The 72,089-nt window shown below is 36.9% G+C and overlaps 2 protein-coding genes and 1 long non-coding RNA gene across 5 annotated transcripts in view; 2 read left to right on the top strand and 1 right to left on the bottom strand.

Moving 5' to 3' along the window:
* The first annotated feature begins 2,538 nt into the window (after nucleotides 1-2,538).
* Nucleotides 2,539-26,863, top strand: LOC131164128 (novel plant SNARE 11). Its single transcript, XM_058121104.1, has 10 exons — nucleotides 2,539-3,234; nucleotides 3,494-3,586; nucleotides 5,508-5,601; nucleotides 5,711-5,748; nucleotides 7,181-7,269; nucleotides 7,981-8,060; nucleotides 8,318-8,374; nucleotides 8,562-8,654; nucleotides 8,742-8,816; nucleotides 26,358-26,863. Exons 1-10 carry the CDS (start codon nucleotides 3,158-3,160, stop codon nucleotides 26,445-26,447), a joined length of 786 nt encoding a protein of 261 aa, XP_057977087.1. The 5' UTR covers nucleotides 2,539-3,157; the 3' UTR covers nucleotides 26,448-26,863.
* A 1,670-nt stretch (nucleotides 26,864-28,533) lies between these two features.
* On the bottom strand, nucleotides 28,534-29,415 carry LOC131164120 (organ-specific protein S2). Its single transcript, XM_058121092.1, has 2 exons — nucleotides 29,241-29,415; nucleotides 28,534-29,068 (listed from the first exon to the last, which is right to left on the bottom strand). The coding sequence occupies exons 1-2, from the start codon at nucleotides 29,283-29,285 to the stop codon at nucleotides 28,775-28,777; spliced, it is 339 nt and encodes a 112-aa protein (XP_057977075.1). The 5' UTR covers nucleotides 29,286-29,415; the 3' UTR covers nucleotides 28,534-28,774.
* Nucleotides 29,416-57,501: 28,086 nt separating this feature from the next.
* The window catches only part of LOC131164436 (uncharacterized), an 18,092-nt gene continuing 3,504 nt past the window's right edge, over nucleotides 57,502-72,089 (top strand). For 2 of the 3 annotated variants that reach the window (XR_009139266.1, XR_009139265.1), the window contains exons 1-2: nucleotides 57,502-57,564; nucleotides 57,740-57,836. This is a non-coding gene — a long non-coding RNA (uncharacterized LOC131164436). Of the gene's footprint in view, nucleotides 57,565-57,739; nucleotides 57,837-57,931; nucleotides 58,012-72,089 lie in introns of all 3 variants that reach the window. The other variant, XR_009139264.1, reaches the window with a different exon arrangement.

Here is a 72,089-nt window from a genome sequence, read left to right on the forward strand (position 1 = left end):
CATTCATAATCTAGGGAGTAAATTGAATTGAATTGAACAATATTAGGGTAAGATGAGAGACCTCGAGCGACCGAACCCCAGGTGAACAAATGACCTCGGGCGCCCGAACTGTTGAAAGTCAACAATTTGACCATGCTTTGGACAACCGAACACATTTTGACCTTATCTCCCTTGGGTGCCCGAACCCTCTAACAAGGTTGCCTCACCAACTTAGGCTGCTGAAGAGTTCAGTTCAAAAACTAGCCCGAGCGACCGAACCTCTGAGTTCGAGCTACTAACCCACTGACCAGACACCTGAATTTACGAACAAATGCTACTAACTTTTGTTTGGGCTATCGTATCATGACTTGGGTTGCTGAACTATTTTAAAGTATTATTGAAAATAAGTCTGTTCGGGCGCCCGAGCCTTGGATCAGCCACCCAAACCTTCTCGGGTTAAATTTATTTTACCCGAGGTAAACATGGGTTAATTTGGGTTAATATTTCCTAAAACATTTTAGAATTTTTCTAATAATACCTTGAAGGTCCCAAACGATTATATTTTTGACATTGTCTATAAATATGAGTTTATTTGTATGGATTAGCAATAATTAGTAAAAATCATTAGTACAAAATTCTCTCTTTTTCAAAAACTCATATTGCCTAAATACTCTCAAATATTTATTCCCTTGATACATCATGATATTGTGAGAGTTTATTAAATGTGCTTGTAATTACTAGATATTACTAATTTTCCCACTATTCTTGTTTGATTATGTGATTCATTTTTGGGAGTTTAGTTAAGTTTATCCCACAGATTTCAATATTATAAATCTTGTGTTGAAATAAACTAACAAGTTTAGGGATATTTGCATTGTTATTACAAGATTCCCGTTTTTGCACAACAAAATCAAAGTTAAGGGATCTTTGCTTTGTTATTACAAGATTCCCTTAACTTTGATTTTGTTGTGCAAAAACATTTTGTACAAGTTATAATATTTTTTCAAACTACTATTGTGCTCATTACATTGAAGAAAAATATTTTGAGTTAGTTTGAATATTTGATTAAGTATCTTTGAAACTCTAATTGAATATTGAGATTTAATATAACTTGTTTCAAAGACATAACTTGTTTAGAACACTCTTGAACATTCTGGTGATAATATTTTGTTGAGTGTTGTTTGCACAAATATACACATCATTGAATTTACATTTCCTATATTGTTGATGTGCATTTTATTGATTGCCATTGGTACAAATATGCTTGTATTAGAAGCACTTTTCATTGTGCGAAAAAGCTTTATTTGATTGTATTCTAGGCGTGGGCCTAAAGAGGGAAACTAGCAATGTTGAATAGTCCCGGATTGACTTAAATCCGGTTAGGAAAATTAGGTGCGCCATTCTAGTAAGGCGTGTTGGTTGAGGTCAGTCTCGTTAATTGACCTGGTTGTAATCGGTGTCGCTTACCTGTTAAGTGAGTTTTAGTGGAATTTTTGGGCTTGCGTGCTAGAGGTGGGGACGTAGGCACAGTTGGCCGAGCTCCGATAACATATCATGTGTGTTCTTTATATTTTCGCAAATTTATTTTCCGTACTTTTATTTTCAGCACATGTACGTTGTATGCTTGATTCATTATATGTAGTACATGTGTTGATTGAATTTTTAATTAAATTGTAATGCCCCAACTTGAGTCTGTCAGGGAGTACTGCGTCTCTTTTCCTCCACTTGGACCAGACAAGAGGGGGGCGGGCCTTATCGGACTAATGACTGGCTCCACAGATCAACACATGTCATTTTCAATGTATTTTGTCCTCACTCACACACTTCTTGAGAAAACTTCCAAGGAGGTCACCCATTCCAATATTGCTCCAAGCCAAGCACGCTTAACCGTAAAGTTCTTATGGGAAAGTTAAAAAAAAAAAAGGTACACCTTGTTGATATGGGTAGTAACATTTAATCTTTTTAAGTCTTTCATTTATGGGGTATCACATAAATAAAAAGACCCTAAGTTTGTGTAATGTTGCTGTTAAATTGGTCGACTTAGGGATAAATTTTTTAAATATCCAATTCATCCCCATATTGAGAATACACCAAAGCTAACGAAAAGTATGACAAAACTTGTATAAAAATTATACACATTATATTGAATTTGAATAAATGTAACATAAAATTGAATTGAAATTAATCATAATCTACTTAAATCAAAATCTAAAGTCTGAAATTCATGTTTTGAAACATGACATAGATTTTGTTTAAAAAAAAATAAAATTAAAAGTCTCCATAAATATAAAAAATTAAAACATAAAATAAATGCTTTGCTATAATCAGCCTCTCCTCCAATTTAAAAAAACAAAAATAAATAATTAAAATGATTGGAAGCAGCCTACCATATTGTATTTTTAAAATCTATTGACGGATTACCCTATAAGAATCAATTTAAATCAGAACTCAGAAAGATAAGCTAGTCGCTGGTACACGTGTCACTTTCTTATTGGGCGATTTAAACGCCGGAAACATCGCTGTTTATTTTTTAAACCTCTCTCTTCCCGAGCCAAAACCCCTCGAACCAAACGAAACGCCCCGGAGGGCCGAACCCCACAAACCCAAAACCAAAACAAAAACACAAAAACACAAAAACAAAAAAACCAAAAACAACAAAAGCAGAAACGAAAAACAAAAACGGAATATTGTTTTGAAAAATTACGCTAAGCTCTTGGCCTCTAGTTCGCGTTTGTATATATAGCAACACAAATTTTAAGTCCATAGATCGAGACGACCACCTTATAAACCCTATATTTTGCATCCTGTTTCGATCGGATTATCGCGGGAAGCCTGCATTGCGCTGATCCGATCGGAATTCGAAAGCTTTGATCTTGTTGGTTTCGTTTGAATTCAGCGCGGACTCGGGCTTCAGATTTTCGAGCTCGACGAATCCGTGTTTTTGTCTGTTGCATTGTGCGGATCTGATCGGGCATTTTAACGGCTGTGTCTCTTCGTTTCCGTTCTGAATCTGCCAATGGTGGATGTTTCGCTGGCTGGGGATCCTTAAGGCGTTCACATTTGGTGATTTTGAGGATCTGCATTCTGCGCCGTTCTTGGTGTAATTTAGTGCATTAATGTGTTTGATATACTGAGAATTGGAGACGGGGAGTAGTCATATTCGAGTTGAGGTTGTGAGATGGATTCTTTATCAGCGATCAGCGAGGAGCTGGCGGAGATAGATGGACAAATCAGCGATATATTTCGAGCTTTATCGTAATATTTTATGCGCTCTTTGTTTAAGATTTTTCATTGCTCTTTTTTGTTAGGAAAGATTTGAAAATCATAACTGCATCGCCTGTTTTTGGTGATTGTTGAGATTTGGGCTGAATGTGTTATATTGCTTCAAATCACCAGATGTGAAAGCTACCGTTCAGTTTGTGTAGCGGAAGCATTTTCAGCTTAATTGGACTAAACACATTTGATCGTCTACAGTTTGCACATAGTAGAATAATACAATTTGCTTTGCTTACAGAAATGGGTTTCAGAAGTTGGAGAAGATTAAGGACTCGAATAGGCAGAGCAGGCAGTTGGAAGAGCTTACTGAGAAGATGCGAGAGTGCAAGAGGTGTCTGACCTTTGACTCTTCTATGCCTTTCTACTAATATTCATAGAACATTATTGCAGCTTGCTTATTAAAACAGTGAATTTCTGCGCCGAAAAGTATGATCAATGTTGAATTGACTGATTCTGCTGGAAAGCAGCATATTTTATTAATTGCAGACAATGTCTGCGGGCAGCTGATTTGTTTGCTAGAATTTGGCTCAATGACAAAGATGAGCAAACTGTCTGTCCGAAGAGTTCTTGGGCAACTATTTGTAAAATTTTTACTTGTTTCAGCAGCCATTGTTGCAGGTTTCTTGTTTTAGTGAACTGATACAAGGGATCAGAGTGTAAAGTGGCTTGGTTTGTTATAGATAATGCATGTTAATTGTTATGGTAGATTTTTTTTAGTTGTTTAAATCTTATGAGATTGCCACAACTTATTACATGTGATAATTATACAAGTGGTTTAGTAGACTCAACTTAGGCTAAAATAAAAATTAGGATTCCAAGCCATTTTCTTAACCAAATGACGTTGCCTTCATTTTGTTTTAAATCATTATGCATTGAATTGTGCTGATTGTATGAAGCAATTTTGTAGTGGAGGTGGTTATCTTTAGTGTTTTATGCAGGGCAAAGCTCCAGTTGTAGTTTGGATTGAAAATTGACCAGGTTTGCACTCAATTGGCTGAAATGTGCATGGTTTGACCCACTAAGTTCAAGGGAGCAAGCACAGTAACTATGACATTCTTTTTGGGTTTGATATGACATTCTTTTTGGGTTTGCATCTGACGATGGCAACTATGGTGGTCTGGATGTCTAAATAGGTGTATTGAGGAGGATAATCAATTTTGTTGCTTAAAGATTCTAACAATTTTAGCCTGATTCATTAAACACGTTGATTATAGTTCATATCAATTTATTTTATATGACAGACTGATATTGTGTATTCTCCACAAACCTTGTAGACTACCTTATGTTTGTTCACATCTAGGAATCATGTTGGGAACCAAGCCTCAGCCTCCCTTCTGGAGGTCCAGCGTTCTACCCCATGGGGATCTGAGGGGAGGTGAATAAGGGGATTATTTGGTTGCCCCTGTGGAGGCATTGCACACAGCCACCTATACCAAAAAAAGAATCATGTTAGGAATATGGATTTCCTGAATTGTTAAAAAATTGGGTGTGTGATAAAATTTCTTTGAATTCAAGTTCGGTATTGGAATGTATTTTTCGTTTTGAGTACTTTATGTCCCCATCTTCATTCAGGGAATATTCCCATTATCTGTGACTAATATGAGAAGTTCTAATGAAGCTAGAGGCTGATAAGTTATTACTTATTATGCTTGGGTCGCCTATCCCTTTTTCTTATCATCATATAGTTAGCAAAGCTTTGTGTTTTATACTGTTTTTTGTTGATTATAACACCCAAACCTGGTTTTCTCCACACCAATCGCGTGCTATTTGAAGTCAAAAAGTAGCTAATAAATATTAATAATCTATTCTATGCATCTTATCAAAACTATTATCTTTATTTCTGTTTGTTGCATATATATCTTTTCATAGAAAAAGAGACATTAATAGAGAAGGTAGGAAAGGCCTATGGTTTGCAGTGGATTTTCATTGAAAAGAAAAAATTATGTTTGACAGCTTATCGATCCTGTACTATAAATTACTCACTCATAGTTAAGCAATAGAATGATAGTAAAAACATATCTTTAAGATATTCTGCTTTGTTATGTTATTTTGGTAAGCAACTATAGTTTGGTGTTATTTCTTCTTTTAGGCAAAATAGTACTTATTTTAGTTGATGCTAAATAGATGCAACTGTATGAAGCTTGCTTTTGACATAAATGTCTTGTATGTTGATGTTTTTTTTTCCTCTTTAAACTATTTTTTTCTTCTTTTCATCATTAAAAAGAATTCCTTTATTGTTTTTTTTTCCCCAGGCTTATTAAAGAGTTTGACAGAGAAGTGAAGGACTTGGAGAGGAGAAATGATCCAGATACAAACAGAATGCTTGGTGAGAAAAAACAGTCAATGGTGGGTCTTGACTCTTCAATTTGTGTTCTGTAATCTTAATAGTTTTCTGTTCATCATCTATACATCACACTCGAATTATTCTGAATGATGTTGCCATATTTTTGTGCAGATCAAAGAGTTAAATTCGTATGTTGCTCTAAAAAAGCAGTAAGTCAATGACTGTTTGAAGTAAACATTCTTCCATCCATGATGCTTGTTTTCATACACCTGAGTCATTTCATACTCTCCAATACTGCATAATCTTAACATTATGTGTTTCAGTGTAATTTTGTGGCTTTGGATTCTAATATTTCCACCTAGAATCTCTTTACCAGTCCATTGATAACGTGAAATCAAAAGGGCATTTTGATCAACAGAAATTATTTGTGTATGGATGAGGAAGAACCTGTCATCAGTTTTCTTATGTAGCTTCTTAAGCACATCTGTGGGAGTTGGTTTATGTTGTGTTTTGCATGAAATGGATGCAGTCAAGATCATTGTTTGATGAGTTGAATGCTTCAGGAGGACATAATAGGGGCAGGAGTGGAAACTTTGGAACATAATTCATTCCTCATGCATGTCTATGGAATTTTGGATTCTTGGGTGAACTCTTTAGTTGACAAACTTAAGAGGAATGATCGAGACACTATTTGTAGATTGGAAAAAAAATTTTCAGTGCCTCAAAGCATTTACAATTTGTAGATAGTATGATTCTTTGAGCCTATTGTATTTTTACAGCCTTCTTGTTACCTTCTGTATGCCACACAAGTATATGTGCCACACCTCCTTGGCACTTTTAATTGCACACTTACAAAAAAAATTCTGAAATTGACTTCATGTATTTCTGTTTCAAGCATAATTTTTCCCGAAAAAAAGATTGACAAATTTAGAGTAAAAACAAATGGCTGGTGAAAATCTCTATTTTTTTTTGTTTTTTTCTAAATTATAGTAAATATATGTTTCCATTTATTCCATAACAATTCTTAACAAGTTAAAATAGTAATGAGTGATTGGTAGAAATATGTGGATGCCTTCCATCAAAAGAAAATCCTTTTAAAATAAAGTGTGATATTTGATTGGTTTGCATTATTATATAAATATATGTATATATATATATATATATATTTAAAAGTTCAAACCAAAAATTGGTATTGAGATTTTTGGATCCTAGAAGAACTACTCTGCGTGTGTGTGTATATGTGTGTATATATTGGAATTATGGAAGTCTTTGTAATTTCTGTATCCTTAATTGCTCTGTTTCAAAATTTTAATTGTAGAATTCAAGTGATTTTTTTTCTCCGAATTTTTGAAATGCTGTTTGTTCATTTTTATATTTTCTCAAATTGCATGAAATACCTCAATGTTAAATTACAACTAAATTATATATGGCTTTGCCTAGTTGATAAAATAATTTATGTATGTTGCCTTTGTCCAAAAAACTCTCTTTCCTTTGCCCCGTCATTTGCTTTTTTCTTTCCCAACTTGCTTCTAAGTTGAGAACTGATATTTTTATTTTAAATGTTATTGTACTAAGTTTATGCTGAGGTTCATTATATCTACTATTCGACTTGTCTTTATCTTGTTCTTGATGATGATACAGATATGCAACCAATCTTGAAAACAAGCGAGTTGATCTCTTTGATGGGCCTGCAGAAGGGTTTGGGGAAGAAAATGTCTTGCTTGCTTCATGTAAGAAGATGGGTTTAGTTGACTGCACTTTTTATTGGAGGTTAAATATGTTATTAATGGGACTTATAGATACAGTGATGCGACATGGACATTTCATTCTTATTTTGTGTGTGCATGCATGTTATCTGTTATACTGTTTTTATTAAATAAGTTTCAAATTTTCTGCACATGCTTCGTTCATGTGAAATTTTGAGATTTTTGTGCCACATCATTGCTAATTAGGGTCGTGAGAAGGGAGTTTTTATTTGTCGGTGAAAAGTTAGAACAGACAAGAAGGTATGAAGGATTGGAAGAGTCGAGAGCATTTCCATAAATGAGCAGAAAAATTAGAGGAGGTTTGTTCACATGAAATGTGTGTGTTTCCATGTCCCCTGGGGGTGGTGCGAGGGATTTGTAGTTGTGTAGTAATGCTTTGTTTTCCACACTGCATGTGCATTGAGAATATGAGATGGAGATGAATAAGGAGGTGAATCATGTATCTTGGAAAACTTTCCAGCAGAGAGATACGCCCCATATTCCATGCAATAGCTTGTATCTTCAAAACAATGAAGTTTGGAAAGTTTGAACTAAGTAGCATAAATGTGACTAATTTCTGAGACACTGCCATGATAAACCATTGTATTTTCCGTTATTCATTTGGTGTATCTTTGGTGTGTTAGCTGTAAACTCACTTAAGAGAAGTTTCTGAGCCAGGGGCTACTTATTTTGCAGCTATGACAAATCAACAGCTGATGGATAGAGGAAACCAGATGATGGGTGAAACCGATCAAGCCATTGAGAGGTCAAAAAAGGTTGGTTTGCTCTATAGAAAATGGAGGAAGATTTGACAAAATTTCTTTAGATTTTGCTTTGGGTACCCCCTTCTTCCCCCAGAATCAAAGTGAGAAAGGTGAACTTTGAAGAAGATTGGTTTAGTTCAAAACCCTCTTTCTACTCCTTCACCTGAAACCATCAAAATGAAGGTTTACCTGTTTAAAGTCTGAGCACTAACTTTTACTGCTTGCAAAAAAGGAGAAGATAATTTATGTACCACCCTGTTTTTGAATAGGTTGTTCAAGACACCATTGATGTTGGAACTGATACGGCAGCAGCTCTCAAGGCGCAGGTTTGTGCTTTGAAATCTTTTTGATAAAAATAAAAGTGTGTATGTGTAATTTTAAGACTTAAGGGAAACAAAAATCTATCATCTGACTTAGCTACATGGGAACTCGTCTCTCTTTTCTTCTTTTTTATTTGTCTATTCTTTTTCAATTGTAATGAAAACACTAATTTTTTGTTCTTACAATGTTCAGTCAGAACAAATGAGTAGGATTGTGAATGAGCTGGATTCTATCCATTTCTCAATCAAGAAAGCTTCTCAAATGGTCAAGGAAATTGGTAGGCAGGTCAATCTCTGGAATATCCATTCTCCCTTGTTGCTTTGTACTGAATCTCTCTTTATTTTGTGTTACTTACTTGAGTTCTTTTACTAGGTTGCAACTGATAAGTGCATTATGGCGTTGCTTTTCATTATTGTCATCGGTGTCATAGTCATTATTATTGTGAAGGTTAGTACCTTATTAAAATTTAATTGCAATGATTTTCTAATATCAGAAATACTGTTTTTTTTGCTATATGTATTTACCAATTGGATTTTATTCCTTGTTCTATCTTTTTGCTTGCTATTATATATGGTTCTGGTTGGGTCCTTCATAAATGGGTTGTGTTTGGTTAATGTTCTAGTTTTTGTGCAAAATTACTAGGTTTTGTTAATTGCAATGACATTTCTAAGATCATAAATCTCGTTTTTTGCTATGTGTGTTTACCAATTTGATTTTATTCCTTATTGTATCTTTTTTGCTTGCTATTTATATATGGTTCTGGTTGGGTCTTTTATAAATGGGTAGTGTTTGGTTAGCCTTCTAGTTTTAATGAAAAATTTACTAGGTTTGCCTATAAATACTAATTTTATTCAACTGGTATTTTAAATGTCAGATTTTGTCTAACATTTTTGCATCAAGTCATAATGTGTATTTGTAGTAATAATTTAATAAATAGCAAGTGTTGGACATGTTTAACTGCTATGCATATGATGTTTCTCGTGTCAAGGGGATGAACCCAATTTATTCTGTTTGGCTTTTGGGAAAAATTGAAACTGAAATCTTATAAAATAATTTTTAATATGTTAACCAATACCAACTGAAAAAAAACTGATATGAAATTGAAATTTTTAAAAAATTATCTTATATTTGGCTATTCACCTTGTGGTTAGATCAATTACTTGAGTTGGTTTTTAAGATTCTTAACCTAAACATTGCCAAGCCACTGTAGCGCACAATTTTGTTCCATGTGCTAAAAGTGGCTAGGTTAAGCACTTTCCTAGCCACTTTTAGGTTTGGACCTCCTGTGGTTTATGAAAATGAACTTTTGAAAAGAAACTGATGAAAAGTAGCTCATTTAGATTGGTAAAAATTGTTTTTTCTCCCAGTATTAGGAACAGAGAGCTGATCTTGACCCTTGCATGTTTGGTAATGCAAGATTTTAGGTGGCCAAAAATGTTGACACAACTGAAAATGAAACTTTTGAGGAAATGTAATTATAGTGTGGATAATTTTGTAATATTTGGAAAAAAAAGCCTAAGGATAATCATGGAATAGAATAACCTCTTGGAAAAAGCTAGCTTTTAGCTTTTACGAACTTCAAATCCCAATCATGTCTTATCTTAACACTGGATATAATAATAATCATAGCCTATTCAATTCAATTCTATTTTATCTCCAGTCCTGTAAAACCCTTAGCTTATCCTAAAAGCCTGAAATAAAACCTGAGAATTTCGTTTTTGGGCTTTCAGTTGCAAATTTTGGTTCTCTGTGAGGTGTGAGCCCAAAATGCAAGCTTAGAATCCATGTGGGTATCCCATTTGAGCTTGTACGGAGTGCGGAAGGTTGGGGCTTATTTGTGGATACTCCTTTTGGCCCTCTCAACTCTCTAGGTTGATCCCTCTACCTCTTTTGCAACCTTGATGCTCACATTGGAATAATGACACATCCTTTCACCAACTCAATTTGATATTCAACTGTTCCAAGCTGTCTCTTGTCCAAGCTAACATGGAAAGAAAGACTTCTCTAAATTTATTAGAAGTTTTTTAAGATATAAAAAAAATGTATTAAGAAGAATGTACAAATAGGATGAGATTCCTCAATTAAAAAAAAAAGAAAAAGAAAAATTAAAATACAAGAAGAAACCCAAGATCAAGTCAAAATAGCTGGCCAAACCTGTTGAATGTCAGGAAAAGTTTGTGGCCAAAACCCCCAGGGAAATTCTCACAAGGACGCTAAAAATACAATCCTATCCCGAAGCACTTAAAAATAAAAAAAATTGACGATCTCATGTGGGTCATTTCTGTTTAGGTAAATAGCAACAAATATAGAACAACACCACAGAAATCCTAAGGCTTTTATGTCTTCCAAAAAATAAATTTATTAGAAGTGAAAAATAAAAAAATAGAAAATTATTGAGAGTGTGTACACATGTACATGTGCTATATATAAGTAGAAATAGTGTGAATCATTTTGGGGCAAAAAATGCTCATATCTATTAGAAGTGAGACAAAAACATTCTTAAGAATAGTTAAATTTAACTAAACTTTGATAAAATTCTAATTTCATTCATATAAAGTGTAAACTTGACTTTTAAAAGATAAATATTAATGATAAAAGCTTAGAAATACTTTATAGATAACAAAAGTTAAATTTATTTGGAATTAGAAGAAACTCACCTATTGATCTTACCTATAAAAGAATAGTAGATATAGAGATATAATATAATGAATCACAATTTTTTACATAAAATTTAACTACTGATACATAAGAAGTTGTGCATCAAAATTATTAAATTCTACTCCCATGGGACCTTTCCTGCCATGTTAGTATATAAATTAATAATGCTTCAGTATTCTATAAATCTTAAGACACCTTCTGCAAATGTAATACAACGAGTTACTATTGTTCTTATATAGATTTTAAAATTTATATACAAAAATTATATTTCATCTCTCCTATACAACAAATGTTCAAATCTACTCTTTCACAAGAAACACACATGCATCTTATTAAAATTGAATGACTACAAATTCTCTCTCTCTCTCTCTCTCTCTATGTGTGTGAGTGTGTGTGTGTATGTTTTGTTTCCTTTATAAAATAATAATAGTTTTAACATTTCCAAAATACCGTATATGTCTATCACCTGTGTCTATGCATACAATTCAAAACACTAAATGTACCTATTCCAATACCTTAATATATTTATACATTTTATCTAACCTTTACAATGTCGATAAGAATTCACTTGTATGATATATTTGTCCCTATGCAATTTATATCTTTTTTTCCTTTTAAAATATATTATTTTTAAGAATAGTATGATCTTTAATCAAATATATTATAAATATCAAACAAAAATATAATTAGAGAAATTTATTTAAATTAAAATAATTCAAATTAACTCTAGATAACTTATTGTGTTTATAAAGAAAAGCTAAATTTTTTCTATAAGGACATTGTGGCTATGTCATTGTTGTATGATTAAATATTGACACTGTTTGGATACTTTTCCAACATGTATTTGACTTCATTAACGTGTCCAAAATTTTGAAACATGTTTCTAATGTTTGATTCTTCGATCACTTTTCGGAGCCAATCATTGCAACACTCGGTTTTTAACATTGTAGACATGTGTACTATAGACTATATTGTTTTTTTTTTTTTTAATAAAATATGATAATTTCAAAAGAAAAAAACACGACAACTTTGAGTTTTTTTTTTTAATGACAAAATATGATTATAGGTCCAATGGCATATGTTTGTAGATGATATTATTCTAATTGATGAAAGTAGGAGTGGAGTCGAATATGAGTTAGAACTATGGAGCAAAACTTTAGATTCTAGAGGCTTTAGAATAAATAGAAATAAGACATAATATATGAAATGTAGCTTCAGACACATAGGGGGGAATAGTGGAGATAATAGTAAAATTGTTAATCAAGAAATTAATAGCATTGGTAGACTTTGATACCTGGATCTATCATACAGGCAGTGGAAGAGATAGAAGAGGATGTAATGCATAGAGTTAAAGCAGGTTAGGTAAAATAAAGGAGTGCTTCAATTGTGCCGTGTGATCGTAGAATACTGATAAAATTAAAAGGATAGTTTTATAGGATGACTATAAGACCAGCCATGCTATATGGATCAAAATGCTATGAAACAATATACCCAAAAAGTAAAAGTTGCAGACATGTGAATGCTAGGGTGGATGAGTGATATAACTTCAAAGGACAAAGTAAGGAACAAACATATTCATAATAAGGTAGGTGCAGAAATAGTAGAAGATAAGATAAGAGAGGGGCGATAGTTGGTTTGAGCATTTGAAACGTAGGCCAAGCAGTGCTCTAGTGAGGAGGAGTTAGTTATTAATAGGTAGTAGAAGGGATGGAGGTAAACCTAAAATAACTTGGAATGAGGTAGTGAGAAAGGATCTAATAGCTCTTGAGCTAGCTGAGGAAAATGCCTTTGATTATGTGAATTGGCGGAAAAGGATTCATGTAGCCAATCGCATATAGTAGGACTTGAGGCTTCTTTTGTTGTAGAACAAAATATGATTACTTATTAACATTATCGAATAATTCATACATTGAGAATTTTTACAAAATTAATGCTCAAAGAAGATGGGTTTTTGGTTTTTGCATATATTAGATTTTTTATGTGGTGTCTTATAAATATTAAATTTAATAGTTATGAATGTCATGTCGTATATTTTAAGATTTATTTTTTTCTTGTAAACATGTATTGTTTTGTTTTGTAACAGTATTTTCTATGTCTATGTCCATGCTTATATTTTTTAGTTACAAAAAACTTAATTTCTTATAAGTAACTTTAAATTCATAATTCAATTTAAAAACATAATTATGATAACGTAATATAAAATTATTTTAAAAAACAATATTACAAAATTAGACATACTACTCTAGATTAATCACTTGCAATCATGTGCAATGCATGTGACACGTTTACTAGTGTGTGTTTGTGTATTTGGTTTTTCAGTTCAGTCACTGAAATTAAATCAAAGAATAAAAATGTTTGAAAAAATTTTGACCTAACTAAAAAGATAAGGATTTGTTTGATATCATTTCTATTTTCTGTAACTCCCTTTTTCGTTTCTGCGTAGTGAAGAAACATACTATGAAAATGCGTTTTTTTTCCTAATAGAAAAAGAAGAATATCATTAATAGATTAAGAATGTACAGCCAGGAGAACAAGACATCTCCTTAGCAAATTCTGGAAAAATCCAGATAAAAAAACATAGGAAAAAAATGGGAAAACTAAAAAGTGCAAATAAAACCAGTGCAAACTAACAATCCAACACATAACACCCCCTTAACTCCCTTGCCCAACACACCAAACAGAAGTCAAATGATGTATCTTTTCCCAAACCAGCAGATGCGATGACTTCTTTCCTGAAAAAATACTTGCATTAAGCTCCATCCTTAACCTCCAAAATACTGCAAAGAAAGCACATTTCCAGTGCTGCCCTTTCCTTTTTCCTGCCAAAATCAACAAAAGAAACTGCCAATAAGTCCTTCCCTGCCTCTAAAAGACCAAATAACTTATTTCATACCCTCCAAGCATAATTACAATGTATAAAAAGATGGGATGCTGATTCTGAAATATTAAAACAAAGAACATATATGTTTGGACATAGAGCCTTCAAAAGTCTGCTGACCTGCAACAAGTTTATTATAAAAATGTGTTAGTTTATATTACTAGTTTTCTGCTTTTGTTGGCTTTAGTTGTTTGCCAAAAAAAAAATAAAAAATGAAGAAAACCTAATTTGTGGCTTTCAATTGTTTTGAGTCTTTTGACAACTTGTCAGAAAATTTTAATATCCTAATTTAACTTTTTTTTGGATTAAATCATTCATTTTATACATAATTTTTAAAAATGCCCATAAATTTATTAAAAAAATAAAAAAATAAAAAAATAATGACATTTACACAATATTTTTACTAAAAAGAAATGGAGTATGCACTAGATACACTGAGGTTAGTAAGGATATGTCTGATAGAGTAATGAAAGGGGGGAATCTAGATATTTTCCAATCACAATAGGCGTACATCAAGGTTCTGCTTTGAGTCAATATCTTTTTACTTTAGTGATTGATGAACTCACTAGGAATATCCAAAACGAGATCCATTGTTGGAGTATGTGACTCATATTGAGTGGAATACATGCACGGGGAAAGCATGGTGAAGCAATAACAAGGAAGCGGGGCTGTAGGAAGAAACCGTCGACAGTTTGGTCGACGATTTGGTCAACGGTTTAATTGTCGATGGTTTGCCTGAAACTATTGACAGTTTCAATCTGCATCTTTCATTCTCAGCATTAAACCGTTGACGGTTTGCTGAAACCGTCGACGGTCTTGTTCGGTGCTAATTACGGATTTTGAATCGTGAAGATCAGTAGATTGGGGATTTCGGAGGATTTTCCTCCGATGATTGCTATAGGGGTACTTTAGGAACTTTCTAAGTCTTTTGTATGCGTAGGGTTAGCATATAAACAATATTGGAACCCATGTTTGATAAGATAGTGAAAAATCAACCGTTTGCTCCCGTGGACGTAGGCACATTGCTGAACTACGTAATCTCTTGTGTCATTGATTATTTGCTTTCCTTTATTATCTGTGTGATTGATTGTTTTCGTATTATTCATCATTGATTGCTGCATTGCACGATTCGATTCAATTTGTGTTTTCGTTGCGCATTGGTAATATTTGCCCAACAAATTGGTATCAGAGCTATTGGTTGCAATGGCTAGGGTTTCTTTTGCGAAGTTTGACATTGTCAAGTTCGATGGATCGAGAAATTTCAAACTTTGGCAGAGGAGGGTTAAGGACTTGTTGGTGCAGTAAGGTATGGTGAATGCATTATACGGGAGGCAACTGGAAGACATGGACAACATGATTTGGAAGGAATTGGAAGCGAAGACTGCGGTGACTATCAGTGTTTGTCTGGCCGATGATATGATGTATCATGTCATGGATAAGGAATCACCGGCTGCAGTTTCGCTGAAACTGGGGAGCCGATATATGTCCAAGTCATTGATGAACCAGTTGTATCTTAAGCAAAACCTGTATGGGCTTAAGATGGTAGAGGGTTCGGATCTAAATTAACACATCAATGTATTCAATTAGATCATAAGTGATCTCAAGCGGGTTAATGTGAAGTTCGAGGACAAAGACAAGGTGTTGATGTTGCTGAATTCCCTACGTACGTCTCCTACGTATGAGAATCTGGTTATGACTCTGACATGGGGAAAAGAAACTCTAGAGCTGGAGGATATCACGAGTGCCTTGTTGGATTTTCATCAGAGGAAGAAAGCCAACGATGATAATTCTCAAGGTGAAGGGCTTATGGTGAAAGGTAATCAGGATCGTGGGAGAAGCAAGTTCTGGGGTGGACTGACTAACAATAAGGCTCCGTCCAATTTCAGGAAGAGGAAGGATGTACGGTGTTTTAAGTGCGTAAAAAAGGGGCACATAAAATCAGATCGTCGAGAGAGGAAGAAGGGGAATGCAGAAAATAAAGAAAACTCGGCGAATGTAGTGGAAGAAGGAGACTCAGGGAGCGGTGATGGTGATATGCTTTCGGTCTCATTTGATTCAGATAGTGTCTCTTATTCTTGGATCTTAGATTTGGCATGCTCTTATCACATGATGCCCAACAAAGATTGGTTCACCACTTACAAATTAGTAAATTTTGGTTCTGTTTTGATGGGGAATGATGCTTCATGCAAAATTGTCGGAATGGGGAACATTAGAATCAAAATGTATGATGATGTGGTGAGGACGTTATGCGATGTTAGGCATATACCAGAGTTAAGAATTTGATTTCATTGGGCACTTTAGATTGTAACGAGTTTTGTTACAAGTCTGAAAGTGGGGTAATGAAGAGGTGAGTAAGGGAGTTCTAACCATGATGAAGGGGCAAAAAGTACCAAGGAATATTTATACACTCCTAGGCACCACTGTTGTAGGTGGAGTTGTAGTTGCAGAGACTGAGTCGGATAGTACTATCTTGTGGCATATGCGGTTAGGGCATATGGGTGAGCGTGGAATGATGGAGATTTCGTAAGAGAAATCTTTTGAATGTGGTCAACTCATGCAAGCTGGATTTTTGCAGGTATTGTGTGCTTGGGAAACTGAGTAAGGTACAATTCATGGCAGTCATGCACAAGACGGAGGGAATCCTTGATTACATTTATTCAAACGTTTGGGGACTGGTGAGAGTAGCATCACGATGGGGGCATATATATTTCGTGAGTTTCATTGATGATTTCTCATGAAAGGTCTGGGTGTACTTCATGCAGAACAAGTTAGAGACATTTGCCAAGTTTAAATTGTGGAAACCTGAGGTGGAAAACCAGACTGGGAGAAAGATTAAATGCCTTAGGATAGAGAATGGAACCGAGTACCACTAATTCGAGGTTCATGGAGTTGTGTGAGCAGCATGACATTAGAAGACATTTCATAGTACGCAAGACACCGCAACAAAATGGTGTGGTGGAAAGGATGAACAGAACCATATTTGAAAGGGCTTGGTGTCTCAGGTTGAATGCAAGGCTCGGGAAGAACTTCTGGGTAGAGACAGTAAATATGGTGTGTTTCCTGATTAACAGATCACCAGGGGCAGCACTAGATGGGAAAGTTGCAGAGGAGGTGTGGACAGGCATCAAGGTAGACTACTTCGGTTTGAGAGTATTTGGGTGTCCAGCCTATGTGCACGTTCCTAGTGAGGAGAGATCAAAGTTTGAGACAAAATCTAGATGGTGCATCTTTCTGGGTTATTAGAAAGGGGTGAAAGGGTTCAAGCTGCGGGATCCAAAGGCAAACAAAGTGGCGATCAGTAGAGATGTGATTTTCGATGAGAAAGTCATGTTGTAGTGTACATAGGAAGAAGAGGAGAAATAGGTGCCAAAAAACTACAGCAGCAATGAGCATGCAGTGCAAGTGGAGTTAGAGACTCAAGGTACAAATGGCGTTGTTCAGAACCCAGGTAGTTCTAGCTCAGGAAACTAGCAACAACGCAGTATACCTGTAGACGGACCCAAACGCACTATCAGACCACCTCTTAGGTACATATTTGATGATTTGGTGTCTTATGCACTCATCACTAGTTGCGGGGATCCTACTACCTTTTAAGAGGCGGTGCACAGCCAGGAGAAAAGTAGATGGATGGGCGCTATGATGGAGGGGATGGAGTCATTGCATAAGAATCAGGCGTGGGAGTTGGTGGAGCTTCACAAGGGGAAGAGGGCGATAGGATGCGAGTGGGTGTATAGGAAGAAAGAAGCGATTTCATAGAAAGAAAGAGAGAAGTTTAAGGCCCGGTTAGTAGCAAAGGGTTACTCATAGAGGAAAGGGGTTGCTTATGATGACATCTTCTCCATTGTGGTCAGACACACTTCCATTGGGATAGTGTTGGGATTGGTGGAGCATTACGACATGCATTTGGAGCAGATGGACGTAAAGACAACTTTTCTTCATGGTGATTTGGAGGAGCTGATTTACATGGTACAGCCAAAAGAGTTTAGTCAACGTGGATAGGAGCACTTGGTTTGTAAACTGAACAAATCACTTTACGGGCTGAAGCAGTCTCCGAGGCAGTGGTACAAATGGTTTGACTCCTACATGATCCGTATTGGCTACAGGAGGTGTGAGTATGATTGCTGTGTCTATGTGAGGAGTCTTGAGGACGGTTTACTCATATTTCTGTTGCTTTATGTTGATGACATGCTGATTGCTGTAGGGAATATGATTGAGGTAAATCAGTTGAAGACTCTATTGAGTAAAGAGTTTGACATGAAAGACTTGGGTGCGGCCAAGAAGATCCTTGGGATGGAGATTTGTAGGGACAGAGCTGTAGGTAGATTGTGGTTATTTTAATGCAGCTATGTGGAGAAGGTTTTGGAGAGGTTTAGCATGGTTAATGCTAAACCGGTGAGTACACCGTTAGCGAATCATTTTAGGCTGTCTACCACCTAGTGCCCAAAGACGGATGATGACATTCGTGACATGTCGAAGGTCCCCTATACCAGTGCAGTGGGGGTGTCTAATGTATGCTATGATATGTACTAGACCGGACTTGGTACAAGCTGTCAGTACGGTGAGCAATTTTTTTTTTTAATCCGGGTCGACAGCATTGGGATGCTGTCAAGTGGATTCTAAGATACTTGAGGGGTACAACGGGCTATGACATTATGTTCAGTAGATAATAGGGTGATCCTTCAGTGGTAAGTTATGTGGATGTAGACTATGAAGGAGACTTGGATGACAGGAGGTCTACCACAGGGTACGTATTCACCCTTGTGGGAGGGCCTATTGTTGGAGGTCCATGGTGCAGTCACTTATTGCTTTATCTACTACTGAATCGGAATACATGACATTGGCTAAGGTTGCCAAGGAAGCATTGCTGCTTACAGGATTGGTCAAGGAGCTAGGTATCCAGTAAGGTGGAGTTCTGCTGTAGTGTGACAGTTAAAGTGCCATCTATATGACGAAGAACCAGGTGTATGATGCGAGGACAAAACACATAGATGTACGGTTTCACAGGATTAGGGAGCTGGTTGCTTCTGGTGAACTAATACTTGAGAAAGTTCACATGTTTGAGCATGCAGCAGATATGTTGATAAAGCCTGTTATAACGGACAAGTTCCAGCATTGCTTGGACTTGATTAACGTCTCCAGGTGTTAGATGGGATGCATCCCAATCTACTATCCTAGGTGGAGCTATGGGCTATGCTTTCGTATTTCTCCTAAGGGGTTAATATTCGCCAAGGTGGAGTTTGTTGGAGTATATGACTCATATTGAGTGGAATACATGCACGGGAAAAGCATGTTAAAGCAAGAACAAGTGATGTAGGATGGGTAAGGGTGACCTAGCCCTACTGATTCAACCCTTACAAGCAAGCATACACTCTCAAACACTTTAAATTAAGAACTCAGTTATCCAAACATAAACACAATAAATCATGCTATATTTCACATGTTTAAGGATTTTGAAAAGGTGTATGATGCTGTTCAGAGATAAGTCCCAAGAGTTATTTCACAAAGGAATCAAGTTAAATGCGGAAAAGATGCCATTTCAATGTCTCAAGAATAAAGTTCTATTGTTAGCAAGCAATATTCTCACAATTGATTTTAAACTAGCAAGTAATAATATTGCAATCAATGGATTCAAATGCTATTTAAGTTTTAGAATTCAGAATTTCAGGCAAAAGGTTTATCAAATATGAAAGTGCAGAATTTGAAACTAAGGTTTAGTAATAGCAGGGGCTGTAAGAAATAACAGGCGTTCAAACAGAAATTGAAGTTACCACAAGAATCTATGGATGCTTGGCGTTGTTCAACACAAGTCTTGGATCACGCCAGAAAATTCCTTGGAACAAGCTTTGAAACACCGAGCCGAACGCAGCAATGTAATGGAGGGGAAGTGGCTGTGTGGGGGGGTATTTTGGTGTGGCCGTGTGGATGCGTTGGAGGATAGTTAGAACTTGTTTGAAGTTCTTCGTGCACACTTTGAAATATGGATATGTATGCAGCAAATGAAATGATGGATTGGTGGCCTTGGGGTGTAACTTGGTGATGGCCGTGTGGGTGATGGAGGGAAGTCGTGGAGGTGGGATAGGGATGGAGTCGCTGGATAGAATAATGGTCTCTCACCACCTGAGCTCCGAGGAGAATGACGTAGCCTCTCACTACACAATCACAAGGATTGGACAAAGCTTAACAAACTTCGACAAAGGAATTTCCTTTCAATATCAATACTTTTCTCTCTACCTAGTTCTTACAATGATGGTGTATATATATAGCTAGCATGGGGGGGCAAAGATTTAATAAGCTTAGCTAGCATGGGGGGACAAAAACATTAAACAGCTAACAATTCCCACACAAGCATGGGGGACACAAATAATAAAGACACCAACTTTCTAGACACATTAATTACTCTTACAAGTTACTAACAAAATAAATGCTCCAAATTTCTAGACACAATAAAATACTAAGCACAAGTTACTAACACTCCAACTCACTAGACATACTCACACAATTTCCTAACACGCATGCAAGCAAGTTGTCTTGCACGTTTACAAAGTAAATACAAACAAAAGTCAAGGGAGGCCCAATTCGTGTGGGGACCAATGGAACTGTGTGGGGCCCACAAGATCGAGTGGGGCCCACATGGGTCTTGAACTCGGACTTGCTTTGACATCTCTACTTGGGCCTTTCTCACACTGAAAGTCTTCAAAACAAGTCTTCAAATAATCCATTCAAAATCTATAAACAATTATGAACCGATGTGGACATCAGGAGCTCGTCCATGTGTCATTATGTCGACAAAGGAAATGTTGACATCAGGGGGTCGTCCACATGTTAGCATATCAGCAAAGGAAATGTGGATATCGGGAGGCCGTCCATGTGTCACAACATCTAAAAATGACATAGGTAGGGCATGCTGATCTTCATTAACAAGGAAGTTGGGCTGCAGGAAGAAATCATCGATAGTTTGGTTGACGGTTTGGTCTCGGGAGATAAGGGAAACCATCGACGGTTTTAATCTGCATATTTTATTCTCAGCATTAAACCATCGATGGTTTGCTGAAACCGTCGACGGTCTTGTTCGGCGCTGATTATGGATTTTGATTCGTAAAGATCAGCAGATTGGAGATTTCGGAGGATTTTCCTCCGGGGATTGCTACAGGGATGCTTTAGGAACTTTCTAAGCCTTCTGTATGCATAGGGTTAGCATGTAAACAATATCGTAACCTTTGTTTGATAAGATAGTGAAAAATCAACCATTTGCTCTTGTGGACGTAGGCATATTGCCGAACAACGAAATCTCTTGTGTCATTGATTATTTGCTTTCCTTTATTATCTGTGTGATTGATTGTTTCCATATTATTCATCATTGATTGCTGCATTGCACGATCCGATTCGATTTGTGTTTCTGCTGCGCATTGGTAATCTTTGCATAAGACATGGTGTATATTGTTTACATATGATATTGTCTTAATTGATGAACATAGGAATGGAGTGGAATCTAAGTTAGAATTTCGGAGAACTGTTTTAGATTGTAAAGGTTTTAGGATAAGTAGGAATAAGACAAGATATATGAAATGTAATTTTAGTAATGTAAGGATGAGTATTGGAGGTCATGGGTTCTAGGCGTGGAAACAGGCTCTTGCAAAAATGTAAGGTAAGGCTGCATACTATAGACCTATTGTAGTCCGCCCTTCGCTGGACCCTGCATATGCGTGTGCATTTGCCTGCCCTTTTTTTATTTTTTATTTTTTATTTTTTATTTTTATAGTACGAGTATTGGAGAGAAGACTAGACTTGATAATCAAGAAATTGATAAATCTAATAGATTTCAATACCTTGGATCTTTCATGCAAGTAGAATGGGGAAATTAAAGATGATGTAATATATAGAGTTAAAGCAAGTTAGGTAAAATGAAGGAGTGCGAGTTTAGCCTCTGCAAAAATTTAAGGTTTGGTTGCGTACTATAGACCCATTGTGATCTGCCCCTTCCTCGGACCCTGCATACGCAGGAGCTTGTGCGCCGAGTTGCCCTTTGTTTTTTTAAGGATGAGTATTGGAGAGAAGACTAGACTTGATAATCAAGAAATTAATAAATCTAATAGATTTCAATATCTTGGATCTATCATGTAAGCAGAAAAGGGGAAATTGAAGATGATGTAATATATAGAGTTAAAACAAGTTGGCTAAAATGAAGGAGTGCATCAGGCGTGTTGTGTGATCATAGAATACCCTTAAAATTAAAGGAAAGTTCTATAAGACAGTTATAAGGCCAGCTATGCTTGATGGTTTAGAATATTGGGCAACTAAGAAAAACGACGTAAATAAAGTAAAAGTTGCCGCATGCAGATGTTAAGGTGGATGAGTAGTATAACATTAAATTAAAAGATAAATTAAGGAATGAACATATACATAATAAACTACACATAGCACCGGTTGAAGACAAGTTAATGGAAGGTGGCTTTTATAACAAAATTCACTTAACAAACCAAATCAACCTAACAAACCAAATGTTGATTTTCCAAATCCTGGTTACTTTTTTAGTTTAGGATTGGTTTCCAAATGTGTAAACCGAATTAATTTAGTTGTTGGATCAGTTTTTCTGAAGACTGAAATGAATGTACCGAATTACAGCTCCTTGTGGTGTTAGTGCAATGACGTGGGGGCAATGCTTTCTTTGCTGCAGCTCATCTCTGGGCTTTATGTGGTCCTAGATGAGGCCTGTATAATACAAACATGTACGATCTTTTGAGATGGCTGGAAGTTTGGCCAGTGATCTAAAATTTCGGGAATGTGAACTTAAATATTTAAAATTTTGAATTAAAATAACAAAATTTGCTTAATAAACCAAACTAAACCGACAATCCTAATGCTAAGTTTTCCAACTTCTGGCAGTTTTTAGTTTAGGATTTTTTTTTTTTAGCGAAATGTGCAAACCAAATTAGTTTTGCTCAGCATCCATTTGTCTAAGCTGACTCTTTTGTATCGAATTAAACCCTACTTGTATGTGATGTAATGGGTACTTGGGGACAATGCCTTCTTGTTCTAGTGAATAGTAGGAAGATTGAACTAGAACACATGCAGTTAAGTTATTATTAATTTTTTTTTGGGATAGAACAGTCACTTTTATTTCTGGCGAAAAATCTAAAAATAATGTTATTTTATATTAGGAATTCTGCTACTTTTTATTTTTTTTAAAAATAATTTCAACAGGTGTTCAGTGATTGTTTTGTCCTTCCTGTCTTCTAAATCTTTGGTATAGGTTCAAATCCTATTGGATGCAATTTATTTCCATATTTTATAGATGTCTATGTCAACTGTCAAGAAAGATATTTTGAATGATTTGAATCAGAGATGTTTATATTTATTCTATTTGCTTCTATTTGTTTATTTATTATTTATAAAGGATTGATTAAAGAATTCTAATTTTCTATTTTAATTTTTTTATTACAAATCAAATATAATTTGATAATATAGTTTTATAACATTTGGATGCCCGGGGAGGTGGAGGAGGAGGGTGAGATGTAGAAGAAGAGAAGGGAATAGGATCTCTGCTCTCTTGTTCAAAAAATGATTACTACAAATGACAGTTGCACACCTTACACAACCTCTTAATACATAGTTACCACTTCAACTAGCTCCAATTATAACAAAATACAATATAGTCAACTATACAACTTATTAGACTTAGGAAGTAACTATACTGCTCTGTAGTGATTGAATTTGGGTCAAATTGCAAAACTGTTTTTTAATCAAGGGCTTGCTTTAGGTAAATCAGGTGCTGTTTGCAATGTCTATAAGTCTCTCTTTCAGTGAATCAAACAGTTTATACCTTTGTAGAGAAAGTTATACCCATTTCTGCAAATCTGGTTTTAGTTGTCTGCATAAAATGAAAATGTGCAGTTATTCATCCTGGAAGATATAGCTTGTGGAAAATTTTGAGTCACTAGCAAGCATATTTTCCTCCTCATGTGACAAAGACCTTTTCCATGAGTTGTCTTACAGCTCTCCATGAAATTTGGACAAATTTCAAACAATGAAAGTTCCATGTGTTTGTTGTAAGAAACAGTTGGAAATTCCTTTTTTTTCAATATACTAGCACAGCATGACCTTAATTGAATGTCTTCACTTGGCTATAAAAATCAGCAGCTGCTTTATATAGGCTTCCTTTAAATTTCTCTCATTTCACGAATTCATGTTTTTCTCTTGTTTTTTTGGTTTTCCTGCTTTGAGGGCTTCTTGTCCTCCTAGGTTGTAGCTCTCTCTTGTTCCTTTGTTAATATATTTCTTTTGTTAAAAAATAAATAAATTTGAGCCTTCAACAACTACATTGTCTTTCCTCCTGCTTTGCTGAATCAGCAAAAATAAATTAAAATAAAAAAGTGCAAAAAGGTGGTGTATTGGCTCAGACTTCTAGTGTTTTATATACATCCCACAACAAACTGATAGGTATGAAGTCATTGATCTCATCATCCCCTCCCGTCTTAGGAATGAAGGCAATGAATGTTGCGTTGGATTCTCAAAGGCAGCACGGTCTCAAAAGTTCTGTGATTACCTTCTAGGGTCCCTGCAATCCAAAAGGAAGCAACCAGGCCTGTAGCTTTTTCACTATTAAGATATCAATGGCATTCACTGTTTCATATTCTGCTGATGGTTCTTCCAGGCCTTCCCTCTCTTCCTACAACTTGCCAACTACAATCTCACCTGGCCCCAGTCATGTGTACTGATCTGCTTATAAAAATTTGCAGTGCCACTCCTAATGTCTGCTTCCTCCCAAAAATCCTCTCCCTCAATAGAAATTTTAATGATGTTAATTCTTGTACGAGAGTTGGCCACCTTTCTGTGAAGAAGGGTGTTCTGTTCCAATCACCCTCTTTCAGCTAAAGAGGTTGAGAATTTTGCCTCTAGCAGATCTCTTCAGATATTGTAAGTCTACCTCTCATTTTAGTTCCTATCTCTTCTATTTTCTCTTCTTCAGAAATGATCCTACATAGGTATGATTCCCTTCAATTACAAGATCCCTGCCATTCCTTTCCTTGATTGACAAATCCCGTCACTGTGCAGAAGGTTACGTCAATTTTCTTATTGTTGGACCAGGTGCAATGGCCTTCCAATGGTAATAAACTATTCTACTCAGGCCCTTCAATAAATTTCAGAGAATTCTTCCAGAGCTTGAGAAATTCTGGTAAATGCTTTAATTGCCTCCATGATATCACATTGAAGCCCCATCCCCACCCCCTTCTGCTCCTCAAGCTTCTTAATTCATCCCATAATATTCTCCTTTATCATCGAGAGATCCACAAATGCATGATAATCCTCACAAAATTGTTGTCCAGATTTTTGAATCTACAAGAGATTGAGTGGTTCCCAGCCTCTGAATCCTCCATTAGCAGAACCTTGAAGACAAACACTGTAGTTTTCTATCTCCAACATTGCCTTCACAATTCTTCTTTATCTTAAACATTCCATCTCTAGACGATCCAAGAAATAATCAATAGGTCAATAATCAATCTTGTGAAATTGTCAACATTCCTTTCCCTTCTCCATCTTCTTTCTTCTCCTTCTTCACATAATTGATGAGGAGCAGAGCCTTTTTGACTCTCTATCCTCCTTATTCCCAAGTTTGTTCTTTTCTCCTCCTGGAAAGCTGCTGATCTCCATCTTTCTTTCAATTTCTGATGACAATCTCATAGCTCTCTTCTCAAAACCATCAACTGACACTCCCAGGAAATGACCAAGTCCCTTGGCCCTTCTCAATACCTACCTGGAAGCCTTTCGCTGTTCTGAACCTTGCCCTTGGTTGATTGCTTATAAAAATTGCCTCCGCCCTCAAGTGTTTTTTCCTAATCTCCCCAAGTTAGCACTATGGCTAGGGGAACGAGTGATGACATTTTTCTCAAAAAAAAAAATGGTGGCAGAGTGATGCATCTCGAGTGGTGCATTTGGGAGAGAAAGGGGATTGAAACCTCTCAATTTTTTAAAATAGCGGTTACTTCTCAATTTCTTATTATTTTTTGTACTTTTCTTCTCTTTCTCTAATAAATTTCCTTGATTATCCAAAAAAAAAAGAAAAGAAGCACTCAGTGTCCATTCGAATATTGTTAAATTACAAAATCTGAATCATTGAATAGATGGACCACATGCTGAATGGTTTTGGTTTTTAACTGAAAACGCGTTCACAAGAAACGCATTTGCAAACCACCTTTGATGAAGAATGCGCCAATAGGAAAAATATAATGTTCAAGAATTTGGTTTGGTGGATATATATTTTGCAATCTTTGACTCAGATCATTTTAACATCTTTGGAAATGCACATGGTTCCTTTTCCTTTACTGCATTAGATTTCACCATCAAGACTCTTTACTCTTTTTAAAAATATAATCCTTGGAACAGCTTGCTATGTTATGTTGTTTGTCTATTTGTCTCTGTGTTATTAATTTACTTATCATTTTTTGGACATGTAGCTTGTGAACCCAAATAACAAGGACATTCGAGATATTCCGGGATTAGCACCACCAGCACAAAATCGAAAGTTGCTTTGGAATCCTAATTGAAATGTTCTCGAAGTGGACCTTGTGTTGTTGAAAATTGATGTGCAATTTGACTAGGTGGAATATTTGCCTTGGGCTCGTGATGCTGTTGGTGGTGCTCACTGCAATGCAACCCAATGTGGTTGAAATGAGTACATTTGCCGAAGTCATCCATATCGTTGGCCAATTTTTCTGTGGGCTTGGTGAGATGCTTCACTGTATGATACCTATCTCGATTTAAATACATGTACTTCTGTATTTATTCATACTCCCACCTTGTATAATCACTGTATGATACTTGTCTCGATTGCTTGGTTGGCTTATTTTTTTAGTCAAATTATTTGGGTTTATGTTTAATTTAATTGTAAGACTTGATGGGCTAATAGACCATTGTACTTTGCTTTTATATTTCAGTTTATTATCCTTTCTGTTTTCTAAAATGGAATTGAGATTCCGAGTCTACCAGAGCAGTCGATACTCTGCTCTGCTGAAGAGTGGAGGGAGGCCAAATGATGATTCTCTTTTTATTGCATTACTATTGATTTCCTTTCTCACATTTTCCCCCATTCTTCACTGCCTATTTATGGAAAAATGAAACCACCATGATATGGATAGGCCTGTTAAGGCATGCATTTCAAATAAAAAGGAAAAATTACAAATACCCAAATGTGGTTGGACCAAAAAATTCTGAGGTACCTTATGGTTTCATAATAGTTCATAATTAATAAACTCTCACGCGCTTTCTAAAAATTTGTAAAATGGTATTGAAAAGATCAAACTATCTACGAGAAAATTAGTTAAATTAAAATATTTGTTATTTGGAGGGTATTATTATTCACAACATGAGCTCGTATCGTGAATAGGTAGATTGAACATTGATTTGATGTTGGCGAGGAGGGAGTACGCCTTGAACCTTCCATGAATATTAGTCAAATTAATTAATATCCTAATATGATTGATTGTTTGGGTAATTTGGCTTTTTAGCACGCTTTGTCAATAAAAATGAATGAGATTATGATTTAATATAATTTTGAAAGCACAAGGGAGTTCAATGGTTGTAATGAAAGCAAAAGGTGTCTTCTTACTTTTGAGTCAAACCACATAGGAAGTTTGCGTACGTCAACTCGCTAGGTGGGATCGACTATAATAACAACAAATCAACATAGAGAGTTTGCCTAATTTTCTCGAATAAAAAAAGAATTTGAAAGAAGTTTGGTGTATTCAGAGGGGATCAGTAGGGTTTGGTTAAATTTAAAAATATAAAGTAAGAAAGAAAATAAAAAGCATATTAAATCAATAAATAAAATTTTAATTTTTGGCATCATTAACGCTTAATTTTTCTTTATTTTTTAATTATATTAGAACAAGTTCTTATTTTTAGTATTATTTGATATGAAGAGACGATATAGTGGAAAATAAATTTCCTCCCTATTACCCTTTCCATTTCTTTCCCACATGAAAATCTTTCATCCAAACGAACTCTTAATCTCTTACCACAAAATGGAATGCTCATTATTGCCTGTCATGAAAAATAACATTTTGGAAAACTTTAGAACAATTTTGTTGATAAAAAATGGACCTCTTGTGCTTGTTGACTACCCACGTCTCCTTATCATCTTATGCACTTTATTTTCTTTGTAGGTGCCCAAAACTGGCAAACCCTGTGGATGGATTGCAGTTCTTTGTTGTTATTGAACTGAAAATCTACCTTAATAGAGGCTGTGAGAGTGGTAATGGCAGCATTGAAATATTGGGGGGCATTAGGTTCATCGATGAATAGAAATGAATTCACATGGAATTTTTGTTTTTTGTTTTTTCAAAGCTTTGTTGCATCACGTGTAAACATAACATTAACTACTAGGTGTTTGGCTTGGAAAATTACATGCCAGAAATTCTCATGCTCAAAAATAGGATATCGGTTTGTACGAATCCTGAATACCAAAAACCAAAAAAAAAAGAGGTTAGAATGTTTTGCAGGCAAGGTCGGTTAATCAAGAATCCTCTGTGCCTATCATGTACTATTTTCGGAACCAATCAAACATGGATACCAAAGATTCTCAACTCAATCTTGGGAATCTTTAAAGCTTCTTTGAACCAAATGAGTAATAAATGGTTAAAAAATATAGCCTTGATTTAAGAAATGTAGTTTTGCTTTTGCCATTCACACACACAGAGACAGAAAGCTCAAGATCTGATCATGAGCAGACACTTAAGAGAACAAGCAGCTAGCCTAAAGCTTATTGTAGTCATTCTTTGGTAAGCTAAACATTTTCTACTGGTAGTTTCCCCTATAAACCATGCACAAAACACAAAACATTCAAATTGCTTTGCACAAAAAAGGTCTAAATGCTCTATATCTTCTGTTGATCATCATGCCTTGGCTTCGGGTTCAATGACTCGACAGAGAACTGCTCGTCTTCGGGCTGCTTGACATGGCTGTGGTACAAGATAGCATTAGGCCTGGGATCAAAATGCTTGGAGAATTGACTACTCTTTGCTTTCTTGGTCAGAAAGTTATGTTCATCATTGGAAGCTGCAGGATCATGAAGAAAAAATCCTTTGATTGCTTCTGGCATGGGTTGATCTTTCATTATGCTCTTCCAGTAGTCTCCTGGGCCTTTCCTTGCATCCATGGCATTGAAAAGCTAACACAAGATGAGGTTAATGCATAAGAGTTTGGTTAAAAGACATACATATATAACAGCACTAAATGAAACAAATGCAAGCACCACATGCATACATAGTTATAATTGCTCAATATGGGCAATTGGGATGATGAGTAATTGTGGATTTAGGGTTTCGATGAGATAAGCTTACCAGGGTTAGGGAGAAGAGGATGAAGAAAGCAGTGATGGACTTCATGATGACTGTGCCAACAGATTGAAAAATGATGATGAAAATGAAGTGATAAGGCTTTGTAGTTTTTGAGCGGTTGGGAATCCAACCCCTAAACTCCTGCAATATATAGAACAAGTAAAAGGCCAGAACATGAACTATTAATTTTTAAAAATGATGTCACTTTAAATTCCATTTGGGGTGGGGGTGGGGGGTTCTGGTCAACTCCATTATGATGTGCCACGAACCTAAATTTTGACAAGCACAAACCCTAATTATATATGCATCACACGTGGAAATGAACTCAATTTTTATACATTCTTCATTCAATTTTTTATTTCATCTCATCTCCACCCATTCTATTAAGAAATAAATGTGGCACATATTATTCTTGAATTTTCATATAAAAATTGTATTCTGCTTGTCTATTTTCATACAAATGCAGATGTATTGGTGGAAAAGAATTCATATAGTTAATTCTACTAGTGGGACTTAAGGTTTGGTTTGTTGGTTCTTCTTGTTGTAGGTGCACAACCGTTCTTGGTTTCCAAGCTTTTTTTTTTTTTTTCTTTTAAATTAATTGAGTTTAAATTTGGACTAAGAATTTTTATATTAATTTTTGTCTAATTCCATACCATTCTAATGAGTCTGTGGCCTCAAACATTTATTAATTCCCAAACATGGCCTAGTTGCTTTTGTAAAATAAGTTTGACATTTGCAATTACTATCAGCTGGATAACTCTTCCAAATCATCACAAATACACCCACATAAAAAAAAAAAAAAAAAAAATCTTTATTTCCAAATTAGAAGTTGACATTTCAATAGTAATACCAATGAGATGTTTCATCTGGTCTCAGTTCACACAGATTTTTTTTTTTTTTTGGAAAAAAATGTGAACCCTCAATTCATTGCGCCCCAGATGTTTTTGAAACTCGTTGTTTTTGGCTGGCATTTTCAACTTATTTACACGTACATGGTCAAATGCAGAAGCATATGCAAAATATAATATAATGACAAAAGCAGGAATGTGCATTATTGATCATCTGTTGACTAACAAAAACATATCCAATGAGGGGATAAAAGCTGAGAAAATACCAGCTTTGTCTGCCGCCGGGGGTGGTGGAGGGCGGTGGTGTGGGCCGGGGAGGGGTGGTGGGCTAGATGTGGTTCTTTTAACAAAAAGTCAATTTAATACGGCTGCCAAGTGTGTATGGTTTCATGCCTACATTTGGACGGGCGTGTTTCTTTTTGATAGAATGCAATCAAATTTATCACTTAATTTCATCATGCTTTTCGTCTTTCTTTTCGTATTCTCATTCCGTTCTTGATTTCAAATTTATTTGATGCACTTTTTTTTTTGAATTGATCATGAAAGTCCATAATAGAAAATTCTGATCTAGCATTCTCACACTATGCAATACAAGGTTTTTAAGAAAAAAATTGTTTGGATAAAAATTTTGTAACATATGGTCATGACGTAGAATGTCAAATGTTATAAAGAACTTCTCTAATGCAAATATGGAACCATAAATACACCTAACTGTACAAATAATCGCATGTGAGTAAGCCTATTTTAATGTATATATGGACCTTAATTGTCATTCACCTCAAAGCCATCAGTCTACTCCATGTATACATCCACTACCGATCCATCATTAAGAAACACAGTCTTAACACCCATCTAATGAATATCTTGGCTACCGTATCAAATTAAGCTGCCAGTGCCAATAATAATTCAAAAGTAGCAAGCCCTTAGATGCTAGAGAGAAATGATTCCTTGTAATTAATATCCTTTCTTCGGTTGTAGCATTTTATGACTAGTCTTACTTTTTTTATATCTTTTGATTATCTTTAAAATCATGTTTGGTTTTAGAAGTCCTTTTTGTAACCAATAGTTTGGAACAAAAAGACAATTTCCACCGATTCCTAACTTTAAGTTAGTATCATATAGATGTCAATTCATTAGTATCCTTCCATTGAGAAGTTTGAAGACTATCTAGAGTCGAATAAAATGTATACCAAGATCTTATATATTCATATTCCTATAGATACAACATAAAGTCATTTAAAAGAATGAGTCTGTGAACACTTTATAACTAGTTGATTTTGATTACTGGGAGGTTATCACTCTTTAACAATTCTATGTCGAATGAAAATTATGTTCACTAGAGACAATTGATCAATTATTGAAATGGGATGATGATTATATAAATAAGAACAATTTCTTTCTAAACATGATGTTGCTAGGTTGTGAACTCATTCTCACAAAAAATAACATGATCCAATTGATAACTTTAGCAACATGAGGAGGACTATAAAATTTAGATCCTCTAGAAGTAGCACGATAGCCAATAAAGTAACCACTAACCACTAACTATTTTGGGATTGATTTTTTCAACTATGAATTGTAGGGTCTCAATTCTACTTTATAACCATAAATGTGAAGTATTTTAAGCTAGGTATTTTGCTTGATCACAATTCACATCGAATTTTAGGAGGAAACTTAATTTTTAGGCACTTATTAAGAATATAACAGTAATCTTCAATTTTTAGGCACTTATTTAGAATATAATAGTAATCTTCAACATGTCACCCCACAAAATTCTAGTAAAGTTGAATAATTGATCATACAACTTAATTAACAAGTCCATAAGAGTGAGGACTGCTACTTTTTGTTAACCCTATTCTTCTAAGGAGCTCTAGGAAATATGTGCTAAGATTCTATACCACATTCCTAAATAAATCTGGAAATAAATGGGAATTCAATCGATTTAAATAACAAGCATAGCCACTAATATGTTGCTTTGGGATATTTAGACCCAAAACCCAATTGGGTCAATGACAGCTTAGCCCAATCGTGTTAAATTAGACCTAGAACTCAATTGGGTCTTAGACAGTTCAACCCATTTAATCCAAGTCCATTAGCCCAAATATGCATGGTCTCTCAAACCTAAACCAATTAACCCAATCCTTTTATTTTTTAACTAAAAGAGGGTGACATCTCCATTATTTATTAATAAACCCTCACTTTTGGTAGAGGAATACCGTGGTTACAAGATAAGCAAAAGGGAAGATTACAGAAAAATAAAATAAAACCCTCCCAGAAACAACACCAGCAACCAACCAAACCAGGACAACAAAACTAAATAAAGCTAACAAAGAAGATAGAGACACAAAAATAACCATAAACAAATCAAAATTCACCAAACAAAACTCGAGGGTTGAACTAACAACGAACAGAAGTGAGACCCCACCTATCCATCTGAAGAATATCTTTCAGATAACGTGGTAGAAGGTGTTGTTCTTCATAGATTACATTGTTTCCCATTTCTCCTTCTTTAGCAAGAAAATCTGCAGCACTATTGCCTTCCCTATATTGATGTATCACCATGACGTTCACTCCTTCTAGCTCCACCACGAGCTCCTCCCAAAAACCCCAAAGATATCACAAAGTACATCTACCTTTCTGAAACCAATCAACTACAATTCGCGAGTTATTTTCAATAATCACATTATAATAATGCAATCGTTTGCACAACCGAATTCCTTCCTTGATTGCTTTTAATTTCACTATTATTCGTACCATTGCCAAAATATCTTGAAAAAGCCGCTTTTTCCATGCCATGACAATCCCGAATAATTACTTTACCTCATGAAGTACCCGGATTGCCCCTACAGCTCCCATCACAATTATGTTTTATCCACCTTGATGGAGATTTAACCCACGAAATAATTTTTCCAGGCCTTTCAAAAACTCCCAAATGCTTAATTTGAAACTCGTTCAAAATCATAATGTCCTACTTCTTTAATTTTTGAAAAGAATTGGTGCTCTTAACTATAAAACTAACCCAGAATCGAACACTTCTCCACATCTGATCTGCACTTTGATAAACTCCTTCCATTCTCGCTTTACATCTTCGATTCCAGAGGCACCATGTAATCAAACACGGAATCAGCCCAATTAAAATACCTTTAATAGATGATTTTCGAGCATAGTGGAACCAATTTGCCATTCTGTTTTTTCAGGGAAGGGATCATTGGAAAGGAATCCCCAACACCACACTAGCCCAATGCCAAACCTCTGAAGCCACATCGCCTAAAGAAAGAATATGATCAATGTTTTCATGGCTTCTCTGTATGCAACAATCACAAGCTGAAGCCATCGATATTCCTTTGGCTTGAATTATATCATCTACATCAAAGCATCTAAACCAGACTCTCTATAAACACATTGAGATTCTTCTGGGCAATAAAAAATGCCAAACCAGTCATTCCACACAAAATTATCACTTCTACTCCTAACAGCCTCTCAAGCCTTTTTTGTAGAAAAATTACTGTTAGGGGCAGGCTTCTAGGTGAAAATATCTTGCCCACTTTTACTAGTTGGCACCTGATGCAAAATTTTCATTGTTTTATCGGCACCAACCAATTCCAGTAATAAATCAGAGTTGTTGACCTTATTGGTCACACATAGTTTTGATTATGACAAATACTCTTGGTACTGATGGTTGTACTGAAAATTGCATGCAGGTTCACCTTGTGCGCGCTTTAGGACTGAAAGACACATCATGATGGCGTGTAGTGTTCGTGCCGAAGAATGAAGATCTATATGTTGTATTTTGTATTCATTTGATTATTTCTTCATTCTGGGATGTAATTTATTATGAACTGTGCGCGTGTATGACTTGTAATAATTTGCATTATGCATGGTAGGAAGGTATGCTCAAAACGACCATAGCTGGACTTTTGGTACCTACATGACCTTAGGGATCACCCTTTGGTCGACCTTCAGTTGACCGACACCAGATTTTTCTGGTAGGATAGAAAGTCCTTAGGTCTTTAAACAAATGCACAAAACAGTCCCCATTATCATCTTCATATCAGGGGAATAATAGTTGGCTAAAATTGGACTAAAAACTTAAAAAGGTTGAGAGGGTTCAGGCGACCGAACCTATGTCGTGTAAAGCGACTCAGGCGACCAAACAAGTCAACATGCTGACTTAGTTTTGGGCGATCGAACCTCTTTTAAACGTATCTTCCTCGGGCACCCGAATGCTTGTTAGAGCTCTTTTCAACTACTCGGGCGACCGAATGTTTACGTTCAAATAAAGGCTCGGGCGACTGAACTGCTTGGTTTGGTTAACCGAACTCAGTTTCGGGCACTCGAACCTAAAAAATTTGGCTACTGACTTTGGTTCAGCCAGCCGGTCCTCAACTCGGGCACCCGAACCTCTTAAAGTTGAATTTTTGACTGTCTGTTCGGGCACCCGAACCTCTGGCCGGGCACTCGAACCTTGCGGGTTAAAATAATTTTTATTGATTTTTAAATTGGGTAAACTAGGTTAATTTTATTAATGGTCTTTTAAATAATTTTAATTATACCCACTATGTCCCAACAGTCAAAAAATCCTCCTTGCCTATATGTACCAGTTCATTTGTCTTAATTAGCAAGGATTAGAAAACTTGATTAGGGCAAAAATTCTCTCAACTTTCAAAACCCTAAAAACCCTATATTAGCCAAATATTTCTTACAAACACTCACATACTCCTCATTCTCTTTCTCTAAGCAGTGTGAGTATTTCTTTAATGCTATTGGGCTTAAATTTATCTAACTAATACTCTCTCTTGGTATATTGATTGATTGATTGATTTTACTTGAGAGTATAGCCTAAAGTTCTTCCACCGATTTCATTTGATAAATCTAGTGTGGAAAGACTTTGAGATTTTCTGGTTCTTGCATTATTGTTGTAAGTTACCTAAACCTAGATTTTGTGTGCAAAAATCCTTTTATAAAAAGCTAGTCTTTCAAACAACTCCATTGTGCTTTATACATTGAAATATCCTATTGAGTTTGTTTGATTTATCTTGCTTAGCATATTTGAAACTCTGATCTATTTTTGTGATATTCAAAAAGTGTGTTTCAAATCTTACTTAGATATACACTCTAGATTTGGACTGAAAATATATATATATATATATATATATATATATATATATATATATATACGTGATTGAGTGTTTAGCACACATTTGAGAACTGAGCATATTTACATATTATTCGTGCTTGCATTATTGACTGAGCTATATTGGTGCACACATCTGCTTGTGTTGAAGCGCATTTCTGTGTACAAACATTTTTATACACATTGGTTGTATTTCAGGCACGGGCCCAAAGAGGGAAACTAGCCCTGTGGAATAGTCACGGATTGGCTTAGACCCGGTTAGGAAAGCTAGGTGCGTCATCCTGTTAAGGCATGTCGGTTGAGGTCAACCCCTTGAATTGACCTGGTTGTATAGGTGTCGCTCCACCCGTTTAAGAGAGCATTATAGTGGTAATCCTTGTATTGGTGTGTCTAAGGCGGAGATGTAGACACAGTTGGCCGAACCCCGATATCATATCGTGCGTGTTCTTTACTTTTCAGCATCTTACATTTACTGCACGTGTATGTTTATTTGATGATTGCATAGACTGACCCTAGGCTAAATTACATTGTTGTTAAAATCAATAGACCTAGGCAACAAATTTTAAATACCCAATTCACCCCCTTTCTTGGGGTTGCACCATAATTATCAAGAGTTCTAATTATTTTTTAGCCAATAATCCTTATTATACAGTTTCTTGTTCACAATATCCTCAGTGCTCATAGATAATGGGCTTGATGACAGTTACCTATTGAACCAAAAAGAAGAGTTCCCACCTCTCACCAAAATTTTAACATTATCCATAACTTCCAGAATGACGGCTATAATTGATTTCCAAAACCAGGAGTCATTTGGTCTCCCCTTTCTTATTATTAATAAATGATCATTTCTGCAATATTTAGCCCTGGAAAAACCTGTCCATAGATTGTTAGAAGTGAGCAGTCTGAAGGCAAATTTCATGAGAAGAGATTTTTGAACTTCCTTAAGATCTCTCAGACCCATACCCCTTTCTGAGGTACGTTTACAAAATTTTCTCCAAGAGAGTTAATGTGAGAATATGTGACCTGCGAAACCTTAATAACAGACATCAAATGAATAGGCATGCTAGACAACATATGTCTCAGTAAAATCAATCTTTCACCTTGCGAGAGCAACTTAGATTTCCATCCCGCAATTTTCTTTCTAATCTTCTCCACAAGAGGCTCCAATGTCGTGGAAGACAATTTTTCAGAAACCAAAGGCGCACCCAAATATGTAACTAGAAATTTACCTTCCATGAAACCCGTGATTCTCAATAAACCACGTTTCCGAGTAGGAGTGATCTATTTCGAAAGGTATAACGCTGACTTTGTCTTACTGATTTTTCGACCCGACCACTTCTCATACATTTTCAGAGCGTAAACCAAATTTCTAAGGCTCTCGTAGATTGAAAAAATCCGTTAAAGATTCCGTTCATCATAACAGAAAACCACGGGGACTCCACATAATTTTTTATGAGCTTGTAAAACTTCTTAAAGAAACCAAAAGCCTTAAGAACCTCTAGAAGAAAATTCCAATTCACTCTGTCATAAGCCTTAGCCATATCGAGTTTTAGCATCACATTGCCGCTAACCATTTTTTTTGTGCAAAGAATGAACCATTTCTTGAGCAAGCGTAATATTTTAAAAAATAGTACGTTCAGGAATAAAAGCGCCTTGTTCATGTGAGACCAACTTATCAACAACCTCGGTTAGTCTAAAAATAATAATCTTGGAAAGAATTTTATAAGCCACAGAGCATAAACTCATAGCCTATAATTTATCAAAGCTAGAAGGAGTATCCACCTTTGGAATTAAAACAATAAACGAAGAGGAAAAAAACTTGGAAAGAGTAGTGCCCTGAAAAAAATCCTTTACCACATCCAAGACATCTTTTTTTTTTTCTTTTACAATGTCCCTGCAATATTTATAAAATTCAAAGCCAAATCCATCTGATCTCGGATTGCTATCTTTGGGAATAGAGAACACTGCTCTTTTAACTTCTTCTTTTGTAAGTTTGGTGCAGAAGAAATTATTATCAACATATGAAATTTGCCTTTGAATTAACTCGAAGAGATCACATGGTTCAACCACTGCAGACTCTGAAAGAAAATTTTGAAAAAAAACAGCTGCTTCATTATGAATTGCTTCCGCACCCTCCAATATCCTTCCCTCATTTAGAACCATACGATCTATACTACCCTTATTCCATATCTGATTAATAATTGAATGGAAGAATTTAAAGTTTTAATCCCCCTCAATTAACCATTTTTTTTTTCACAAATTTTCCTAGGCGAGATGCTTCCCTATTGTCCCACACCTGAATCTCCAACTTAGTAGTCAAATAATCGGCTTCAACGTCCTCAGAAAAACCTGCTTGCAGTAGATTTTATAGATATTCCATCCTTTCCTTGAGAGATTTTAGATTTTCTCCCACTCTCCCAAAGACATTTTTATTCCATGCACGTAAAGCAACTTTAGTTCTCTTAAGACGAATAGCAAGTTTCAAAAGACCTGTGGTCGAGTCATTTTTGATCCAGGCATCTTTAACGCATGACAAAAACATATCATGCGAGCTCCACATATTTAGGAACCGAAATAGGGTAGGGCCATACCGAGAGAATGATGTATTTGTATAAACCACCATGGGACTATGATCTAAAGATTTTCGACTCAGATATTTAAATTGAGATTATTAATAAGAACTCGATCAAGCTTAGCCCAACTACGAGCCACCCCTTCATGGCCATTGCACCACGACATATGTGAGCCTGTGTTTGATAAATCAAAGAGACGACAATGATGTAAACATTCATTAAACTCCGTCATAGGTAAATGTGGTCTTGGATTTCCACCAATTCTTTCGGTATCCATTCGAATAACAATAAAATCACCCAGGACCAATCAAGGGAAATATGATTGGCATTCCTATAGTTGCCGCCATAACTCTCTTCTTTTAATATAAGAACATTTGGCATAGACAAAACTCACCAAAATCCTTTGTCTATCCTTAAAAAACCTTGGAAATCTTCTGAGTCGTGATTGAAATCACCTCAAAGGCATTCATTTCCTTCTAAAACAACCACAATTTACCGCTCTGATTTTCATTAGATATAAAATGGTGCTAATTCAGAAAATTACCCAGCATTACCATCCGCTCCTCAGCTGCAAAAGGTTTTGAAATAGCAAACAACCCAACATTAAACTTTTTGTTGGCCCGGATATGCATCTAGAGAGGGGGTGAATAGACGTCTTTCGTGAATATAGAACTTTCTCTTCAATCACAAAGTTTTCTTGGTAAGAGCAAGGGTATTATATCACAATATATATTTAACGCAAATAGCAATAAGTGAGCAAAACAAGAGAGAAGGGATGAGAGAAGCTTAACACAGTGATGTTAATGTGGTTCGGCACCAAGCCTACCTCCACGCCTTGAGACCAACTCAAGGATTCCCCAAATCCACTATGTAACCCTCCTTTGCCGGCAGAGAAGCCTTTACAAACTAGCTGCTCCAAGATCTTTAACAATGATGCTCACCTAGAGTCACCTTATAATGGCTCACAAAGAACCTCCCAATGCAATAAATTTGAAAGCAAGTAGATACAATGTAGAATTCTCCTCTCTGAGCTGAACATACAAATATAAACCTCACACTATTCTCCTTGTGAATGGTAGGTGAACCAAGAGTAAAGCAAGAGTAAGTGAACAAAGATAAGCCCTAGAATTTGAATGCTTCAATAAATGTGCTTAATAACCAAAATGGTCAACTTGTCTAGAATGAATGCACACGATTTATATTTATGAGCAAAGGGCCGAGCAGCTCGCTGGATAACCATTGGGCATTAATGAAGTAAAACAAGTTTGAAAAATAGCTATTACTGTTCATTTAATGCTACTTGCAGCCCGACACTCATCGATGAGGTCACGTCCTCATCGATGGGTCCCATGCTTGGCCTCGTTGTCGAGACCATGTGTTCGTCAATGAGCAGGTTGTTTTGAATTTAGGTGGCTCTCGGTTTATCTTTGTCGATGAGTACCCTGTGTACGTCGACGAGGCTAACTATTTGTTTGTCATCGAAACCATGTGTTTGTCGACGAGACAACTTCTGAGATTTAAGGTCTTCTCGGTATTTTCTCATTGAAGAGTACTCTGTATACATTGACGAGTCTCTCTGTGTGTTCGTCTACGAGGCCTTGTTCTTGTCGACGAGCTACCCTATTTGTGTGTTTCAAAGGAGACCTTAAATGGGATTCTAACGACTCCAAGGGTGATCTTCGATTGAGTTAGGGTTCATACTTATTCAGAAATAATTTTATCATTTTAAAAGATGTCTTGTTTTGATAAAAAATATTTTGAAAACATTTAGGCATCTTGTGCAGTCTAAGGTGACTCAATGTGCGTGTGTGATCTCAGTGTCTATGTTCTAGCCTATCGTATGCGGTTTGCTCATCTCTTACTGATTACTTTTAAACACCACCATACACAAGGGAGCTACAATATCAAGCTTTCCTTTACACTCACACACAACCCAAAGCTTATGCACACAATGTAGGAACCATAAATGCTTTGGCTGAGTAGTTGCGTTCCAAACGTGTCATATGTTGAACTTTGTTGATGGTCATTTGCTCTTTGCTAATTTGATGCATATTTTAACCCTTATGTCTCCTTTGGAACTTCTCTGTAAATCTGAACTGGACTCGAGGAAAGAATGTTAGCATACTTAAGAACCACTAGTGGGTTGTTGTCATCAAAACAAGCTAGACAGAGAACCTTTAGCCACTAGGGCTAACATTCTCCCCTTTTTTGATAATGGCAACCCATTGGTGTTCTTTTTGACAATATAATTTCTTAAATAGAAATGCCCCCCCCTTAAACTGTGCATATATGTTAAAACTTTTAACAATTCCTCCCCTTTAATGTATGCACTACGTGATTATTATATTTAGTTTTGGAAAGGGGACTTAAATGAAATTTCGGAAGCATGCCGTCTGTAACTTAAGCATTTTACATGTTTTTAAACCTGCATAAATTTAATATTTTGCACTAGCAGTTCAGTATTTTCCATTCAACACAGGCATCACAGTATTTTTCATTTAACACAAGCATCCTCGTTATAACATGATTCCATTCATGAGTCCAAGATGATTACAATGATAGGGAAAATAAAAAATGGTTAGCGATCAAAAGTGATGCAAAGTCATCAATATGTCTGACATAGAAAGGAACCATCACTATATAGAAAATGTTTAGAAAATGTCAACCTACATCAACTTATATCAACCTACCTCATAAATATCATCCTACATCAACTTAATACATCATAAATATCATCAAGGCATCATCTCCCCCTTTGCCATAATCAAAAAGTAGGGGGTAACAACCCTAAATTTATTCTGGTGTATGATCTAATTTTGTGAGGAGAGTGGCTAGGGAGTTATCAATAGAGACAAATCTGGCATCAAAGGAGGCTAAATGAGCACTGTTTTGAGTTTCTTGGAGTCCCAGGGCTGCATCGATCGAAACAAAGCAGGCACCATTGCGCTGATCAGATTGTGCTATGGCAAACTAGAGACCATCAAGACACTCAATGATGGGATCAACCTGTGGTGCCTCAGGTGCCATAGCCTCATACTTAGTGGCTTCGATCTCATCGACCGGTGCCCTCCCCGGTGCTCTGGCTTTTACCCAAGTATTTGTTTCTTCATTTTTTTTCGAAACGCATGTGATGGAGAGTGGTCTCAGAGTATACATCATCCTTAATGGGGACCATAGAAGGTGTGCCAGTTCTAGCTAGATCAAAGTGCTCAAGAATCCTAGTCAGAAGTCTACCATAGGGCAAGCATCCTCCTTGCCTTTTGACGCAATCCTCCATATTTTGTATAATGATGGACGAAAAGTAGATTCCTCTTCCATTCGAAAAGCAGAATATAGCAAAAATGTCGTGTCACGCCCTGAACCCACGGATGGGTCCTAGGTGTGATTTAGTAACCTAACCTGTCTCTGTATCATTTAAAACATACATGATACTATACTGAATGAGGGTTCAACTCCGTGGGGTATATGTACACCCTATACACATTCATATACATATCCATACACATCAAATATGCAGCGAAAATATTCTTTCTAATGCATACAACGTACCATACCTGTAAGACCCCAACCATGATATATGAAATAAATAAATAGGAGAAGGGTAAAATGGTAAATTGAGTAGGCTTTGTCGACGAAGTCAGATTTTGTCGATGAAGGCCCTTGTTTTACTCGAAGACGAAATGCAAAGGCTCGTCGACAAGGAGAAGCCGAGAGGTTTCGGGAAACCAAAAATCTTAGGCTCGTCGACGAGGCCACCGCTTCGTCGACGAATGCCCTTCATTGACTCGTCGACGAAGATGCCGCCGCATCGACGAGGTTGGCCGAGTCAGAGGGCTATAAATATCTTTTTCCATTGCTTAGAAGCTAAGAAATCAAAATCCTCTCTCTCTCTCTAGGAACTCGAAGTTCACTCTCTCTCTCTCTAGATTTCTTTGCCGTACATTGCTAGAATCGAAGATCCGACGTTACTACGTGGATCAGGGAAGGATTCTCTTCGAGATTTGTGAAATGGATCTTCGTTTCGAGCATTTTCAGGATTTAACTCAAAATCGAGGTAAGGCTCGATTTTCATTTCTGTTCTGGTAGTTTTGTAGGGAATGGAATTGTGAGTATGTTTTGTACTGTGATTTTTAGGTTTTGGGATCTCAGTTCGCTGTTTAGGAGCCATAGAGTTTGGGTTTAACTATTTGGGGAAAGGTAAGGGGATTCTGTTTATATCGACTATTTTCGAAATCGGACTCGGTAGAACTATGGTTCACGGTCCTGTGTGTTTTTTGGTTACTCATTTGGGAAAATCTAACTGGTGGAAATTACAAGTTTTTCATATTACAGTTTTGGGAAAAATGGGGCATTGGGTTGCATCTCTGGTTTCATTGGAAAACTGAGAATATATTGTGATATATATTATGTTATGGAGATGGCCGTGCCTTGACTTATTTTGAACTGTATTTTGAAAATTATGATTGTTGAGATTACCAAATGAGTGTGGATTGATTTGTTATATAAACATGCATATGTTGTGGTTTTCTGAAAAGAGATATAGGAACGGGGTTTTGAATTGTTGCAGGTTGTGAAAGAGTGTCCGGCTCTATATCCGAGGGTATGAAATATCACCTGCCAGTAATTGGAAAGAGTGTTCGGCTCTAAATTCGAAGGCGTGAGCCTTATCGGCTAATCACCGAAGGGTGTGGATCTAGAAGATATATCGGTACGATGCCATGGGAGCCTAGGGCTATACCATGTGCCGAGGACGCCGTGTAATGTGGGCCAACTTCAGGCCGAAGGGTATGATGACATCAGTTACTGATCATGTGTGTGTGATATGAACTATACTAGAACTGTTTTGTGAAAATACTGGAATTGTATTGAACTGTGTTTGTTTTATGTCATGATAACACTCATATGCCACACACCAATATAACCTGGATTTGCCTTACTGAGAAGTGTCTCACCCTTATCGTACGTACATGTTTTTCAGGTCCTTCGAGTAACCGGAACTAGCGTCCTTGTGTGGGGAGCATAGTAGTCGGTGTACTACAGGAAGTACTTTATCAGGTTGTCATTTTGGGGTTTTGGCTGACACCTGAGTTTATGTTTGTATTATGGAGCATAGACTCCTTTTGTATAGAATCTGGTATGGTACCATGTATGTATAGAAAGAACAATTTTCGTTACGTATATGTCATGTATGTGAATGGGTATAGGGTGTGCGGGAACCCCCACGGGGTCAAACCCTCATTCATTATGTATTTTGTATGATACAGGGACATGTTAGGTTACTAATTCACCCCTGGGTCCCATTACCTGGTTCGGGGCGTGACAACTTGGTATCAGAGCTAACTAGGTTGTTAGGTCTTGTAGACTTGGTTAGGTGTAGCTATGTGTACATACTAGAGTATAGGATGTATGAAATGGGTAGAGTAGGTCGAGGGTTGTTTTGTTGCTAGACAGGGACTCGTTGGCGGCGTTCTGTGTTTTTCCTGGAATGACGATTTCAGTAAAATCATGATAAACCATTGATGATTTTCGTGTCGGTGTGATAGGACAAACCTGGACCTGTGAGATGATAGTTAACATGATTAGTTATAAATGATTGTGTTAACTGTACGTGACATAGGAGTGCTAATAGATTCCTATGGTATTTTTAGAATGGAGCCCAAGTATAATAACTTGGAAAGTGGCTTTGAGGAAACTGCGAGCGATGAGTCTCCTTTTGTGTCTCGAGGATTGACGAGGCAGGTGATGCGAGAGATCGGGCGGAGTGTTAGGAGACACGAACTCTCTCCTTATACTACAGGGTGTACCATCGAGAGGTTCATACGTATGCACCCTATGATGTTTTCAGGAGGACCCGATCCGATGATAGCGGAGGACTGGGTCGAGAAGACCGAGAGGATTATGGAGGTCCTGCACTGCACAGATAAGCAAGGAATCCTTTACGCTACCTTCTAGTTTTCTGGAGAGACAGGACGATGGTGGACTGTGGTGAGTCTATTGGAGAAGCAGGGAGTTGGTCCTATAGAAATGACATGGAGCCATTTCAAGGAAGTTTTCTCTGAAAGATACTTCCCGTCCTCCATACGTGAAGCAAAGGTGGATGAGTTCTCTACTCTGACTTAGGGAGATATGGCGGTGCAAGGGTATGCTGCTTGGTATATAGAGCTATCTTTTTTCGCACCATGTTTGATCTCAAACGAGTACGAGAAGACTCAGAGGTTCGAAAAGGGTATGAGGAAGGACATTCGTAGATTAGTGGGTATGCTTTAGATTCGTGATTTTTCGATTTTGGTGGATAAGGCCACTGTGATCAAGACCGACATCCGGGAGGATGAGGTGGACAGGAACTGAAGAAGAGGCCAGTACCTTTTGGTTATCAGTCTAGTTCTCGCTAGGGATCATGGAAGAAGAAGAACAAGGGCTTAAGTTACCGTTAGAATACCGAGCGTCAGAGTTCTTAGGCGAGTCAGTTGGGTGATCATTGTATCAGGTGCCATAGATGGCATAGCGGTGAATGCCAGCCGTTTGGGGGTAACTGCTACAACTGTGGCCAGTCAGGTCACATGGCTCGGGATTGTCGTGCACCAAAGAGGGGAACGCTCTCTTCGAGTCAAAATTGGGGAAGTAATCAGGTATCCCGGGGAAATTATCAAGCGAACACAACTCCAACAAGGTTATACTCGCTTACTCTAACTGATGCTGAGCATGTGGGGAATGTGGTGACAGGTGCTATGATGTTAATTTTAAATAGAGCTGTGGTTTTATTTGATTCGGGTGTGACCTATTCCTTTATATCTGCTAACTTTGTAAAACTTTGTGGGGTTGAGACCCGAGTCATGAATGAAGAATTGTCGGTAACTACACCATCTGGAAGTGTATTGTTCTGTAGGAGGATGTTAGAAAACTGCCCAGTTGTAATTCAAAGAAGACTGCCACCGGTGAATCTTGTAGTATACGACATGTTTGGGTTCGATGTCATACTAGGGATGGATTGGTTATCCTCCAGTTATGTTGTGATTGACTGTTGTGGAAAGGTGGTAGTATTTAGACATCCTGGGGAGCAGGAATACGAGTTTGTAGGATCGTGTGTGCGTTCGACGCCACAGGTCCTATCGGTATTACATGGGAGGAGGTTACTCTTGGACGGATGTCAGGGGTACCTAACTTGTGTGAGGGAACCGCCGCAGGATGAGTTGAAGCTTGAGGATATTTGAGTGGTTAACAAGTTCCTAGATGTGGTTCCCGAAGACTTACCTGGTTTACCTCTGGATTGTGAGGTGGAGTTTGCGATAGAGTTATTGCCTGGCAAGGCACTAATCTATAAAGCTCTGTACCAGATGGCTCTAGCAAAACTTCAGGAGTTGAAGGAGCAGTTGTAGGAATTACTAGACAAGGGCTTTATCCGACCTAGTGTTTCGCCCTGGGGAGCTTCAGTTTTGTTTGTGAAGAAGAAGGACTGGTTGATGTGTATGTGCATTGATTACCGTGAGATCAATAAGGTGACTATGAAGAACCGTTATCCGTTACCTCGCATCGATGATCTCTTTGACCAGTTGCAGGGGACGCAGGTCTTTTCGAAGATCGACCTATGGTCAGGGTATCATCAGGTGAGGGTTCGATCTGCAGATGTTGCGAATACTGCTTTCCGAACCAGATACAACCACTATGAGTTCTTAGTTATGCCTTTTGGGTTGAAGAATGCTACGACAGTGTTCATGGATCTGATGAACAAAGTTTTCTATGAGTACCTAGATCAATTTGTAGTGGTATTTATCGATGACATTCTGGTATATTCAAGGAGTTCGGAAGAGCATGAAAACATCTGAAGTTAGTGCTACAGGTTCTACGAGAGAGGAAGTTGTATGCCAAGTTGAAGAAGTGTGAGTTCTGGTTGAATCAGGTCGCATTTTTAGGCCATGTGGTGTCTAAAGGCGGTATCTCGGTTGATCCTAGCAAGATCAAAGCTATGGTCGACTGGGTAAAACCGAAGAGTGTGCAGGATGTTCGAAGTTTTCTAGGACTGGTGGGTTATTATTGTCGGTTCGTGGAGGGATTCTTTAAATTGTCTGGGCCTTTGACACGACTGACCAAGAAGAGGGTGAAATTTAATTGAATAGAGGAATGTGAGCAGTGTTTCCAAGAGCTGAAGCAGCGATTGGTTACTGCTCCGATCTTGACTATTCCTTCGAGGGATGGTGGTTTTATGATCTATAGTGAGGCGTCTCTAAAGGGTTTGAGATGTGTGCTTATGTAACAGGGTAAGGTAATAGCTTATGCCTCTCGGCAACTCAAGGAATACTAGAAGAATTACCCTACGCATGATCTGGAATTGGCTGCCGTAGTTTATGCATTAAAGATCTAGCGAGACTACTTGTATGGTGTGCAGTGCGAGATTTTCACTGATCACAAAAGCCTCAGGTACTTTTTCACGCAAAAGGAGTTGAACATGAGGCAGCGGAGGTGGCTTGAGCTGATCAAAGACTACGATTGCACCATCAATTATCACCCGGGGAAAGCTAATGTGGTAGCTAATGCGTTAAGTCGGAAGTCAGAGCATGTGGCAGTATCTGCAATTGTAACTCAGCATCATATCAGACGAGATTTGGAAAGCCTTTGTATAGAGTTGGTATCAGGAGATCATCAGGCTTTCATTACTAGTTTGGTGATCCAATCAACTCTATTTGAGCGAATTAAAGCTGTGCATGTTAGTGATGCGGAGTTAGTTGAGACAGTGGAGAAAGTGCAGCAGGGGTTGGTTGCGGATTTTAACATCTCTAAGGGAGGTGTGTTGAGATTTGGGACTAGGCTGTGTGTTCTAAATGATGACAAGATCAGAAGGATGATTCTGGAGGAAGCGCATCGTTCGTTGTATACGGTACATCTTGGTAGTACGAAGATGTATTGGGATTTGCGCGAGACCTTATGGTGGAGTGGTATGAAAAAGGAGATTGCTCAGTTCATGGAGCAGTGTTTGACGTGTCAGCAGGTGAAAGCTGAACATTAGAGGCCGGTAGGACTGTTACAACCTTTAGCTATTCCGGAGTGGAAATGAGAGCATATTTCCATGGACTTTGTGACCGGATTGCCACCACTTCATGAGCAGAATGCCATTTAGGTGATCGTGGACAGGTTGACGAAATCTGCTCACTTTTTATCGATGAAGGTTAGCTGCCCTTTGAGTAGGTTGGGGATGACTTGACTGTGATTGTGGTGGTGGCCGGAGATATGTTGGCCGTGGCAATGAGGATGACGAGCTGTTGGGTTGTTGCAGCCACAGACGCTGGTGATGATGACGGCGACAGGTGTGAGCGACGGTGATGGGGGCAAGTGATAGCGATGGCGACGGTGGTTCTCATGAGCCAGCTGATGCCTGGAAGACTCAGCAGACAGCAGGGAGGGGCTGCCGTATTGGCTGTGCTTGGTTGTCTATGATGGGGCTGGTGGCTGGAAGTTGCGGCTAGGACAGGGGGGCTATGGTGGCTACAGACGGAGAGTTGCTGAGGGACTTGCTCGGGTCTAAAACTGAGGGAGAATGAGAATGGTTGCTGGGCTACGACTGCAGAGGGTGATAATGGAGGTGTGGCTATGACGTTTCTCTAGAGCAGCTGTGCGGAGTAGTAGGAGGTTGCTTGGTGGAATGAGAACAGAGAAAAGAGTGAAGGATAGGGAGACTGAGAGAGGGAGGAGCAGGGAAGACGAGAGGAGGAGATGCAACGGCTGTTGCTGCTTTGATGGAAATCCAGCGAGAAAAGGCTTAGGTTTTTTTTTGTGTTTTTCTTTTTGGTCTCCGCCCTCGGCTGTGTGTCTTTTACGTGTGTATTTTATAGGGAAGAAGGGGGGTGGAGAGCTAGGGTTCCCCCCCCCCCCCCCAGCTGCTTCTATCTTTTCCTTCTTTTTTTTTTTTATATTTTATTTTATCATAATAATAATAATAATAATAATAATAATAATAATAATAATAATAATAATGGTAATAATAAAAAAAATAATAATAAAATACTAATTAAAATAATAATAATAATAATAATAATAATAATAATAATAATAATAGTAATGAGAATGGTAATGGTAATAATAAAAAAAACAATAAAATACTATGATAATAATAATAATAATAATAATAGTGAATATAATAATGATACTAAATAATAATAATGGTAAAATAATATTTAAGTATAATGATAATAATAATAAGAATAATAATAGTACGATAATAATAAAAAAGTAATATTTAAAAATAATAATAATAAGGATAATAATGCTAAGTAATAACCATGATAATAAGGTCAATGATGATAATAATAATAGTAAAATAATAATAATAATAAATAAATAAATAAAGTAAAAAAAGATAATATTAATAATAATTGTAATAACCCGAAAAAAAAATAAAAAAAATAATTAATTAATTAAAAAAAAATTAAAATTAAAAGTAATTTTTGATTAAATAATCAGTTAAATATTATTAAATTAATGTATTAAATAAAAAAAACAAAGAAAATAGAAAAAAAATTATACTTAATTAAAATTATTTATTAGTAATTAATTAGTTAAACATTATTAACTTGAAATAATTAATGTAATTAAAATGATGATTATATATATATATATATATATATATATATATATATATATATGAATATATAAGGATAAGATATATATAAAAGTATATGTAAGTTAAGTTAAAGTAAAAGTAAGTTAAAAAAAAAGAAAAGAAAAGAAAAAACCCTTAAGGAAGCCTGAAGCTTCTTGCGCAGATTCTGCATTCATTTTTAGGTTTCATCTCTCTCTCACTGTCTCCGTCTCCGTCTGCGTCTCCTCTCTCTCTTTTCTTATTTCTTGATGGATATTTGACCGATTGGGAAACGGAAGGTGCCATTGAATTTCGAACTTCGCTACCAACATTTCTACTGGAGCAGATTTGTCATGGGAACGACTTAGGCACTGCGACTTAGGCACTGCTCTTGGGAAAAGGTAATTTTTTCCCATTTTCTCAATTTTACTTTAAATCTGCTGTTAAATCGACGATTAGGCACCACCACCGGGTCCTAGTTGTCGATATCGTTATTTTGACGTAGGTAATTTTTCAATTGGGGTTTTCTAAACCCTACTCCAAAGCGAGAGTGGAATTTGAAAATTTTGGTAATTTGGTTAAATTTAAGGGTATAATTATTTATTGGGTATTTAAGAGCTTAGGAAGTATTAAAATAATATTTTATTTATGATTAATTTAATGAAGTTAGGAATTTTTGATTCAGGGTCCAGGTGAGCGCCGCATGTATTTTTTGGGATCCTTGTGGGCGTAGTTCAAGAAATCAGGTAAGGAGAAAAATATATATTAAATCAGAATTTTTATGAATTTAATGGAAAAATAAATTGTGTTATATTTACGTGTATATGTTTCGGATAAAATGCCAACTATTTAAATTATATTTTTTTGAGTTTATGGTTGTTTATTAGATATATATATATATATATATGTGAAAAATGAACTGATGAAAGTGGAAAATATTTTCAGGATAATTATGTAAGAAATGAAAGGTATTTTCAGTATATAAACATTAAATGTTGGTTGACTTATTTTACAGGCAGTGTATGAATTTTATTACTAAATTGTGTGGCATGAGTAAATAGAATGCTGTGTGAAAATATATGTTAAATGTATGAGATGTAGGTTAAGTAAGTAATGTATTATGAATAAAACATGACATGAACTATGTTGCTTGTGTGTGTTAATGTAATCATGTAAACAGCTGAAATATGTTGGGTAAACAGCTGAAATATGCAAGGTAAAACAGTTAAAAGTGGCTGGGTAAATGTGTAACAGCTAAAAGTGGTTGGATAAATGTGTAACAACTGAAAGTGACTAGGTAAATGTGTCACAGTTGAAAGTGGCTGGGTAAATGTGTCACAACTAAAAGTGGCTGGGTAAATGTGAAACAGTTGAAAGTGACTGGGTAAATGTGTAACAACTGAAAGTGTCTGGGTAAATGTGTAACAGTTGAAAGTGGCTGGATAAATGTGTAACAGCTGAAAGTGGCTGGGTAAATGTGTCACAGCTGAAAGTGGCTGGGTAAATGTGTCACAGCTGAAAGTGGTTGGGTAAATGTGAAACAGCTAAAAGTGGCTAGATAAATGTATAATAGCTGAAAAATGCTGGGTAAAACAGTTGAAAGATGCTGGGTATGAAATGAAATGAAATGAAAAGGGAAATGAATGAAATGGAAATGAAATGTAAAATGTGAACAATGTAAAATGGGAAAGAATCACTTAAAGTGAAATGCAATGCAATGTTAAGCCAAGAATATGAACAGGAATGAATGTGCATGAATGTATAATGATAGAAAAAAATGATGTATTATGATATTAGAAGTATGTATGTACGTAGAACATGTTACGATTGGGTGAGGCGTACCTTTCGCCTGAGGGCTTGCTGAGTAAGGCAAGTGCACTAGTAGCTACAGATGTGGCAGTAGCCGCATAACGTACTAGGGTAGAGGGAACCTACTTGTATGGGCGGGTAGATTTTCCTATCCTTAGGGCCTTTGCCGATAAACTATTGTCGAACTGTGTGAGTACGAGATTAATTTTATCACTTGAGGGCTTACTGAGTAAGGTGAGTGCCTTGGTATGCTTTAGCTGCGACCTTTGAGTTGCCTAAATATCAGAGCAGAGGGGTGCTACTTGTATGGGCTGGTAATCACCCCTATCCTCAGGTAATCTCGTGGGTTAAACATTTGCATGTGTTTGATTAGGTTCAGGGAATGATTTCAGAAATTATGTTAACGATTTTCAAATGTTAAATAATATGTCATATATAAACTCATGTTGGCCACACACTGTTTTAATATATTGTTTCTTCCCTTACTGAGATGTGTCTCACCCGAATATGAAGTCATTTTTTTTTTTTTCAGGATTTCTTTGGATCGAACTTTGAGAGCTCGAGATTTTATAACATTTTTTTGGAAGATATAAGAAAAATGGTATATTTTTATGTTAATTTTGATATGTATATTTTATGTTTTATGTCTTTATGTTTTAAGTCAGTTATGAAATGATAGTTGTGAAACATACTGATATTAGTGGATAATGTTTTGGAGACATGTATATATTTGAATACTGGTGGATGATTAATTTATTATGGTTGGTAGTTAGAATTAGTAAACTCTGGTATTATGATATATGGAGATTATGTTTATGTTTCCGCTGCGTATATATTTGTTTATAGATTATCAGGGATTTTATCAAGTATAACGCGCCGGACCTGGATTTAAGGGTTCGGGGCGTTACAATAATAATAATGATGACGACAATAATAATAATAATAGTAATAGTAATAGTAATAGTAATAGTAGTAAGGTAATAATAATAATAATAATAAAAACTGTGGTTATATTGGGTTTGGGTAAAAATGAGGTGTTTACACTGTTCATGGACAATGTTGAAAGAGTACTCAATGTTAAAGTCTACGAGGATAATGACCGCGTTAGTGGGGGAGAGTGTCACGAGTCAAGCTTGTTCGAGGCATTATGCTTGCCTGTGACCTCTTGTCTTGGTTATATGGGATGAGTGACCATCATGTAAATAGTAGTACATGTTTTATTCTTTGAACAAGAAAATGCCTGTGTAAAATGAAAACATGACTCTTTGGAAAATTTGATGTTTCCTAGTATTGGAGCTAGAAAGCATAGAAAACTATTTAGAAGAGGGCGAGTCTTCATCAATCACTGTAAAAACTCTCTAACTATTGTTAACGTATTTATTGTGATTGCCTCTCTCACTAAATGCACGTTGCCTATGAAGGTGTTAATAAATAAATGCATTGCTTTACGACCTACCCCATGATTTTCATTGCTTTTGAGAGTGTTTGCAACTTCGTTTACTTTACTTTTTATAATTGCAAGATTTTTGCAATTCGTTTGCAACTATTTTTCGAGAAAAGCTAAAGATAGATTTTGTGGTTTTTAGTTCTTTTGGTAAAATATTTAAATAGTCATACTTAGCTTTTGTGAATTAATTTATTTATTTTATAGATAATTTTTAATTAAAACTAAAATAAGATGGTCATTTGAATTTAAAATATAATGAAAATAATATTTTCATAAAATTTTAAAAGTTTTAAAAAATAATAAGTGATTAAAAAATATTGTCATACAATAAACTGTTCTTGTAGCACTAAAAAATGAGTTTTGAAATATAATCATTAAGTAAATAATATTTTTTATTTACATAAACTTTTTGTATGTTTATTTGGTTTAGTACAAAATGGGCATTTGTTAAGTCAAAATTTGAATTTTTTTAGTATTATGAATATTAAACAAATAGAATGCTGGTTTCGGTTTTCAATATCTTTTTGGCTTTTAGTTTTCATTTTTATGCTTTTTCTTCATAATTTCTTGAGAATATACCAAACCACCCTTTTGTTTCTTGTACTTTTTATTGGTAACTAAGGGTAAACTTGTATAGGGGATATTATTTTTGTAATGCGAAATAAATGAGGGTGTTACTCAATTTAAGAATGAAGGGCTTATATTGCAATTATGCTAAGTAAATTAAGGGGACTTTTGATCTATTGAAAGGCTCAAATTTTCCTACCAAGATCACCGTCCCAATGCTTTAATCACAAGTTTCGTAGTGATCTTATTGCCGAGGATTGATAGTTTGAGATTTCCACCGCATAAGACCATTAAAAAAATAACCAAACAGGTCTAATCATTGCATATACACTAGGTTTAATCTTGGGTGGTCATATATCCTTGTAATTTCAATAGTATCGCCAGGAAAAAAATTAGTATATACCCAATTAATTAACACACTTTGAGATCGGGAACCACTAATATGATTACCTTAATAAGCACTTTTTTTTTTGCAACCATTGAAGGCAAACGATTCTAAATAGCTTCACACACAAAAAAGAAGCGGGGCATCAAACTTTGGAATTTAAGACTTACAAATCACAAATACGAAACATCATACTGCTCGACAAACCTTGCAAAACTACATGAGTCATCAACTTCATATTTTTGCCCTTTTCTCGAACAGTCTACTTTTATTTATTTATAATGTTCATAAATTGATTATCGTGCCTTGCTTCAACTCCTTGAGAAGGTTGCTCTTCTCTAGGCTGCTAAGCATGGTTGTGATATAATATGTGAGTCCTGCTGGTGTCAAAGTTCCTGACAAACTGATCACCACTTTCCGCTGTCTTGGTTAGGCCTTTGAGTGCTTCTGGCATCGTTAGGTCTCTCATTACGTTCTTCCAATAGTCTGCAGGGTCATGTCTTCCATTGATAGTGTTCGTGAACTGATAGACACAACAAGAAGATCATGCAAAAGAAGATCATGCAAGATTAGTAATATATGGAATAAGAACATAAACAATAAAACGTAATCGCTAAATAAGACAAGTGCAAACAATCATGTTTTTAAAGCCTAAAGGCTAATGGGGATAGGGGTTGAGTTAATTTAGAAAAATTCTAAGAGAGTGGTCATGGCCAAGTGATGTAGGCTATATTGCTGTTGTGGAGTTGATGTACATGGGAGAGGAAATGAGGATGTGGGTGCTTTTACTTACCAAGAAAAGAGAGAAGAGAAAGAAGAAAGCAATGTTTGAGTACTTCATTTTTTTGCTACGCAGATTGAAGAAATCACTAAGGCTTCTTACTTTGAATGGTGGACTCTCCAACCTAGTGACTACTCTATATATAGACCAAGGCAAGGACTGGAGATTGGTTGACACCCTAGCTCCTAATAAATAAAATTATAAGTAGAGATAAGAATGATTAATGATTAATTATTAACGGTTAATTGAGGGAATGCCTAAATGATTTGTAAAACTCTATGATTGCACCCACTTGGCCAAGGATTCTCTTCTTGATAAGGGTGCAAAGGTCCGTTCTTTGCACATATATCTGTATGACACATGTTTACCATAAGTGATCCAAGGTTGGTGCTAAAAAAAAAGTACAACTGTAGTGATGATGTGGTTTATCACTGATAGGATTTCTCATGGTAAACATAGTATGTCACATAGATATACGCATAGAGAATGGTTTATTGCATTCCCTATCAAAATTTCAAAAGGTAAGAGGAAAAAAGTAAGATTCAAACAGTGCTCAACCACTTCCTCTCAAGCACTTTGAGTGTTGGGACTTTTCTGTCTGTTAGACTTAAGAGAGCACAAGTCATATCATGTGTTTTGTGTGTTAGGTGTTGGGAGAGAGAACGTGAGATGTTCAATCCTTAAATGGAAGCTTATGGGTGTGAATTGTTCTTAAAAAGATTCAAAGCTGTGTCCACCCCCACTACCATTTGTTTGTTACCAATTAATAAACAAAACAAAAAGTAAAATGTTTTTCATTCTTTCATCTTCTTACAATCTCAGTAAATAGAAAAATTAGATTGGTTTTTTTTTTTTTTTTTTAATCAGGAGTACTTTCATATTGAGAGTCAGCTGTTCAATCTCAAAACGAAAGGCCCTGGCAGTGGAGTGTTCTTAAGAAGATTGGACCTGTTTGGTACCAATTAATATAGACCTCTTATCAACTTAAAATGAATCAAAACTTAGATAAGCTCAAAGCAAATAAAACATGAACTGGCTTGATAAAATCCATGTCATATGTGGATGGCAACTCCAAGAAAAAACAAAACTCTGATAGACACCAAAAATTCCAAAGAATAGCTGACTAAGGTCTTAGAAAATGTCAAAACTTAAATATACTCAAAACTCAGATGGGATGAATAGAGCCATGGTCATAGAGGAATGTGGGGGGGGGGGGGGGGAGGAGGGGGTTGTACTTAGAAAAAATTTCTAATAGAAATCTGTAATTTATGGAAAAAAAAAGTTATCATGAAATGAATAACAATGTAAAAATTTCTATGATTCCACAAAAAAGGACGAGGAGTATTTATTTTTACATTTCACAATGGTAATGTTTATAATTTTATCATGAAAAAAATTTATTTTTAAATTTCTATTCATATTTTATTTTATTTTTAAAATCTTTTGTTTTCAAACCAAACATAATCTTAATCTTATTGATTGCACTTCAACCCGAGTCTTCCTTTGCATTGCATTCTTTTTTCTCCCTTCCCCTCTCGAAAGTAAATCTCAGGCTGGGAATTTGACCGAATTCGAGTGATATTGGTTCCACAAAATCTAACGAAAAGGTTTCAAATATATCATGAATTTCCATTTATGCTCGATAAGTTTTGAATTTTTTAATAAATAATTTTAATTTTAATTCTACTATTAATATGCGTGCAGGATGATCACGAGGGACGTAATGCCATGCTAGACCCTTTTGCTCCTCTTGAAATAATTATTTTAAGTCATATTTTAGGTAAATAATTATATTCTAGAATTTGATTAATTAATTAATTAATTCAACCTGAATCCAAAGCAGATGTTAGGTGAGACCTGAATCTTCCTGCACGTGTGGCAAGGACTAGCCATCCATATTTTTTTAACAACATCAAAGAACAGCAAAAATTCTATTCCCACTAGAGAGCCAAATTGGATCTCTCGAGAAGTCAGCTTTGTGGATTACACATTCAAAATTTTCCTATTACATGAATATCTTTTTGTGATTTTATTATTTCTTTTTTATTGGTCATAGCATCCTTATCTTCCCTTTTTACTGAATGTCTTGTACCTATCTACTCGAGAATAGAGTCACAATTTGGGAAAATCTCTCCATAAGGTCTAACTATCCGGTCTTTTTTTTTTTTTTTTTTAAGAAAGGAGGGCGGCACCTGCAATTATTTATTGATATAGCCTCACTTATGATGGAGGAATACCGTGGTTATAAGACAAGCATTGAGAGATTACAGATAAAAAACATTAAATGCTTTCCAAAAACAACACCAACAACCAATCAAAATCGGATTACAAAACCAAATAAAGCTAAATAAGAAATTAATTTAAACAAGCCTATCAAAAGCAAGGATAATAAAATAAACTAAAATAAAAAAATTTAAACCAACTAAACAAAAATTGAAAGGATGACCTAATAACGAAAGGAAGTGAGACCCAACCTATCAATTCAAAGGATATCTTTCAGAGAACGTGGTAAAAGATGTTGTTTTTCTTAAATGATATTATTTCTCATTTTTCCTTCTCTAGCGAGAAAATCAAGCACACTATTGCCTTCTTTATAATAATAATAATATACCATTGCCATAAAAAGTTTTTCTGTTCATTGCAAGTACGGTATTGCAAAATCCATTTGGGTCTTCACTCTTAAGGCATTTGGGTTGATGGCCATAGGATCACTATATCTGGAGGTCCACTAAGCAGGGCATCACACATAGCTTTGGGTTGTCTGATGGTTGATGATGTAAGTGCACCATTTGGTTTCTAGTGAAGAATGGTTAGGACATTTTGACTTTACAACACTAACAATGGTTGTAATTTAGGGCAGGTACATATCACACAACATGTGTGCATGTAGAATCCTAAATGACCACACTTGTCTTTTGGTGGGTTATCCATAGATGCTATCTCACTGTGAGGAAGTCACAAATACTGCAGATGATGTAAGGGTTGGATTCTGGGTGGAGTCGGTAGTTTCCGCATTGTATCATAGTAACTCATGACCTTTGTTTTGGTTCTGCTACCCCTTTCGCGGGATTATTAAGGGCAGGGCTCACGGATAATATAGGCTATGAGAAGAAGAAACATGCAGGTGATGGGTTTGGAGATAAAAATGAGGCCGGTGATGCAATTTTAGATTTTGACATATCTTATGATTTCGTTTTATTGAATAGTTTCTCTATAAAAAAGAAGAAAACTTAGTAACTTTCAAGAATAAGTATAATTAAAACCAAATAGAATTCTACGGAATCATCTATCTTGTAATGATTGTAAATCTATTTTAAGTGAAAGTTTGGTTGCATAAAACTATTTTAGTTATTATTATATTAAAAAAAAAAAAAAAAAAAAGTAACATAAATCAACACAAGAGGATTAGATGACAACAACGTTATTATGAAAGAGAAAGTAGATCAATTGAACGGCCTAGATGAATCCATGAGTCCTTAATAATCCCAGCGAAAGGGGGCAGCTTTTGTGGAGTCAATAGTTTCTGCACTGTATCATAGTAACTTATCACCATTGTATCTGAACCAATTGAATCACAGTAACATTAGATTCAAATACCAATATGATGGTAGAGGGTGGGTGCTGTTTCTTCCTCTGCATTACCCTAGTTTCCTTTCTGGCCAATACGTAATAAAATGCATATTCACCAAGAGAAAATCTCTCTCTTTCTCTGAAATTGGTGAAGGTTGTTCTACCCTTTTAAAATAATATTATATGTTGGCTATCCACTATGGTCTCAATTATGAATGCAATCAACTTGCATGAGCTCACAGCAATAGTTAATTTGTTTTAGTAATAAATATAGCAGGATATGATATGTACTTGCCGACAACATTGTTTAGAAAAAAAATTAATATACTGGGGGAAAATTATCCATGTTACATGTTCATTTTGACGCAAGCCCTGTGTAACTGTGTCTATGGTCAACCTCCCAGACCATAGAGTCCCCCACCCAACCCCTACCCAAAAACACATTATTCTTGATTTTTAAAATATCTTTTATAGCTTGGAACATGGATTTTTTATTTTAAACACTAAAAGAGTTCTGCAAACTTTGACAATTTTTAAAAACATTATAAGTGGGAAGGGATGCAGCCAGTGCAGACTCACCAACTCATTGAAATGAACAGAGGGCGAGGGTAAACATGAAACTGCAACATGCATATTAAATGTGAACCATCCTGCTTCCCACACTGAGCCAGCTGATAAAACATATATTTTGATCTAGTGTGAAATAAAATGAAATATTTATAATTAATAGTTATCGACATTAAAATATCTCTTCAATGCTAATCTTAATAAGTTCCTAATTGACTCATCTGATGTACTTGTTCCTTTGGCTCCAGAAGCAGAAGAGAAGTTTAGACAAGAGTCCCAAGAAGAGAAGAGATGGGCTTCAGATTTGCCTCTTGGTCTATCATCCACTTCAGTGTTTTTCCAACGGTAATCTCTAATGATTCCTCAAACAGTGCTGGTCTGTTATCAACTATTTCTGAACTCTTTTCTGATTTTGTGCCGCCATGAATGGACTTTTGTAGTGATAAAATTCACGATAGAACGATGATTACATATGTTTTTTTTGGGGAAATGAAGATGATCACATCTAGCTGATGACAAGGTTTCAATCTTTAACATAAACTTTTTCATGATTTTTATTTCAACTCTAAAGAATCTTTTTTGGATGAATACCTCTGCACACAATTTCCAGTTTAGACATACCCAATTAATTGACACACTTTGAGATCGAGAACGACTAATATGATTACCTTAATAAGCACTTTTTATTTTTTGCAACCATTGAAGGCAAAGCATTCTAAATAGCTTCACACACACAAAAAAGAAGGGGGAGATCAAACTTTGGAATTTAAGACTTACTAATCACAAATATGAAACATCGTACTGCTCGATAAACCTTGCATAACTACATGAGTCATCAACTTCATATTTTTGCCCTTTTCTCGAACAGTCTACTTTTATTTTTTCATAATGTTCATAAATTGATTATCATGCCTTGCTTCAGCTCCTTGAGAAGGTAGCTCTTCTCTAGGCTGCTAAGCATGGTTGTGATATATCATGTGAGTTCTGCTGGTGTCAAAGTTCCTGACAAACTGATCACCACTTCCTGCTGCCTTGGTTAGGCCTTTGAGTGCTTCTGGCATGGTTTGGTATCTCATTATGTTCTTCCAATAGTCTGTACGGTCATGCCTTCCATTGATAGTGTTCGTGAATTGATTGATACCACAAGAAGATCATGCAAGATTAGTAATACATGGAATAAGAACATAAACAATAAAAAATAATCGCTAAATAAGACAAGTGCAAACAATCATGTTTCTAAAGCCTAATGGCTAATGGGGATGTACATGGGAGAGGAAATGAGGATGTGGGTGTTTTTACTTACCAAGAAAAGAGAGAAGAGAATGAAGAAAGCTGTGATGCCCCGATTTCCGTACCAATTTTTTTTTATATCATCAATAAAAATTAAAGCATACACATCATATCGGCCACGTCAACACCCCTGATACCACTCACATGACCCGACCCGCATTGGGTACTGGGTAAACAGACATTTCATTTATATTAACCTAACAGAGGAAGTCATAAAATACAAACTATTCAGAATACAATATCTAGAGTATCATTATACATAAACATAATAACATATACATTTTGCTATCATACCCAAAACAACACAACCCTAGGGAAATTACACCTCCCTAGTCCAACACTCACCTTGTATATCAGGGTATCTGCTCCACACTATCTCGAAGTCCTATCACCTGGTCTGTCTCTGTTCCCTGAAAAATTTAGATAATTTGGGTGAGACACATTTCAATAAGACGGAATAAATTATTTATAGTGTTTGACAATATGAGTTCAGTTATATCAAAATACTCATTAAAATGATTTCCATCTGAGAAAATATACAATTTCATTTTCATACTCGTATATATATACATCACAAGCTTTTAAAAGCTTTTAATTTCGTTTCCAAAATCATTTGTACACAACTCATGTTTACCAGTGAAGTTCCTGAGAATAGAGAAGCTTACCCGCCCATACAAGTAGCTTCCCTCTGCCTTGATATCGTTTGCAACCTTACCCGATTACTCGGGTTTAGTCGCAGCTCAGGGCACTCACCTTACTCAGTAAGCCCTTAGGCAGAGAATTTTACTTCGCCTAATTTATTTATATTATTAACTCACACTATTTCTTCCCTCATTTTCTTTCATTGCATTTCCACTTTCATTTCATTTCCATTTTTCATTGCATTTCCATTTTCATCTAACTCATGAGTGTCCCTGATAACCAATATACTTGTATCTGTAACTCATGGCGACCCTGAGGATATTCACTACACCATGCTTTCTCCCATGGTCATGGTCAGGGTTGTGCGGCCCGAAGGCTGGATCTAACCGAAGTTGGCCGACTCGGTTAGATCAAAATATCATATCATATATCCCGTATCTGTAGTACGACTGGATGGCCTATAGCCTTGATCCGGACTCAGGTGGAACAACAACTTTACTATATAGCTCAGTCAACTGTCACGCCACACGCTCCACGAGTCTGTGTGGTTGCAGTAACACCACTAGCAACGGTACCGTGCTCAATATCACAACCCATCATTAGGGTTTCCATAACCATCCATCAGGGTTATCATTACCACATACCCGCAATCATTATGTGGTATTGACATTTCATCAATCATATTTCAATGATCCCATTGCAGCTTTCACACTCTGTAATGTTCACATTTCCCTAGTATTCACAATCAGTATTCTCATTTTAATCATCACATTTCAATTTCCATATTGCATTTCATATTTCCTATATTCACATTCCAGTATACACATTTCAGAATTCACGTTTTAATTTTCACGTTTCAATATTTTCATATCAATATACACAATTAATCTTATATCAGTATATCTCAATTCGTCTCAATAAAAATGTTCTCATCATTTTCTGTGCACATTTCATCTTCTTATAATAGTATACATCATGTTTCACGTATTTCAACATTTCTCAAAATACTCATATCAGTAATTCACACATTCTCATTTTCATAGAAATCATTTCTATTCACATATATATACCACATTTCATCATTTTCCACTAACATATCAATAATTCTCATTTCATTATTTTCTCAAAAATTACCCATCATTATATTTTACATTTTCCAGTATACGTCATATGCCACACAGTTTTCATCTATTCATAATATATTAATTTCACAGGGAAAAATATCATAGCTTAATTTTCCATATATTCATTCTGTCACACCCCGAACCCTGAAATGGGACCTAGGGGTGAATTAAGTAACCTAACCTGTCTCTGTATCAATATAAAACATACATGATACCACATACAAGAGGGTCCGACCCCGTGGGGTAATGGATGCCCTATATACATACATACACATGTGCATACTCATCAATATACGCAGCGAAATACGGTCTTTCTTTACATCAAACTGCACCATACCAGAGTCTATACCATACAGGGTTCAACATACCCACAAGATACTATACATACCACGGATGTCTACAAAATCTATCACGGCCACCCGATTACAAAACTCGTACCTATCAGGTACTAGTGGTAGCTAAGTATACCCCCCGCTTCCGGATGCTAGGATGCTAACTTCGACTACCCGAAGGACCTGAAAAACATTTGTATATATTCGGGGAGAGACACCTCTCAATAAGGGAGAAAACAGGTTATATCAGTGTGTGGCGTACCAGTGTCATTTTCATACTTCATAACACATACATACGATACAGTTTGAAACAATACATACAGTTTCAAAACAAGTTCCATACATTTCCATACAATTCCATACAGTTCCAGTATTTTCACAAAACCCATTCCAGTTCATCCATATGATACTCAAATACATACATACATACATATGGTCAGTGTCGTCACACTATTCGCAACTACACCAGGTCACCTTATCTCACAGCGATTACATTGCCACATACGCAACTACGCTGTGACGATCAAGGCCCAATGGTGATTACACATCTACATACGCAACTACACAAGGTCACCCAGTCTCACAGCGGTTACGTTTCTACACATGTAACTACGAAGATCTCCGGCTCAGGCCTAATAGTGATTACATTGCTACATACGCAACTACACAAGGTCACTTGATCTAACCCCAATTACATTACCATGTGACAACTACGTGGCGTCGACCTAGGCCCATTGTGGTCTGTTGTTACATTTGGTGACCAACCGAATCATACTGGTGATATTTCGCACCCTAGATATAGAGCTAGCCACTCTTGGTGATATTTCGCACCTTGGATATAGAGCCAGCCACTCTCGGCGTACGGTAATTAGCCGCCCTTAGTCGATTTCACAAAACCTGGAATTACTTTGGAACTCACGTCCCTATACATTTCAGCGTACGGTAATAAGCCACCACATAGCTGTTTTTCACAAATATCTGGAACAACATACATACATACACACGTACCACACTTATTTGGTTTACGGCAAATCATATCGTTTACAATTTCAAGTATACAGTTTATGCAAATATGGATTATGGTCACCTCAATAATATAGTTTAAACAACATAAACGATTTTCCAATCAAATAAGAGATGATACTCGAAATCCTCAATTTTCCCAAAAACTGTAACCCGAAAATCCTGTGTTTTTACCCGACAGATTTCCCCAAATAAGTAGTCAATACATACGATCGTAGCCTACCGGCCTACTGATCCTGATTTCAAAAATGAACTGATATAAACAGAATCCCCTTACCTCAACCCGAAACCAAACCACGAACTCTACGGTCCTCAAAACTACGAACCGAGACTTCGAAATCTACACATCACAATACTAAACATGCTTATGATCCATACTACTATACACATACCGAATTAGAAATGAAAATCGAGCCTTACCTCGATTTTGGCCCAAAACCCGAAAACGCTCGAACCGAGATTCCGATCCACAGAAGTTGTAGAGAATCCTTCCACGATCCTCGTGGTAACCTTATATTTCCGATTCTATTAACGACCGGCGAGGAAATCTAGAGAGAGAGAGAGAGAGTAGAGAGAGAGAGAGAGAGAGAAGCTTAGTGAAGAAGAAAACAAATATCCCCTTTTTAAGCCTTTGACCCGCCCAGTTTTCGTCGACGAAAAGTACCTTTGTCGACGAAAAGTCAAGGATTTCGTCGCAGATGTCGGCAGCCTCGTCGATGAAGTATGATATTTAAACTTTTCCAGACCTCTCGGCTTCTCTTTGTCTACGAACCTTTGAATTTCGTCGACGAAAAGTCTACTGCCTTTGTCGATGAAATCTAGCTTCGTCGACGAAATCTGCAGAACTCCTTTTTATATTTTCCGGGTTCTTACAATCTCCCCTCCTTACAAAATTTCGTCCTCGAAATTTTCCATCTCTCATTACAATACACATTCATACTACTACATACATACTCACTCTAAAGCGAAACCAAACTGTCATGATTGACACATACGTACTCTAGAGGATAGCAAGCTGTCACAATACATACATACTGATACCAAGCGGTCACCATCCATACATACATTCTCTAAAGGACACGGCGGCCATTTATACGCAGCCCCATTACAATACATACATACACACCCTAGAGAATACAGTGGCCATGATACCCAGCTGTCACAATACATACATACTCTACGAATACGGCGGCCATTTATATGCAGCCCCATTACAATACATACATTCCCTCACTTATGGCGGAGGAAAATATCGTGGTTACATACATACAAAGTCTCGGGAGTTTATAATACAACAAGACCCACCAAAAGACTAACCACTAATATCATACGATAACAGGGTATTACATACATACATACTCATACTATCCTGCTATCAAAATACTACTCAAACAACTGTGGATACTTCCGGCGTATTTCCGTTTCTAGTTTCCAAGAAGCCTCCTCTACCTCGTGGTTTCGCCACAATACCTTCACTAACAGTATCTCTTTGGTACGGAGCTTCTGAACTTTACGGTCCAGAACCTGAATAGGTATCTCCTCATACGCTAAAGTATCCCCGACTTCCAACTCATCGTAACTAATAACATGTGAAGGATCCAACACGTACCTCCTCAACATGGAGACGTGAAACACATTATGGACCCTCGAAAGTGTTGGAGGTAATGCAACTCTGTAGGCTACCGGACCCACTCGCTCAAGCACCTCGAATGGTCCGATATACCTCGGGCTCAACTTGCCCTTCCTGCCGAATCTCATTACTCCCTTCATCGGAGCGATATGCAGAAATACCTTACCTCCCACTTCAAACTCTAACTCACGGCGGTGAACATCCACGTAACTCTTCTACCGACTCTGAGCTGATTTAATCCTCTCTCGGATCAAACCCACCTTCTGAGATGCCTGCTGCACAAGTTCAGGTCCTTCTGCGTGAAAAAGTACCTGAGGCTTTTGTGGTCCGTGAAGATCTCTCACTGCACCCTGTACAGATTGTGTCGCCAGATCTTCAGTGCATATACCACAGTAGCCAATTCCAGATCATGCGTAGGGTAATTCTTCTCATACTTTTTCAATTGTCGAGAAGCATACGCCACTACCTTACCCTGCTGCATAAGCACACATCCCCAACCCTTCAGAGACGCGTCACTATAAATCACATACCCACCATCCCTCGAGGGAATAGTCAATACTAGAACAGTAACCAGCCGGTGCTTCAACTCCTGAAAGCACTGCTCGCAATTACTAGTCCACTCAAACTGAACTCCCTTCCTGGTTAGTCGTGTCAGAGGTCCAGGCAGTTTAGAGAAACCCTCTACGAACCGACGATAATAACCTGCCAGTCCTAGAAAACTCTGAACCTCTTGCACACTCTTCGGTCTAACCCAGTCAACCACAGCTTCGATCTTGCTAGGATTAACAGAGATACAGCCCTCAGACACCACATGGCCTAAGAACGCGACCTGATTCAACCAGAAGTCACATTTGGTCAGCTTAGCGTACAACTTCTTTTCTCGCAACCTCTGTAGCACTAACCTCAAATGACCCACATGCTCTTCCGTACTCCTCGAGTATACCCAAATGTCATCAATAAACACCACCACGGACCGATCCAAGTACTCATGAAAAACCCTGTTCATTAGATCCATGAACACTGCTGGCGCATTCGTCAACCCAAAAGGCATGACTAGAAACTCGTAGTGGCCATATCTGGTTTGGAAAGCCATTTTCTCCACATCCTCTGCTCTAACCTTCACCTGATGATACCCTAACCGTAGGTCGATCTTCGAAAAGACCCGTGTTCCCTACAGCTGGTCAAATAGATCATCTATACGAGGCAAAGGGTAACGGTTCTTCACTGTCACTTTGTTAATCTCAGAGTAATCAATGCACATCCGCATCGACCCGTCCTTCTTCTTCACAAATAATACTGGAGCTCCCTAGGGCGAAACACTAGGTCGAATGAATCCCCTATCCAGTAATTCCTACAACTGCTCCTTTAATTCTTGAAGTTCTGCTGGAGTCATCTGGTACAGAGCTTTAGAGATCGGTGCCCTTCTAGGCAGCAACTCTATCCCAAACTCCACCTCACGGTCCGGAGGTAAACCGGGTAACTCATTTAGGAAACACATCCGGAAACTCGCTGACTACCCGAATGTCCTCGAGTCTCAACTCATTCCGCGGCAGTTCCTGCACACAAGCTAAGTACCCCCAACATCCGTCCAAGAGTAATCTCCTCGCCTGTAATGCCGATAAGATCTGTGGCGTTGGACGCACACACGATCCCACAAACTCATACTCCTGTTTCCCAGGAGGTCTGAATACTACTACCTTCTTCCGACAGTCAATCACCGCATAACTAGAAAATAACCAATCCATTCCCAGTATGATGTCAAAACCCGACATGTCATACACCACAAGATTTGACGGTAACAGTCTCTCTTGGATTACAACTGGGCAGTTTCCTATCATCCTACTACAAAACGTTACACTCCCAGTCGGCGTATACACAGACAACAACTCACTCATCACACAAGTTTCTGCCACAACTTCACAAAACTAGCAGATATGAACGAATGGGTTGCCTCCGAATCAAATAAAACAACAGCTCTATTCGAAAGCAATAACATGGTACTTGTCACCACGTTCCCAGTGTGTTCCGCATCTGCTGGAGAAAGTGAAAATACTCTCGCCGGAGCCGTTGCTGGAGTTATGGTAGCCTGATAATTTCCCCGAGGCACCTGATTACTCCCACAACTCTGGCTCTGTGCAGGCATAATCCTCCTATGTTCCTGACAGCTCTTCACCATGTGACCCGCCTGGCCACAGTTGTAGCAGACACCCCTGAATGGCTGACACTCACCATCGTGCCATTTATAGCACTTCACGCACGGTGCGGAGGATCTCCCTAAGAACTTAGTTGCTCGGTGTTCTGCCGATACCCGGAACTATAGCCCTTCTTCTTCTTCCACGGTCCCTGCCGAGAACCACTCTGAGAACCAAAAAATACTGGCCTCTTCCCCTGTACCTGTACGACCTCATCTCCTCGAAGGTCGGTCTCAACTATGGTGGCTTTATCCACCAGAACAAAAAACTCATGGATCTGCAACATCCCCACAAGACGGCCAATGTCTTTCCTCAGACCCTTCTCAAACCTCTGAGCCTTCTCGTGCTCATTAGGAACTAAGTATGGTGCAAATCGAGATAACTCGATGTATCTGGAAGCATATCTCTGCACCGACAAAGTCCCCTATGTCAGGCTTGAAAACTCATCAGCCTTCGCATCTCGAGTGGAGACCGGAAAGTATCTCTCGAAGAATACCTCCTTAAGGCGGCCCCACATCATATTAGATGAACTAGCTCTCTGCCTCTCAAGCAGAATCACCGCTGTGCACCATCGCCTTGCCTCCCCAGCCAGCTGGAAGGTACCGTACAAGACCTTCTGCTTCTCAGTGCAGTGGAGGACTCCCAAAATCCTCTCGATCTTCTCAATCTAGTCTTCCGCCACAATCGGATCTGGTCGTCCCGTAAATTTCGGAGGGTGCATGCGTGTGAACCTCTCGATGGTACACCCCGCATCAGTAGGAGAGCTTTTGCGTCTCCTGACACTCCGCCCAATTACCCGAATCTTCTGTCTCGCTATACTACGAGACATAGAAGTAGACTCATCACTTGTCGTCTTCTCGGAGCCACTTTCCAAGTTATTATCCTTGGGCTCCATACTGAAAACAGAATAGGAATCAGTTAGAATCCCTACAACACATATAGTTAACACAATGATCTACACCACGAGAGTAGAGAGAGTTTAGAGAGAGAGAGAGAGAGAGAAGCTTTGTGAAGAAGAAAACAAATATCCCCTTTTTAAGCCTTTGACCTGCCCGGTTTTCGTCGAGGAAAAGTACCTTCGTCGGAGAAAAGTCAAGGATTTCGTTGCGGATGTTGGCAGCCTCATTGACGAAGTCTGATATTTAAACTTTTCCAGACCTCTCGGCTTCTCTTCGTCGACGAACCTTTGAATTTCGTCGACGAAAAGTCTACTGCCTTCGTCGACGAAATCTGCAGAACTCCTTTTTATATTTTCCGGGTTCTTACACATTCAATCAATAATATCAAAATACTGCTATAATTTATTCCCCTTACCTGGCTTACTGAGAGTCTTGTTAAAACCCAGATCCTACGCCCCCGGCACCCGAAACTCAAATCCTGCAATTCACGTTTTCCCTAGATTAATTAACTAATTTCCCAAAATAATACCCATATAACTTTTCCTAGGCTCCATATACTCCAAATTAACATTTAAACTAATATTTAACTCCCTTACTTGGTTTCTTGAACTATGCTTGCAGGGTCCCAAAATTACACCCGCGGCGCTTACCCGAACCTTGAATTCAATAACCCTAATTCAACATCAGAATGCCCAATATTCTAACATTTTCAAATCTACATTAATTAAATAATAATTAGCCCCTTAATAACCCACTTATCCTAATTTTGGGGTTATGCCTACGACGATCCCACGAGAAATCCGCTCCGCTAGACTTGTAGAGAATCATCCCTAAATTCTCGTGGTGGTGTTCGATCGTCAATTAGGCTTAAGATTTACGCAAAATTGAGGTAAGAGTGAGAATTTAGCTTACCCCATGAGATATGCTTACATCGCTCCTATGAAAAATTCGCTTCGGTAGAAATGACGGTTGCAGAAAATGGAGTCTAGCGGTATTTCTTGATTTTCTATTTGGGCGAATATCAGTCGAGAAATTGAGAAGAGTGGGAGAGAGAGACGGAGGAGACGAGATAGAACGTGAGAGACCAGAGGGGGAGGGGTGCTGGATTCCTATAGGAGCTTCCTGAAGTTAAGCTTCAGGAAGCTTTGCTTTATATATATATTAACTTTATAATATAATATTATATTATATTACTTTCGGTACCCTTATTTTCTTGGGTCCATGGGGTTTAGTACTAGATTCTTCTTTGACTTTTCAGATTTTCTTAATTTTAGCATTTTATTTTTAGAAGGACAGTCAAATTTTATGTGACCCAACTTCTTACATTTAAAATATGTATTATTTTTATAAAAGTCTTTAATTGGAACATAAGATTTTGACTCTTTTACGAAATATCCCATATAAAGATGTCTCTGTTTTAGGTTATCCTTTCCATTATAACCAAGGCCTTTATTTTCTAGGGAGTTTCTTTGAATTCCAAGGAGTTTTTCAAAATTAGTTTGTCCTTCTATAAATTTACATATTGTAACGACCTGCCTAATTATCTGATTTTTTTTTCCTGTAACAAATAGCATATTCTGATACCACAATATTAACCTAAGCAGCAAGAAGCAGGAATCATACAAATATATATCCATAAACCAATATACACAATACTAGAACCAATACCAGAGTGCTGAAATGTTTTCCAAAATATACAAAGATAATTGTATCCCCTAAAAATGCGCTCAACTAGCTAAGGCTACACAAAATCATTCCCAAAAATGATACTCACTCTCTGATGGGGCACTACAGTCGCCCTCTATTCACGAGCCTGATCTGCTCACCTACCCGGATCACCTGAAAAATATTTTAACACTGGGATGAGCCAACGCTCAGTAAGAGAAAATATGCTATTACTAGTGTGTGGCAAATGAGCTACTCTCTATATATATATATATATCATGAAATCTGTTTCATATAAACATGAATAACTGAGTGCAAAAGTACAACTCAAATAATAAAGTACACCACCCCTTTTTCCATATTGCTTAACATATCAGTATTATGGTTATAATTCAAAATACTTCTAGTGTACATAAGTAGGATCCCTATTTCTGTAAATCAATACGTAAGTAATAATAACTGAAACTGTTCCCTGTGGTTATCTATGTCACGACATGCCCCTCATGACGAGGTTGTGCGGCCCGTAGGTTGTATTTACCCTGGTTGGCCAACCAGGAATAAATCACTGAACTCCGTCAGTCGACCTGCCCACCTCAACCCATATCTAGATGGGGAGCCTAACCTCTTCAAGGGCCTAGGTGGTTGACCGTATTACGTATTATCTGAATAGGTGGTTGCACTCATAAAGTAACATAGTATCTGTAGCAACGGTATTGTGCTTTATAGCTGCAAGTCCAATAGGGTCTGATAACGTATAATATATTTCTATATACATGTCTATCTGATTTACCATGATTCTGAAGTACTGAATTAACCATGATGCTACATAATGTACTAAAATCTGAATAATCATAACATAGAACTGCATATTCGTAATACTGGAATTCGTATAATCATGGTACTGAGATTCATAAAAATCATGGTACTGAAATATCGTAAAATCATGGTACTGAAATCCATAAAATCATGATACTGAAGTTCGTATAACCATAATACTGAAATTCATAAAATTATGGAACTAAATTCGTAAAACGTATCCCCATACCATATACATAAATCACAAGCCACATCATACTAACATACAGAATTTTCGTAAATAAATAAACTGTATAATATTTAGAAATTTCCTAGCATAGCATATTTCCCTTACCTTATCTCTAAAAAGCCCCTACTGTACTCTAGCCTGATACCCGTAGGGCCTCCTTCAAAACACCCTGAAACCTACATTTTCCAGAACTAAACATCAATATTTTTCTGCCTGTATCATTTCCTATAACTACCACAAGGCCAAAAGAAGACTAAAAGGCCTTACCCTAAATTTGGGATGATTTTCAACTCCGATTTCCCGACGATCCGCTCCAATAGATGCGTAAAGAACTCCGTCAGGAGCGTCGTGGTAGCTTTGGATCATCGATCCGGTGATTGGTGGGGCCGAAAATGAAGAGAGAAGGGAGAGAGAGTCGTAGGAGAGAGAGAGCGGCGAGAGAAATGACGAAAATCCCGGGTTTCCACTATTTATAGGATCGAGTTCGTTGACGAGACATGTTACTTCGTCGACGAATCCTTCAGTAAATTCATTGACAAACCCCCGTGTTCGTCGACGAAATTCAGAGAAACCCGAACCGTCTCTTGGTATTTTCTCATCGACGAAACCCTGTGTTCGTCGACGAAATTCTGAAGACCTTCGTCGATAAAGTCTACGGCCTGCTTCTATTTCTATATCTATTTTCTCTCCCCCTTATCATAAAAATGCTATTATTCTTCGGGTCACTACACATATGATTTAGATTTATCTTTTAAATCCCTTTCTAACTCTTCAATTTTCAAATCCTTGTCTTTCATGAGAGATGCATGAGATTTATTTTGACTTTCTACTAACTTTGAAAATTCTTTTAATTTTAATTTCAACCTAGAATTTTTCTTATTCCTTTTCTCAAGAATTTTAAGGGTATACAAATATTCTTGATGCAGTTCATCATAAGAAAGCATGCTATTTTCATTTTCTAAATCACTAGAATAATAAGATGAAGAAGAATAAAAAGATTGTATCTCGTGGTCTTCATGAGCCATTAGAAATAGATTTGCAATCTCGTCGTCACTGAATTTAGATTCTGAACTACTGGTACTGTAAGTATTCCAACCAACCTTTAGTGCCTTCTTCTTCTTCTTCTTAGACACTTTCTTCAGCTGGGGACAATCTTGCTTGATATGTCTAACTTCTCTATAGTTATAGCAAATGGGAAGATCATCCTTTTGCTTCCTTCTGCTTGACTCCCTCTTTTCTGTTTTTGAGCCCTTGAATTTCCTGGTGTATTTCTTGTTCTTTCTCATGAACTCTCCAAATTTTTAGTGATAAATGCCATGTTATGATCCGATTCTGAATCACTTCCCTCACTGGAGCTGTTTGATGATGCCTTAAGCGCTGTAACTTTCTTAGTTTTGTTTTGCTCATTCTTCCTTTCATTTTTAGCTAGTTCATAAGTAATAAGTGTATCGATCAATTCATCAACCGACATCTCCTTTAGATTCCTTCCTTTTGCTATTGCAGTGGCCTTATGTAACGACCTGCTTAATTTCCATAATTTTTTTTATATCCATTATAACAAACCTAGTAGATCATAATCAACCTGAACCCGTGGGTATCAGGGATACATCAGAATACAGTACGGAAGCCTAAGCAGCAGGAAACATAAAATCATATAATATCATAAATCCAACATCACTCATCACAATACCAGAGTTACTATATCCATTGTATTTATATATGCACAATACACAACCCAAAAGAGACCTAGGGTCACTTTTCAAAGAATCCATTTGACCCTATCAAAGTACTTACCCTTTAGAGAGGGCAGATCAACTGTATCTATCTCAGCGGAGCTTTATCCGCTCTCCTATCAGGGGCTCCTGAAATGATCATGCAATTTTGGGGCGAGATACTTCTTAATAAGGGAAATAAACTAATACTAGTGCGTGACAACATGAGTTTATCAGTGTTATACATAAAAGCATATATAAGCATATCAAGTAAATATGTTTGTATCATTTTTGGTAAAAACATGTATAATTATAATACGATAGAACATACTGGATTTTCATAGTATAATTCATCTCATATAATAATTATACGAAAATAATCCTAATAGTTTAGTTGACTGTTGTCATTGTTACCCCCACATGATTGGGTTGTGTGGCCCCGAAGGCGGGACTTGACAATGGTTGGCCGACCACTGCCAAGTCAAAAGTACAGTCTGTAAGTTCGATGGGTCTGCCAGACCTGGTCTGTACACCAGAGGCATCCACACTTCTTAAAACCACATCGACTATCCATCCTCATGCTACTCCATACAACAACATTAATACAATATCATGATGATCATGAACACATAGCAACGATACCGTACAAGTGCTAGCCTAAACCAAGCCAACCAGGTTCTGATAACATATAACATATAATGAAACTGTGATACATAGATATTTCATACCATTAATTATCAAATCAATATCATCATATCATTTTGCACATATATATACATCATGAAAATCATCGGCCCGTACATCGGCATTTCATATTTTATCAATTATGGCCCGTACATCGTATCATATATCAATAGCTCGGCCCGTACGTTGGAAAAACATATCCATAGCTCGGCCCGTACGCTGGAAAAACATATAAAACTCTTGGCTCGTACGCTGGTTTTCCATTATAAAAATCCATAATATTATCATGTCCCTAGAAAATGATAATTCATCATAAAATCTACTCATGCCACACAAAATGGGTATTATATATATATATAT

Source organism: Malania oleifera, chromosome 9, assembly GCF_029873635.1.
Source record: "Malania oleifera isolate guangnan ecotype guangnan chromosome 9, ASM2987363v1, whole genome shotgun sequence".
Taxonomy (NCBI): Eukaryota; Viridiplantae; Streptophyta; class Magnoliopsida; order Santalales; family Ximeniaceae; genus Malania; species Malania oleifera.

Coding starts and splice junctions, on each gene's coding strand:
- LOC131164120 (XM_058121092.1), bottom strand. CDS start 29,285: ATGAAGTCCATCACTGCTTTCTTCATCCTCTTCTCCCTAACCCTG. Junction 29,069..29,240: donor TCCTCTTCTCCCTAACCCTG/GTAAGCTTATCT, acceptor ATCTTGTGTTAG/CTTTTCAATGCCATGGATGC.
- LOC131164128 (XM_058121104.1), top strand. CDS start 3,158: ATGGATTCTTTATCAGCGATCAGCGAGGAGCTGGCGGAGATAGATGGA. Junction 5,602..5,710: donor GTGAGAAAAAACAGTCAATG/GTGGGTCTTGAC, acceptor ATTTTTGTGCAG/ATCAAAGAGTTAAATTCGTA. Junction 5,749..7,180: donor TATGTTGCTCTAAAAAAGCA/GTAAGTCAATGA, acceptor ATGATGATACAG/ATATGCAACCAATCTTGAAA.